The following is a 67,579-nucleotide window of genomic DNA, read 5'->3' as shown; positions in this document are numbered from 1 at the left end:
GCTAGTAAGTTCGAAAGAAGGCCCGATGGTATTTACTATAACGGCTCCAGAATGTACAGTAATGAGGATTTGAAACCTACGCTGGTTAATCAGATAGACGATCAACTGAAGAATTCTGGTTATGTTGAACATAAGCCTAAGCCAACATATGTTGAACATAAGCCCGTGCAAGGTTGGTCAAAGGAATTATTGCTTGGTACCAGTACTTATCCGATACCCGCAGTTTCATTTGATAAACACCCAAGCTTGGACCTAACGCTGAACATGCGGATTTCTAACAAGCATTCCTTTCCGTTAAAGGTGCGGGATATCTTCAAAGACGTACCCATTGTTCATACCACCGCTAAGGAATCTCATGAATGGTTAAGTGGTCCTAACATGCGTTATTGGTCGCAGCAACTAAACTTTGCAGTTTGGTGTGCCACTAGCGGCTGTGGTGTAAGCGCAAGCTTGATGAAGAATTCAATATTCATGTTTCATTTTCACTTCACGGTTAGGAGAATACTACATGAGATGGGCGTTACTGCATTACCGGGAGATGCTGCGTTTTATCCTAGAGATAACAAATACGACGTTCCAGCCTATAACAGGCTTTGTAAGGAGTTCGGTGTTGTAGGGAAGGATTTTAGATGCACTACCGGTGCTAACAATGGTTTGGGGCATATTTGGGCTTATTGGGGGATTGGTGGGCATGTGCTAAGTGATAAGGAAGTGCATACGCTGCGGTTGCAGTGGGACACTGGGTATCACAAAGAAACTAACGACAGTAGCACCTTCTTTGAACCAAACGCTAAGACCACTAAGGAAGTCAGAGACGGACCTCTGTTCAAAGACGAGGGCGGTAAGTATGGTGGAGCTAACCCGCTGATTATTAAGATTACCAACGACGAGCAAACGAAGCAATATCTTAATTTCATACCCCCAGAAGGTAAAGGACTAACTAGAGCTGGCCTTGCCCGTTTGAACCGCAGCATAGAAGCTTACGTGTATTCTATCCTTGGAGCTCAGGTAAATACCCGATCGAGTATAATCGGAAATACTGGCGCCGCAGAAGAAACGCGAGCCGAAGCCTTGATCTTATTTGAAAGTTCAATCTTGGAGGGCGACATTAGCAAGGGTGTACAGCGTTACCAACTAGCCATACAAAATTCTAAGGCGAGGTTGGACTATGCAGTAGCCCCGGGTTGTTGGTTAATGCCTAGTAATTTATCTATAAATACTGGCTCTGTAGTAGGATACAACAATAAACTGCAGCGAGCTACTAAGGATATGAAGTTTGGGGCGAATGACGTGAACTCTGACGCTCTTAGGAACATTCCCCATTTCGTGGAGAAGTCAAAAAAGTCGCATGAAACGAAGCTACCCGTAGTTAAGGAACCATCAAAGAAGGTCTTACCTGCGATACCTGAGGAATATGACCATAACTTACTAAAAGCCGGGCTAGCAGCTGCAAGCATTGGTCTGAGTTATTATATATGGCGATGAACAACCCCTACATGGCTGGAGTAGATTGTGTTTATACGACTTACACAGGCGAGAAAAAATACACCCAGGCATCTTGGGTTGATGTCACGGGTATGTCAGTGAATTTGAACTACTCGGGAAAGAAGTTAATCCTTTGTAGTATTTGCATTGGCACGATCAGCCATGCCAACGTAGGATTTCGTTTCTGCGATGACAACGGCGTACTGCAGCCTATGAGAAATAAGACAAACAACAGGGAGCCCACGCATTTCTCCGTAGAGCCGCCAATAAATAGCGCCGAGAATTTGTCGGTTTGGACTTTCCACATGGTTGCTGATTGCCATGGGAAGGTAAAGCTACAGATAAGAGTAGACGATACGGGAGAGGTCACGGTAAATAGCATAGAGGATCAAAGAGATACAGCTTATAACCATATGACCATTAGCACTCTTACGGTGTTAAGCCTTTAGATATATGAACAACCCACATCAGAAGGAAACTCATTACGTTTACTATTTAGAGGAAAAGAACCATGATGAATCTGCTGATTGGAAAGACGCTGGCATGTGGGTTGAAGTTGGGGGCACTGCATTGATTATTTGCACCATTAGCGTTAATACGGGAAATGGTGCGAATGCAGGGTTTAGACTTATTGATGAGAACGACGAGCCCTTGCTTCCTTATCGAACTTCAACGAACGCCAGGAAAGTTACCCATTTTTCAATGGAGCCCTGCACGGCATCAGGTGAAGACTTAACGCCAATTACTTTTCATATGTTAGTCAATTGTAAGTATGCTCGGCTGCAACTCCTTCCTGTTGATGGTAACGTTCGAATAAATGCTGTGGGCACTCCTACTATAGATTCGACCTGGAACCATAAGACCATTAGCACCATGAGTGTGCTGCCGCTAGTTCCGCATTATCAGGGCGGTGTGAATACTATCTTTACTTATCCCCAGTCGAGGACGCCTCGGGCACCCGACGACGATAAGCCCCCAGTAATACACAAGGATAAGATTAGTCCTTCATCTTCTTCAAGAATACCACCCCAATAGCGACGACCAAGATCCAAATGTTATTCCCCACGAACTTTAGCAGTTCTCCGCCGGCCCTAAGTGCCAAGGAAACAACCGAACCCAGCAGCCCAGGCAAGCCGGCTGCCATCTTTTTTCCCAAGTCCGTTAGTCCATTGCCTAATTTCTTTACGCCCGCGCCTGTAGCCTTAAGCGCGGATAGGATAACTCCTACTACGGTGCTAATAGCGACCGCAAACGCCAGCGGAACGCCATACTTCAAAAGGGCTCTTTTTACCTTTTCCTTGGTGGTAAGCCCCAGCTCCTTTTCCAGGTTTTCCTTTTGCGCCCGCAATTCCGCAAGGTGTACCTGAAGGGTTTCTGATTCCCTTTGAGCTGCTTCCCTTTCTTCCTCGGTACGAGTTTGGTCCTCGATTACTTCTTGCTGCTGCTCTATTTGCCTCTCCAGGTCTTCGATGGCCTGATCTCTTTGCCGGATTTGCTCCTCTTTAGTGTTAATTTCGGCAACCAACTGCCGCCGTTCCTCCAAAGAGTCGGATATGGTGATATGCAAGTTTTTAGCTTCCTCTTTTGTCAGGTCTAACTCCTGTAAGGTGAGGTCGAAGGATCTTTGGGCTTGGTCTCTTTCGCGTAGGGCATTTTCTTTTTGTCCTCTCATTTCTATCATTCTTTGGTTTTTATCGTTAAGTTCTCTCTTTTGAGCATCAAGGAGTAGTTGGTTTTGTTTCATGTATTCTGCTTCCCTTTCTTCCAACGTTTCTTGCAGCTCCTCGGCGCGCCTTTCTAGTGCGACCCTTTCATTTATGTTTTCCAATCTTTCTAACATGCTTCTAGTGGCACGCTGGAAGCCCCTTAATCTTGCCACGTTAACCTTGACCGAGCCATTTTCGTCAAAGAGGACTTGTGGTTTGGTCCAACGGTTTTTGTCGGGATATCTCATGTCTTGAACGCTTATGAGGACTTTGTTTCCGCGTTCTGTGAGCCTTACGTCGTCGGCCTCGAAGTGGGAATAGCGCTGCGTTAGCTCTTGCGTTGCCCACTCTACGGTTTCCCGCGCGGTTGCTCCCTGCTCACCCATGTTTCGAAGTTCTATGTACTCGGGGGCGGACTTACCCGGGTTCTTTTCGTGCCACATGCGATTCAAGGCGGCCTTGAAGCTTTTCCACCTACTGCCGTACGTGTTTTCTAGGGCTATGTCGTAGATTAGGGGGTCGGTTTCCGCGCCTTTAGTCCATGCGTCGTATTCTTCGTCGTTAATGTCGACTTGACCTTCTTCGGTAAGGGGATCAAAATCACCTTCTACTTCCATTATATATGATAAGCTCAAAGTTAAACCCCAATATATTACCTAAGCAGGTTGGCGGACTGAAAGCAGAACGCACCTTTCACCGGGTTACATTCACGCCTTCTAGCGCTAAGCCAGGTGAGACGCTGTACGTAGGCGTACCCCGCCTAACGGATAACCTAGTATTGGTTCCTGGTACCCTGGCTTTAAGGTTCGACCTAGCGGTGCAACCTACCACCACAGATGAAAGGATTATCGTTAACAACCTTGGTCGCAACATTGTTTCTAAGATGCGCGTAAAGTTCGCCGGGGAATCCCTCTTAGACTTAAACAACTATGACCTGTACACCACCTACAAAGATCTGTGGCTGACTGCATTCGAAAGGGCACAAAAAATAGAGCAGGGTATCGGTAGCGCAATATTACGTAAGGTTAGGACTCCCACCAAGACACAACCTACCGATTCTGGCGACGCAACTGACGTGGCAGATTCAAAGGCCATCAAGACAGCCTATGGTACTAAATACGTAATACCATTGGACTTTGAGGCTATTACCAGCCACGGGGTTTATTATCCTAGACAGTTGAGTGAGTTGCAGTTTGAAGTGACCTTAGCCAACATGACTAACATCATTGGCGGGTTAAGCACTGCGTTGTCGGGAAGTATTCATCCATACGCCATTACCAACCTGGAATTGCAGTATGAAACCATACACTCCGAAGATCTAGCACGTAGCGCTGGCATGGAATACAGTGCTGGAAAGGCTTTCTTGTACGACCACGCGGTAATGTACAAAACCTTTAGTTTCCTGGATAAGACAGACGCGGTAATTACTCAGAGCATTAATTTACCACGTCGTAGTCTTACAGGGCTGATGTTGGTATTTATCAAACCTTATGAAGCCGGTAAGCGCGACTCTGAAGCCTTTCATAACCCCAACATCACCAACGTCGGGATTAGCATCAATGGAGTTCCAAATAAGGTGTATTCGCAGGGAATGAAGCCCTCAGACATCTACAGGGAAATAAAAAGAAAGTTTGGGGATCAAGTTGCACCCGGCGAGTTCTTTACCGATAAGTATGCACTGTGGATTGACATGCGAACCACCAACGACGAGGATTTACATGGACAGGGATTGCGTTTGGTAAATACCCAGGACGGCATTACCCTGGAAATCAAGCGTGACTTAAACGCTAGCGCAGGCGACTCAGACAAGATCAACGCATACATCTTCGTGGTGTCTGACGCCCAGTTGAGCGTAGAAATGAATCAAATAAAGAGCATTGCATATTGAAAAAAGATAAAAATATTCCTTAGGTATATAATGCTTCGCGTATTCGAAAACAACGAAACCAAACTGCAGTGCATAGTGCAAGGCGATAAACTTTACTTCAAAGCGAAGGAGGTGGCGTTGGCGTTGGGTTACGTAAATTCCAGAAAAGCGACGTCTGATCACGTATCAGAGGAAAACAAGGTAACTTTGAAGTCTTTAAAGGGTGTCACGCTGAGTTACACCCTTAACACACAACCCAATGCCGTGTATTTGACGGAGGAAGGTCTTTACGAATTGATATTCGGATCTGAAAAGGCTGAAGCAAAAAAGTTCAGGAAATGGGTGTTGGGTGACGTTCTACCTACGCTAAGGAAGACAGGTAAATACGATATGGAGAAGCGATTCAATGGTTCAAATCCAATGACATTCAAGATAGAAACGGAGACAGATATACACGACAGAACCGTACACAGGGTGCGTAGGTTTCACCCGCACGTAATCATAGTTCCAGGTCTTGGAGAACTGCAGGACACCGCAAGTAAGCGCATTAAAAGCTGGCGGAAAGGCTACCAGGCAGGTCAACCTGATCTGCTGATCCTTAACAACCACAATAAATACAATGGATTATGCATAGAATTGAAGACACCCAAAGGCACCGGCGTATTGTCCGAGAAACAAAAGGTAATGTTGGAACGATATGAAGAAAATGGATATTTAACCATCGTAAGCAATGATTATGATCTACTTTGCAGGGAAATAGATGAATATGTTGCCGGTATTCGCATTCCTTGCCCTTGGTGCATTAAGGCATTCAAAGGTCAAGACACTTTAAGCACGCACCAAAAGATATTTCATAGATATAATGATTCTTGAACAAACCCACTGGCGAGATCTGCTGCAAGGCGTTTCATACCGAATAAAAAACTACGTCGCATTCGAAGACATCGACCGTTTGAGGTTGGTCTTAGAACGCGACGGTCAGGAATACAGCCTTTGGGCGCCTGACTGTGTACGGTACGTACTGCAAGGTGAAGAATATACACACCTGCGTACCTATGGTAAGGTTAACGGCCGATGGAAGTTTGACATCGAACGTAGAGCCGAAGCTAATCCATTGTGTGATTAGTCGTCATGAGCGGTTAAGTATTGGTCTGCTACGGCGGACCTCATTTTTTCTGTTATCTGGTAAGCGGATACGGTAATCAAGGCTCCCCCTATGAATGCTGTGATATCTTTCTCATTTTTCCAAGCCTTTCGTATCGCCAGGTAATGGTCTAAAGGCTTGGGACCGTCATACAGGCAACACCAAATATGCTGACCGCTGCGTTGACAGCCACATTTATCGCAGATGCCGTCCCAGTGTTCTCGGTTCTCCCATTTTACTCCTTCGTAGTCGTCAAAGCATACGAAATCTTGGTCTATTTCCTTCTTACGTCGCGCGAGCGCCCGGCTGGTTTCAAGGGGGCAACATCGCCCTGCTAAATCGCCGTGGGTTTCACAGACAACTTCTTCGAGGTGGTAACGCCGGCAGCGGTATTTATGCCAGTTCTCTTCAAAGAGGGGTTCATCGCATCGGTGGCAATGGCCTTTAAGGCAGACTCTATGCTCGCGGTGATATCGTAGGGTCTGTACAGTGGACAATTCCTTACCGCAGTCACCGCAAACAGTGCTGATGGTCTTTTGACAGACTTTCTTGGAAAGGTGGTATTGTAATCGTTGCTTGGAGCTGAAAGTTCTATCACATTGCATGCACTTCATTATATAGGTCTTATTTTTTATTGTTAAATTGTTAAACCCTGTAAGAGGGTTTTAGGATAGGGTCTATTATTTCTCGTTATTTTGTTAAGCCCCCATTAAAAGATGAGGCATCATTCTTTCTCATCGTTGAAACCAGCAAAAAGATAATCATGTTAACCATTCTTCGATTACGATGATTTAACAAAATAACAATAAAAGATAGACCCTTACTTGAGACCTCTTTGCAGCATTTAACAAAATAACAATAAAAAAAAAAAGAAAGACCTATGCTAATTCCTCTTGCTGGGGCTTAGTAAGATCTTCTTTGCGACCTCTTACTCTTCTCGAGCGTCGTCTAAAGTCCTTTGTGCTTTAGTATCCGCGGGACACCAATGTCCAACGAAGTCTTCTTCAGAGAATACCTTATTACAGTGACGGCAGGTGTATTTTTTACACGGTTTGGGTATCGGTGTTTTGGGAGGGATTATGCAGTCAGCAGGTAGTTCGCACGTAATGCAGTCCATATATCTATGGGGGATATCGAATGAAGTCCTTAATGGACTCCTTAGCCCAGCCCGCCATTGTCAAAAGCGCGCCAAACCGTTCTGCACGCTTCAGACCACACATTTCATCGTACAATTCCTGTACGCGCTCTTTTAACCGGTCTATCTCTTCCCTTTGCATTTCTATGGTGTCTCTTTTATCCTTTGCGTCGGCGATGATCTTTTGCACTGCTTCCACTGGCTCCATCTATATATGAACCCAGATCACATGCCTTGTAACGCTCTGATAGTAGGACCCACCGGCTGCGGAAAGACCCAGTTCATCGTGGAGCAGCTATTAGGACCCTTTAGATACCGCTTTGACTACATAGTGCTGCTTTGTCCCACCTACGTGAATAACCGCACCTGGACGGGCATAGGAGTGAAAGATGACGACTTCTTTGTAGATATTTTAGACCCTAACGAGTTATCCAGCCATTTGAAGTTCTGGCATAAGCAATTCCCTAAAGATACACAGACTTTACTCATACTGGACGACATCGCCTGCGGGGACGACGTAAAAAGGCGCACCTCCGAATTAGTGAAGCTCGCTTTCAGCGGCAGACACGACAATATCAGCGTTTGGTTGCTCTCGCAGCAGCTTACCAGTGTCTCTAAGCCCTTTAGGGAAAACATAGGCTCTCTCGTAGTATTTTATACACCCAGTAAGTCTGACCTGGAAACCATTTTAAGCGACTACGGCGGTGAGATAAGCAAGGAACAGCTGCACGAATACATGCGGCATTTAAAAACGCACCAACATTCCAAGATGATCTTCTCTTTGAGGTTTCCGTATGACGTTAACATATATGGACATTGAGCAGCTCATAGATGAAGTCCCCACACAGTTAGATGAAAGTAACCTCAAGGAACAACTTAACATTCTTGTGTCTTCGGGAAAGTGTAAAGAAATGATAGGTAAGGAACTTACCCATGAGCAGGTTAATAAGCTGTCAGAAGAGGAGGTTAAGAAGTTCCATAAGAGGTACGAGGCTGCCCTTGCAAGTAAGACCACGGACGCCGTAGCAGACTCCGCTATCCGACTTGCAACTAAATTGCTTGGACTTGCGCTGCCTATAGACGACGTGGAGCAACTGCGGAAGGACATAAGAGATGACTATGTCATATCCCAAGAACTTAAGATAACCTGCGGCTGGTTGTCTTTGAAGTGCGGTAAGTTAATGGCAGTCGCCTCTGCGGCTTTGCACGTAGCTCAGCACGTCGACTTGAAGGAGGTACTAGGTTCCTTCGGAACATCTTGGAAGGACTTCAAGAAGGATAGAGAAGTCGAAAAGGTCTTCCAGGCAGCACTTACTGAGGTACCTGATCAAGTCGCCTCAAGTACTTAGTCAAGTCGTTGTCAAGTCACCTCAAGTACTTAGTCAAGTCGTCCTTAAGTCATTCTCAAGTACTTAGTCAAGTCGTTGTCAAGTCACCTCAAGTACTTAGTCAAGTCGTCCTTAAGTCATTCTCAAGTACTTAGTCAAGTCGTTGTCAAGTCATTGCCAAGTCATTGTCAAGTCGTCATCAAGTTACTTGTCAAGTCCTTCAAGTCCCTTAATATAAGATGAGTGACACCGAAGAACAACCAGAAAAGGCTCCCGTAGAAGATACCAAGATTACCAAGGCTAAATCTCCGGGCAGAGTCGCTGCCGGAAAGAAGCTCGCGGAGATGAATAAAAAGAACAAAGCAAAGAAGGAGGAAAAGGTGGAGGAAAGAGAAGAGGAATCCTTTATTAATCCTGGGTACGTCATTGGCGCGTTAGGAGTCGCTATAGCAGCAGGCAGCCTCTACTTACAATGGCGGGCTACGAAGCCAGAAGTAAAGTGGGAGGCCGTGCATGTGCTGCCAACATATCACGCACCTGTGGAGGTTAAAAAAAGTAAGATCCCTGAAATGGAGTAGATTTATCACCCGCGGCGACCTAGATTTTCCTTCTCGCTTTGTAATATAATGTCGACCGCGTTGTTGAAAACTGTTGAAGAGGCAGCTATCATTACTTCTATTGTTGCGGGTATTGGTTGGGTGGGTAAGAAAGTGCTCAAAGAAGACTTTACTGAAGACCCAAGCAAGAGCTTCGCTAATTTTGCTAAGATGACCGCTGCCGTTGGCGGGGCTATCATGCTAAAGGATTACCTACGGAAAGAAAAGTACCTGCCTACGACGTAAGCTTTGCTTGCGTCTAATATAAATGGTTAGCTTAGTCGCAGGTGGAGTCATTGCAGCTTTAGCATTTACAGGGGCTAATTATGGTGGTCAATATTTGGATAGATTAGTCAGAGGCGACAAAAGCGGTGCCGCCGAAAGGAAGAGACACGACTTAGCGCTGGAGAAATATCAAAGGGACGTTGCAGCTTGGAATGAAAAAAGACAAGCTTACAGGGATTGGTTGGATAAGAACTACCAAGACAAAATGCAGGCAGACAAGAACTTCGAAAACACAGACTACGCCTTCAAACTTTATGCGCAAGCACACCCCGACTTTAGAATGAAAAAGCCTCAGTTCAAGAATTACTACCAGCCTTCTAAGAAACAAAAAGACAATGAATTGGTCTTTGTAGGAGTCGCAGGGCTGGCCGGAGGCGTGGCTTTGGCGTATCTAATATAATGATCGTCTTTTTGGAAAGCGACAAGAATAACTTTACTACTTATTTGAATCCTCCCATCCGCGCGGAAAGGGTTAGGCTGGTTAGTTGCTCTTTGTATAATTCTTGGTATAATTTAATTAATGGCTTTGTCATCGGAACTTCCGGCACCAAACCAAAAATACCAGATTCCCATTACACCCCCATAACACTGGCTAAGGAGCTAGCGAAGCATGGATATACTCTTACCACAGGATTACCCCATGAAATGACATTTAAGAAAAATAATGGGAGCGCTAATTTAAAGGGCAGTCCATTGGTAGAACTCCTGGGCCTTACTAGTACCACGATAAATAGCGGCAGTACATATGACGTAAAATGGAAAGCCGCATCCTCTTATGAAGTCTATTGCGACTTGGTTCATAGTTACGACAATGGAGAAAAGTCTTCTCTTATGTCCAAGTTTCTGCCCCAAGGTAATCCATTTGACCCAGTAGAATACACTCCCATTTCTTTAAGCTATGATTTGTCTAATTTGGTAGAAAGCATAAACATCACCATTAAAGTGGACGAAAAGACGGTGGATTTTAACGGACGCAAGATCAATCTTGTTTTGGAATTCATATAATGGGCCGCGTAGAGGACAAACTTAAAAGGATTTACTATGGGCCCGAAGGTTATTGGAAAGGGGCGTCAGCTATCAAGAAACTCGCGACCGCGGCCAAGGTATCAGAAGAAACGGCTAAGAACTGGTTGAAAAAACAAACCCTCTGGCAGGTTTATCTTCCCGTGCCTAAGTACATTCCCAGGCCCAGCTTCACCGTAAATACCCCCAATGAAGTTCATCAGGCGGATTTGCTTTTCTTGCCGCACGATAAGGTGAGAAAGAAGACCTATAGGTACGCTTTGACCGTAGTTGATATCGCAAGCAGATATAAGGACGCCGAACCCATAACCAGCAAGGATTCTGGGGAAGTCGCAGAAGCCCTAGGTAGGATTTATAAGCGCGTCTTGAAATGGCCTAAGCTGCTGCAAGTGGATGCGGGGACGGAGTTCATGGGCGTGGTTACCAAGACCCTGAAAGACCACGACACTAAAATTAGGAGAGCCAAAGCTGAGTACCACAGGGGTCAGAGCATCGTCGAAAGATTCAATAAAACCCTGGCTGAGCGTCTCTTTGGGTACCAGTATTGGAAAGAACTGGAAGATCCCTCCAAACGCAACAGGGAATGGACTCAGAGGCTCCCCCAGGTCGTCGCGGCTTTGAACAACGAGGCGGCCAGGGCTACGGGAATGAAACCCAGGGATGCCATAAAAAAGAAACACGTGGAACACAAGTCCTTCGTCAGAAGTTCGAGGGCGGTCTTCCCCCATGAAAAAAGATTAGGTAATGTCACGGTTCGATATCTCTATGAGCCGGGTGAATTAGAAGGAGGATCCAAAAGAGCTACGGATCCTAATTGGTCTTTGGAAACTTACCAGATCCGAAGTGCGATAGCTAAGAAGGGTCAGCCCATCTTGTATTATCTTCACGATGGCCCCACACGTGGGTTCGTCATGGAAGAACTGCTTATCGTGTGATGTCCGAATGCTATCGTATGAATACCATCATCACACATCCACCTCTTACCGTCAAATGCAGACAGTGACACCTTCTCCTGCGTAACGTTGTGTATTTGATGTCCGTAGCTGCGCAGGCTGTTCATCTTATGTCGCTGTTCCTTACGCGTACGCAGTACCTTCAAGTAGGACTCGTGCGTAATGTCCTTCTTAACCACGTATTTTTTTACACCTTTGGCTTTCTTTTCTACACCGTCCAGCTTTAGCACGCTGTACATCTTAGGTTTCAGGCCCACGTATTCCACGATGGGTTTTCCTTTCATCTCATCCTTCATTTTCCCGATTACTTTCTTGTTTTTAGGGGAGTAAAGAAAGTGGTCGCGTGGGTAATCACTGGTGTCGTATTCATCGATGTCGGGAACACAGTCTTCGTAAATGTCTTCCGTCTGCACCTCTAGTATCAAGGAATCGGTGTCGGTGTATAAGAGGCGGCACTTATCGCCGTATTTCGGTTTTAGCTTGTCGTAGTAAAACTCATACATGAGCAGCTTTGATAGGTCTAACACTGTAAACCCCGTGTATACGGGTTTATTCAGGAATAGATTCGCTTTCTTCATGTGAATCACGTAGAAGTTTAACATTTCTACGTATCTAACGAATCCAGGCTGTGATACGTATGCTTCTGCTTCCTCTCTGGTGCTGGCTATCTTTATGCTTACGCGCTTGCGGATGTTCTCCATTGTCTTACCAAATACGCTATTGTTCATTAGTTTAAACAGGTTCTTTTCGAAGTCATTCTTTGCCTGCGTACGCTTTTGTGTGTTAAAGTCAATGTAGGAGCGCATCCATGGTTCCTGCGTGAACTTCAAAACGCGATGGATCTTCTTCACGCGTAAGCCGTGGCGCACATAGAACTGCAGGTTGCGGTAATGCACCACGTACTTTCGCTTGTCCATCAGGTTCATCGTTAGCTTCCTGTAGGGCTTGTAGCCAGGGCACATTTCCCTCTGCAGCGGACTCAGCTGCTTAAATGGTATTTCTATTGCTTCTGGTGCTAATGGGAACTCATCGTGCGCGTCGTGCAAGTGCTCTGGGTATTCCAGGTCCACCTCCAGCACGTAACCTTTGTCGTCTTCTTTACCTACGTTTAGGTAAAACTCTATGGGCTTTATGTTATCCCATTCGAAGTCGCGTACAGGTAAGTACTGTGACATTGCCCAACCGTAGAGGTTGTTTGCGTCTAAGTAGAAGATGTATGTGGTTGGCTTCTCCGGGTCGTACTCCACCGTGGGATTGTTCGCTTTTGCGTATCGTCTGCTGGGTCCGCAAACACCGCCGCGGATACCGTCTTCCATAAAGCGGTACATGTCGTATTCCGTTAGGAAATCCAGTTGTGCGTTTGTCTTCTTTAGCAGCGCACTCCAACTAAGTCCAGGAGCCGTGTAGAAGTTCGCTGGATCCAACCCGTAGTATTCCATTGCCATCTTTCGAAAGCTTTGGAAAACATCCGCGAGCAGCACTACGTCTGAACGTAGGTAGATGTCGTGGTATTCTCCCATATTCTCACAGGAGTACTTTTCCCACACATCTAACGCATGCTGGTACTCCTCGTCCTTTATACCAGACTCGTTTAGGGTGCTGTAGAATCTCTCTTTGGGTGGTAGGGGCTCTTCGAATCGCTCCCAGGAGTCCATGTATTCGTATGGGTAGACTCCTTTCCTTTCCGCGCCGTATTGACTGGAAATGGGGAACTCCGTGTTGTATTTAACCAAGTTTGCTAAGGAGTCCGCCATGAACTGCTGCGAGTCTAAGAACTTCAGCTTGCCTACGGTTACGGACATGTACCTTTCTTTGTTGTTGGGTATGCACTTTACTTCGGAGCCGTCCGTTCCTTGTAAGAGTAAGTGACTGTCGTAACCCCTTAAATTATGAAAGAATACGGGTATTTCCATTTCTGGATCTACTTTGAAGTTTATGTTGCATTTCCAATGAGCCGCTCCTCTGTATTTACCCGTGATGTGGCAGTGATCCCTAACCTTATCCACATAGAAATCCTCAACAAATGCTTTGTGGCAGTGAATGCAGTGCGTGGAGGGCTTTCCCGGCTTCTCACCTTTCTTAGCATACTTCCCGCATTTAAAATGAGCTTCTCCTAGATACTTTCCATCTTCATCCCACGCTTTCTTGGCTCGTCTTCCAAACTGAAGAAGCGTATGTTGGCAAATGTGGCATTTTTTTGCCTTGTTAAAAGCCTCCTGGTTCTCTTTGGTAAATTCCATCTTCTTTAGACGTCTTAATTGTTCTCTAATCTCTTCCTCCTCTTCTCGCAATGCTTCTAGAAACTCATTAGCTGCGTTCTTACCTCGGTAAATCACAGGAGGGTTTGCTTTACCGTCTGATCTGACTACTATGTAACCAAAGGAGCAGATCTCGTGTAATCCTACCTTATTCGTGGCGCCACGTTTCTGCTCTTCCTTAGTTATCAACGCTTCGAAGTCTGCATATATCACGTAAGGCACTTGCATCTGCTTTTGATGGTCTGCGTATGAAAGCTCTTTGTTGGTGGGCATCTGGATCCGTTGCGCCACTTCTTCGACTCCGCGGCAGATCTCATCGTGTTTCTTTAGGGTATTTAAGGATGTAAATGACAGCAAGCAGCAGTCGCAGAAGTACTTTTTGCCTTTGTGCTTAGTATGTCTGTAGAATAGTCTGCTAATGTGTTTAACCCATGAGTAGTGTCCGCCGTGGTAGAATAAATGTACGCGCTCTCCTTTACTTTTTGACAGAACTAACGGTACTATCGTCTGCTCTCTGACTCCGTAAACGTTAATTGCTAGATCGTTTATTTCCTCAAATATGGGGATGTCTATCAACTGCATGGGAAATTCCACACCATCCCACTCTAAATCATCTGTGGGATACTTACTTGTCCTACAGGGATCCTTCTCTGCTGGATACAGTGCAGACCTGATTGCCCACATAAAGCATCGATTGTCTTCATTCTTCACGTTTACAATAGCCTTCTTCCTTTCTACCCACGTTGGTAGCGGTACGTAACTCCCCCCTCGTATGGGTACGTACCTGGCTATACTTATCTCTATTCCTTCAACCTCCTCTACTGTCCAACCCGATCCTTCTTTCGTGTAGTTAGACAGCGACTCCATTATTGCTTCTAAGGCTTCACTGAGTGACCTATCCAGATTCGTGGATTCTAATATCACTAACGACTTCGATCGCAACATTGCTGTCGTCATTACCTCGTCTTTTGACAAACTTACTTCTACCATTATGCTCGCTTTCAGGGCTCCTAATTCTTCTATACCTTTTCGGAGCGTCCTTTTAACCTTCCTTTCTGACTGACGCCAAAACTGTCTAACGTCAATCTCACCGTTACCGGGTATTGACACCGTGCTGAAGTTGCTTTGGGATTCCATCTATATAATAGGAAATATTTTATACCTAATACCAAGCACTTTTTAAGTCGTCGTAGTCGTACTCACAGTCCTGACAATGCCAAAACAATTTAACCTTAGTCTCAAACTTCTTACCACATCCACAATCATAACTGCTCATACACTTCGTCTTCATTTTCAAATGCTTTTTCAAATCCGCTTCTTTCTTAAAAGTTCTCTTACAATCTTCGCACTCCATATATAGACTAACACATTTGCGCTGTTGCCCCCAACCACACTTGAGTGGGGTTGTTTCCGTAGGTGGATTTTTGACGCGGGTCTTACCCGTGTCGAGATTGCGCTGGAACCCCCATTCCCTATACTACTGGGAGGGTGCACATCGAATAAAAAAATCGGCGGACCTTAAGCTTTTATGTGGGGGTGCACGTGCACCCTGTGCCCCCCCTGGTTACGGCCCTGCCAACTACAGCACCCTGTCACTTACGACCAATACGATATATGTTCCAATGGTGAAAAATGACAGACTTAAAAACTCTCTAGGTAACAATGCTGCAGATTTTCTGTGAGGCTCTAGAGTTACATGTTCCTGTTCCCCTAAAAGAGCAAAGCACCAAATACCTTGAATGTAGTTTACGATTGCGGCCGTAATTGATAGAAACCATACAATTGTTCCTGTCAAACAGTTCATTCTAGACGAATGAATAAGAAAGGAAACAGGTTTGTTAGCCACTGACTTCTCTTAAAACAAGGACGATTTATAAAAAACAGAGTAGGCAGTGTTGATGCGAATCAAATGTATGACGTTATCGGGAAAGGGGCTTAAATGAAATAGTACGAAAGCAACTGCACGCACTTTAGTCACTAGTTATTATTAATTTTGACAAGAGATAAAGACAAAAAATACAAAACATAAAGGTTGTTTGTTTAGTTCATATAATTCAAGAAAGGTACAAGTGATCGACGTTCACGTGCCACGCTTCTCAACTAATTCAGTTTGTTTATTCAATCATAGTGTCCTCTAACTTATTCCATTAATTTTGAGAAAGTACAAAAATGAGTTTGTTTTTTCTACGAATAACGTGGAACTAATTGAAATTTGGGAGGATTTTGAGCAAGTATATTCAACAAAAACAAAGAAAAGAGAAAAATAAAAAAACCCTGCGTTTGATGGGGTCTAAGGGTTTTTTTTCTAACTTAGAATTCGTACGCTTAAGTCCTTACTCTCTAAAATATTCCAGTACAAAAGTATAAGTCAATAATATATAGCTGGAGTATAGTTTACAGTCATCAAACTAATGTTGTTTACGATTAAAATGTTCATTCTGGGTGATCCAAGAAAGTTTTTGAGTATTTATAAAGCAGGCGCTTTGATTCTGAATCCGAAATTAGACCGCCGTATGCTACATAGAAGAGTCGATTAATCGCGAGGAAGTATTTGCGTTCCAAGGCTAATACTTTCAGGAAAAGAAGTACAATAAACAAGCTTTCAGATCATATAGTATTAGTGAAAATAAAATATATACCAGGTGATAATTTAGGGCATTCAACTTAGGCTAAAATTTGCTTCGCGTCGTAGCTGCTTGAAATGCCATCGAAAAAAAATCCCAAAAAGCGAGAACAAAATATTTTCCCAAAAATATTATTTATCCCTTTTGGAGTCTGATAGTTAGTTAAAATGTTGAAAAAGTATCAGATTGATAGGAGTATTTTTGAACGAGTGAGGCCTTCTTAAATATGGGTAATATTTTGGGCTGTTCACACCGGTCCAGAGCAAACCGGAAGTCGAGTTTTAGATTTTCGTAAAATTCGCCAAAATAAAAAAGCGCTTGAAGTTTTAAACTGGATTTTTTAAAAGAGCTTACCAAAGGTTGTCTTCTGACAAAATATGAGAAATTTGAAAATTCCTTCGCTGTCCCGCCATTCTCGACCGTTACGGACAGCCACTCTTAAAGTGTTGTTAAAGTGTTTTGCGTCAAGCGTGACTCAACAAGACATCAGGGCGTCACAGAAAAAAAGAAACATGAAATTTAGTCCGTTCCTCTTTGGATTGATGCGATCTGGTTTCTCTATTGAGCCGGATCTAGACTTAGTCGTCCTCTCGGATCTTGTCTCCCGAGGAATTTTTTATTCGAGCGAAGTGAGAATTTGGCGAGCGCGAGCCCGATTCAAGATCTGGCACAAAGATCGGCGAATTTGCGAGCCTAAATAAATAAATAAACTAGACGCCCTTATTGGCGTTTACTCGGGCTACCTATGTCGAAAACAAAGAAGGTGAGAAAGTAGTAGAAGTGTGAAAGTAAAGGAGCGCAATCGGAGAGGATGTGTTTATGTTGGTCAACCCCGAAAAAATGAGAGGGTCTCGCGGGAACCGTTGTTGCCAGGCGGTTTGCTTGGTAAAAAAGATAAAAGAATATTGAGCATTTTGTAGGGCTAATGCTTTGGCATTTTCGCTTCCTGATCCAAATGCTTCACGATTGATAGCAGATGGTAGTGGTATCTTACTTGACTGTTAGATCTCAGGCGTGAAAGGTTCTTTTCTCTTTTTGCAGTGTTCATAGATTTATGCTGTTCTGCTTGTTGAGACAAACGTTGTTTCTTAAGGGCAGGATTCATGTTTGCATAGCTTAATTTGCGTTTCTCAGCATTAACCTTTTTTTGTGCATTTGATTTGTGTTTCCTTATGATACCTTGTCTTGCAGTGTTTGATAATTGAGTTGAGTAGGATATAAATAAAATATGGTAATCTAACTCATTTTGAAGTGTTTGTGTTGTTATACCAATCATTTTCTGTACTAAGGTGGATACACTGGTTACTTTTTCAAACATATCAAATTCCCCATTGTATAACACTATGAGATAAAAGTCGGTGGTCCGGCATTTATGGTGAAAAATGCAACAAATGCAAGAATTGGACAGCCATGCTAAAAATCCAGTATTGCCTTTTGTATTATTTGTTATTATCTTCTGTAGTTCTAATTTGCTTGTAGCAGATGTGCAGCACAATTTGCCTTGTTTTTGTAAATTATTTTTAACACTTATATCTGCATCATATATCTGAAGGCTTGCTGGTAAATCATTGATTGTAAGGCACTCTTTGTTGAGGCTCCAAGTATAAAACATGTTTCCATGATCAGAAATTGATTCCAATGTATCTGAATTCCAATAGTTACAGGCTTTTAAAACAGAAAAACAAATACAATAAAATGATATAGCGCAGCAACGTTTCAAAATTATACCATTCATATAGGCATTGAAACTTGTATTATGACTGTTGTGACTTTGTTGATCATCATCTGTGCCTTTACCAATCACTTCACTCTGTTCAGTTATGTGGGTTGGTAGATTAAAGGTATTTTCACTTGCATTGTTTTGTTCACACATTTCTGTGATATGCACTCCCCTGAGTTCAAAAGAACCTGTTGAATTGTCATAAAAACTTTGGAAGTAATTTATTAAAGCATTAAAGTCATCAACATCTAGGAGTACACAAGTACCTTGAAGATGAGGGAGGCCATATGAATTCCGAGCATGAGAATCAAATATTCTAAATCTGCCATCACCATGACAATAAATAGCTACCATACTACATTGAATAGTTAATAGAAATGAATGGTAATTTTCTCCAATTAAAATCTGCAAAGCATTACCTAAGGGCATACAGTAGAGGAAATCAACAGTAGATGAGACATCATGTATATTACCAGTATAACTTGGACTGTATTCCATTTGGTAAGTGCTTTCTAGTACTGTTACTATACTGGGTAATTCTGTCAACAGTAAAAATTCTTGGTTGTATAATCTTGATAGGACAGAATATAACTCATTCCCAATATTCATGGTGTTTACTAGGTCTACTGAAGAACTTATTGCACTCCTATGGTTATATATCAATGCACATAGTGACATGGCAACACACTGACGACCAGCATTTGGACCAAATAATGCAATGTTACCTTGAGAATATGGAGCAGAAATTGTTTTTTTTTGGATCTATTACTGTGTATGGACCAGGATTTTTTTCTGCATCTCTGCTTAGGGTAAACTTACTGTGATTTATTCTGTGATTGAGACTCTTGTAAACATGGGGTAAACTGTTAGAAGCATGTTTTCCTGGACTATAATTTTTCAATATTGGCTGACAACGACTATAACCAGCATTTATTGCTTTTTTGTGAAACTTTAATTTCTTAAGGAGGGATTTCCTGAATCGTAATTTCCTTCGACTGGGAAAAGAATTACCAGAAGCTTTGTTTCGTTTAGATCCTTTGTAGATTTTGCAATAACACTTCATTATTTCGTGATTCAAATGACATTTATTGACAAAGCAATGCATTCTAGATGTCATGGGTACATTTTTGAAAACATACTTACGAACCCTTTTCCGTATTTTTCTGCTTTTGTGCAAAAGGCGTGCGAGTTGTTCAACAGGGACTCTACTTGGTTCTCGATCACGCGAAGCAACACGAGGCTTGTGCTCAACACGGTACTGAGAAGTATAAAATTTGGCATAACGAGACCTGCAATCCTCTAATAAATATAATAGTTTATTGTGATCAACAGATACAGATAACTGTACAGCCTTTTCCAATAAATCACAGTCATTTTCCAAAGAGTATACCAAACTCTTAGTTGACTCATTTATGAAATGTACAATTAAAATCAACATCATGCACAACAGGCTCGCTACTAATAGTTGAACGAACGATAGAATGTTAAAGAAACTGTCCAAAATTGAGAACAAAAAGAAAAGAATACATAAAAAACTTATCCTCGATGAAAATGGCGTAAGTCTAATGCTTGTTGATTCGCGGAAGGCATGAAATGTTGTCTTGAAAGATTCCAATATGGCGTCCATCTTCAGCTTACATGGAATATTTTCTTTGTCTCCATCATCTTCGAAGCAGTTATCAATGAAGTTCCTGCTTACTAAAGAGTTAGTGATTGTTTGTTCGTTTAAGTACGTTTGAGTAAGTTTGTACGTTTGTCCATTTGAGTTCATTTGAGTTTCATTTGAGTTCATTTGAGTTTCATTTGAGTTCATTTGAGTTTCATTTGAGTTCACATTTCTGGTAATCTTTCTGGTATCTTTGGCATTCTTTTGGCATTTTGCTTTGAGTTCGCGGACCGACCCGTTCCGAAAACGCTCGACATCTTTTAGTGTGGGTCTACCGCGAACGGCGTGTGCGTTTGTGTGTATTTTGAGTGTCCCAGAAGAAAAGGAATTCGCCATAACAAAACACCGACGAGGAGCAGAGAGCAAGAAAACCTCCGACCCAACATGTAGGTCACATGAGTTGCACTCGTGCGTCGCCTCGCTTTCATGACTGTCTCGATCGCATGCATATTCATCATGTAAAACCTCGACCATACGATAGACTGATACAAAACCGAAACCTAAACTCGGCCTACCTTACAGGTAGCCCGAGTAATAACGGGGTTCTTATATAGCGCATTTTACATGGTCTCAATGCGCTTCACAATAATGACCAGTGGAGGACTTTACGGGCTGCGTATTTAGGCGCTAGTAGCAGCCGTGCAGCTTACAATCATGAGTGATTCGGTTAGTAAGTTAATATTAATGCCTTCAGATTGGGATAGGCTGTTGAACCGGGAGACAATCCCCTACTCTTACACGAATAATTCAATAGGTTCTTTTATGTCCCCCATTTACTGTAGGTTAGGAAGGGTTGGGAGACAGGGCCTAGGGTTTTAAGTCCTTATCCGAGAAGACTTGAAGGTCTAACCATTTACAGATGTAATTACAAAGGCAACACCTTCTCCTCAGTTATTTTAAGACCCTGAGTGTTGGTCCGGCCGAGGCTTGAACCACGACCTCCCGCACAACAGACCGACCAACTGAGCTAACCGGGTGGCGGTAGTGGTGAGCTGGTGGCTGAGCTAACCCCGATGGTGATACCACATAACAGCATAACTCTTACTTGGTCTGCAAAAAAAATTAACGCAAAAGGACAAAAGGAGAAAAATAGTAAATGTTTTCTTCCAATTAACTCCTTCGCTCACCCCTACCCGCCATGATTTCCTTTCCCCGACTCTCCCCCTCTCCACCCCTCATCCCCCTCCACTGTTCATTTGAGACCGATACATTTACTGCTTTCGGATAGCCTAGGCACCGAATTGTTTTGAAGCCTCGGAGGTAATAATGAGTCTGACAAATAGGTTCTCAGAAAGTCTTTATAATATTAATAATAATAATAATAATAATAATAATAATAATAATAATGGTTTAATCAATAGAATCCACGAGGTGGCTCTTCACCTATTTATATGATAATTCGCATCAAAAAAGGTAAATAGGTTCCTTTTCCTATAACGGTTGGTGTTCTTCCCGCCAAGAATATTCTTTGCTCGAGACTGCTGATGTATTTCACTGGCGTCTCTCTCCCCTGGCCCAACTCATCCCCACCCCTCCCCCCATTCCCCTACACACATACACCCTTTCATAAAAAAACGAACTTCGAACCACTTAGGTATTCTAAAACTAACTCTCAATGGTTTAAAGTGGATTTAACAGAGATGTAAATGACATCGATGAAAATATCAGCAATCGCAGATACTCGTATACTGCAACTGACGTAGCGAGTACACGCGTTTTTGCGCGAAAATTCCAGCCAATTCCACAGGTAGCCCAACAAAATAGAAAAAAGCAATCAACTTTTTAAGGGGGCGGTGGACCCCTTCGATATACGCCCATGAACTGCTATAAGCATTCACACAACGTTACGGTACGTTGTAACTATTTACAGAGCAGTTTTCGTATGACTGTGAAATAAAAGCTCAGTGCCGTAAGCGTGACGTGCCGTGACCGTGATACTTTCTAGAATTTTAATTGACTGATTTTTTTTCACGCGCAGTATGATTGATCTAAAAGAGCCGTGATCTTGACGTGACCGTGCCCGCGCAGTGTTTATGCCATGTTCTGGGTATGGAGAGTAAATTCTCGTGCAATGTGATTGGTCTGGCGTACCCCCTGCCTTGTCACGACCGTGTACGTACCGTGAACTTTTCACAGTCATACGAAAACTGCACAATGTGTGTGCGCGTACCGTTTGTAAGCACCACTTCCGGATATAAAGTCTTTCTTTTTATCTTGCCGCTCATTTCAGCATAAAAGCTCATTCCAAATTATATTGGTCAGTCTTTCCCCTCCGGTCCCAGTCGCTTTTCTTTTAACTTGGATGTGTAGGGAATGGTGCGAGGATGACAGTCGATCACGTCGATCACGAAATCGTTTGCCGCTCACTCAAGAAGCCATTAAAATGCTTATCAATCCATTCCACCTTTTCCAGTTTTTCCTCTGTGGATTTCTATTTTTTATACACACAGCCGAAGGTAAGCGAAGCTTTATTAATATAACTGCACGTTTTAATGGTCTGTTTGACACCCCATGCAATTGAACGATAATGCTGATAATCAAATAGTCACGACATGATATAGATCGATTACTCGTTACTTATCTTAGTACTTAGTGTACTGTTTATACTTATAACTATTTTTATAAGAGTATTACAAAATATTTCAGCTAAATAATATGTTAAGTAATAAACTGTTAGCTTTTTTCTCGAACAACAAGTAAGCTTGACCTTTTATAGTTCGTGATTTCTCACGCTACAAAAGACTGAATACAAATGATCTTCGAGTCAATCGATCACCATATTTATCCGTTCCTCTTCAAAATCTACACCCTATTTTTATAAAACATTTGTAATATTTATCCATATTTATTATATTTATGTTTTTTAAGTTCTTTTATTCCGGATATAGTCAATGAATTTGACGGAATTAGGTATCTATTTGACTTTATTTTTGTAGTGCTGTAGCGGCAAACAAACATACCACAGGTCTCTGCATTATTAAAATAGAATGTGTGGGGATTTTGTACATATTGTCAATTTATATATTGTCCTACCTCGGTAAAAAATTCTAAAAAGTAGTGAAACTCGCTCGCATAAATTGCCAGGAACTGCTACAAGACAAGCAGTAAAGTTACAATTGCAGTTTATTCAATATTTACGCTGAAAATCGACAATATGCAAAATTTCATGAATACATTCTCTTATAATAAACTGCCCAGCTAGGGAAATTTATCGCGTGGTTGAAGAAATTACGTAACGTTGAACAGGAAAGCCAAATTATAGTCATTTTCTCGTTGATAAGAACCAGACAAGTCTTCTAGCCGATCTCTTGACAACACAGAACTTAATAGAATTAACACGAGAGTCGAACAAGACTAAGCCGGGAGGTTAATAGCAATAAGCAGAATAAAATAGTAAGTAAATAGACTTTATGAACATACGCTAGCTCTAACTATTATTAACATTGCAAATTGGTTTTGACCAGGTCATGTGGATTAATCTTTACTGATCTTCAGGTTACTATCGACCGAGGTATTAGGTTAACCCCCCCGGGGGGGATGGACTGGGGATTCTCGTCGTGTCTTTCAGTGGGTAAAAATCGAGGATCTGGTATCTTTTAGGGTGTCTAAAAGATTTTTGGGTCATTTTAATTCAAGCTGGTATCTTTTAGGGTATTTTTTTAAGATAATAACATATTACATAAGGTATTCTAAGACTAACTGTCAATGTCAAAATAATCAAGGGCGCTGCACCTGAATACCTTAATGTCCTCTTAAACCATTATGTGCCCTAAACGTAGTTTCAGATCAAAGCACAAACTTCTCTTAGAGCAGCCTAGCTATAAACTTAAATCTTATGGGCTACGTGCATTTTCTGTCTATGCTCCCATGCTTTGGAACAAGCTTCCAGTTTATATTAAAGAGAGTTCTTCCTTAGCTATCTTTAAAAAGAATCTAAAAACTTATTTGTTTAAGGATGCCTTTGATTTGTAGCTCTTTCATATTTAGCATTTAGGTATTAGGTATTTTCATAGTGTTTTAAGCATCCTTTTTATACATAGTCTAGAGTATCAATATTAGTTTTTAGATATTAGTTTTAGATCATTAGTTTCTTTTTAGATATTAGTAATTTAGAATCGTAAATAGATATAGTTGTTAAATAGTATATATTATTTATTTTATTTTATTTTTTTATTTTATTAAGTCCCATGAGAAGCGCATTTGGGCATATTGGAAAATGCGCTATATAAATAAAATTATTATTAATTATTGTTATTAATATTAATTATTATTATTATTATTATTAAGTGGATTTGCCTTAGATACTCGTACTACTTTAAGTGGCGTAGCGCACACGCGTGTTTGCGCGAAAATGCTGGCCAAATCCACAAGTAGCCCAACAAGTAGAAAAAAGAGAATTTACGGTTTTTTAGTCTAATGTCTAACGGTTTAAGGAGGCAGTGATAACCAGATAAGACTCCAGCTGACAACGCGATTAATTTCCTTAGGTAGCAGAGGGGAAACTATTACGAAGCGATCAAACAAATAACTTGCTAACTTGAATTATATTTGAGTAATGCTCCAATGCTTGTAGTAAATAGATATTTTTACTTTGTATTTATAGACCATATACACCTCATTATTTTTGTCATCACCATCAGAAAGAGCAAGGCGAGAATATGTATTTTTTGGGAAGTTTCGTTTGGTACCTAGTAATTACTGATTATTATTTATTGCAGGTCAAAATGAACTACTAGGTTACGTTGGCGGGCAACTATATATACCATGTGTAAATGCCATACAAGCCAAGTATATCTCTCTCAAAGTAAAAAATATAGAATTACAGAATTTTGATTTAAAAAATAATAAACTCTATTGTGTTGAGAGCAATCCATACCACAACAAATGCGCCACGCAAATGAACGGAACCCTTCGAATGGGTAACTTGGTTATGTTCATGGTGAAAGAGGCATGGAAGGAACTGGATGGGAAATCATGCCAGTGCTTCGTCAGATATAACGGTTACAATAAAGATGTTCCTGGACAAATGAGGACTATTAGACTTCAAGGTTGGTTTGCTCAGTTCCATGCTAAACTTTTTAGGCTGTTTATCAAGCTACTTTTTAAGGGAGGGAAGGGGAAGGCCCTACAACCTTGCTTCATCACAACAATTCGGTGGAGGAGATGCAGGGAATGAGCAGAATGCATGTCTACACTCACATTGTGTTACGTGCTCAGAACAAATTTTTTATACAGTTGCATTTGGCATCCAGATCTGACATATAACTCAGGGCAGTAGCACAGTAGCAAGCCTTGAAAAACTGGGGGGGGGGGGGGGGGGGGGCACAACGTCCCTTCACAACACTTGATCACAAAAAAAAGAAAAAAATATATTTAATTTCTTTTATTTTTCACATTTAATAATAATAATGAATAATGATGGAGTTTCTTATGTAGCACATTTCGAATATCTCAATGCGCTTTACATTTATAACTAGTGGAAGACTTTATGGGCTGCATATTAAGGCACTATTAGCAACCGTGCAGCTTACAATCATGAGTGATTCGTTAGTAAAATTAGTATTATGCCTTCATATTGGGATAGGCTGTTGAACCGGGAGACAATCCCCTACTGTTACACGAATAATTCAATAAGGTTCTTTTATGTCCCCCATTTACGGCAGGTTAGGAAGGGTTGGGAGACAGGGCCTACAGTTTAAAGTCCTTGTCCGAGAAGACTTGAAGGTCTAACCATTTGCAGATGCAATGACAAAGGCAGCACCTTCTCTGAGCTAACTGGGTAGCTTTGACCTTAGTCCCAATGAAAGCAATCAAACTATATTTTATTTACTTAATGGAAGTACATTTGAACAGGTGTAAGAATAATTATCAATATAAATCAGTACATGCTCCCTGTTAGTCTTATTAAACATCTGATAGTATAACAGGTCATTTGATTGCTTTGATTGGGACTAAGATCAAAGACATTTTTCATCTTACCAGGGCAATAGCCAGAGGAAAATTTCAACTGAGGCGATTGACTCAATTGACTGCCGAAGGCGGTCATAAGTAGGGGGTATTGGGGGATTCCCCCCGGAAAATTTTCAACTTCAGACTCTCGGAAATGGGATTTCCAGCGTTTTGAGAGCCATTTTGTTACATTTTTAATGTACAATTTATACATTTTTTTCTTCTTCTGATAATCGGAACCACCTTGTTTACTTTTTTTCTTATTTTGAGGAAAAACAAGCAACTGCCTCACTTGCCTCATCGTAGCTACGGCCCTGCTTACAGGACCTAATTTAGAAACAAGGGGTTCTTACCCGGTACCCACCACTTCTGTATTTAAAGAGAAGTCCTGTATTTTATCCTCAAATATCTCTAAAACTAAATAAGTCAAATCGCATAAATGTAATATACTGTATACAGTATTTAGTATTCAACGTTTTTTAATGGCTGTTTAATAAAATTAGTCATAACCACCACATCATGCCTAAATCTCAATAAAAAATCGGGTCCGTATTTTGGACCTTAGTTTTGAGCTTGTTCCTTAATTGTTTTTGGTATTTTCTTCAATTCTAGATCGAAATTCAACGGAAACAGAAACCCCAACAAATGTTCCCAAGTCAGGTCAGTCCTCATTTACAGCTTGCGATTCACACCGACACATTAACACTACCGATGACCATCCAGATTATCCTGGGATCCCCCGTGACCTCTCTTCCTGTTAGCGGTTAATTTTATCCTAATACATGTGTTCTAAAGGAGGTGAGAGAGAGAAGGTGAGGGGGCTTAATGTAGTAGGGGAATGGCCCCCTCCTAGGAAACCCAGCAGCATCACCCAGCTAGCCCAGCTAAGATTTATGAATGCAGAATGTCAGAATGCTTTAACACAGTAACGTCCACAGATTTATCCAGTCAGAATGCTTTAACACGGCTAAGTCCACGTCTGTGCTGACATCTTCCAATGATAATACTCCTAGGGTTTCCTAGGCATATCCTAGTTTTCCCTTGGAATTCCTAGGATCATTTCGCAAGGGGACTTGCAAGGGGGCACAACGTCCCTTCACAACACGTGATCACAAAAAAAAGAAAAGAAAAAGGAATATTTAATTTCTTTTATTTTTCACTATTTAATAATAATAATGAAGAATAATGGGAATTTCTTATGTAGCGCATTTCAAATATCTCAATGCGCTTTACATTTGTCATCTTACAGGACCTCATTTAGAAACAAGGTGTGTGGCTCTTACCTGGTACCCACCACCTCTGTAAGAGAAATTCTGTATTTTATCCTCAAATATCTCTAAAACTAAGTAAGTCAAATCGCATAAATGTAATATACTGTATACAGTATTTAGTATTCAACGTTTTTTTAATGGCTGTATAATAAAATTAGTCATAACCACCACATCATGCCTAAATCTCAATAAAAAATCGGGTCCGTATTTTGGACCTTAGTTTTGAGCTTGTTCCTTAATTGTTTTTGGTATTTTCTTCAATTCTAGATCGAAATTCAACGGAAACAGAAACCCCAACAAATGTTCCCAAGTCAGGTCAGTCCTCATTTACAGCTTGCGATTCACACCGACACATTAACACTACCGATGACCATCCAGATTATTCTGGGGTCCCCGTGACCTCTCTTCCTGTTAGCGGTTAATTTTATCCTAATACATGTGTTCTAAAGGAGGTGAGAGAGAGAAGGTGAGGGGCTTAATGTAGTAGGGGAATGGCCCCCTCCTAGGAAACCCAGCAGCATCACCCAGCTAGCCCAGCTAAGATTTATGAATGCAGAATGTCAGAATGCTTTAACACAGTAACGTCCACAGATTTATCCAGTCAGAATGCTTTAACACGGCTAAGTCCACGTCTGTGCTGACATCTTCCAAGCATACGTGAAAATGTTCACTAGACCCCATCAGTCCCACTGGGAAAAAATGTTCCTCATAATATCGGGGGGGAGGGGGGGGTGGAGTGTAAGGAAGTGTATTCAACCAGGTAAACGAGAATAGCCTAAAGTTGAAAAAAGAATGCATTATTTGGGATCCTGTATCCAACAGCAAAAACCTTCCACTCCTTCAGTGTTATATATTTATTTTTTTATCTTATCCTTTTTTATTACGCTATTTTTAGTTACTGCTCCAGATACAGGAAAAGGCAATGTGTCATCCCCAAATGTTACAGCCAAAAAAGGTATGTAGGTTTTTATTGTACAGCACAATATGAGCTTTATTTCTTTAACGATAATTCATGAAGTAGTTTATCTGTGGTACCTTAATGCCGTATGGTGATAATTTTTTTACACGCCATTTTTGTTGTAATTAGATAATACGAAAACATTTTCCAGTGGAGTTGTGGTGGGAGCTTTTTTCGGTGGCTTTTTTCTTTGCTTTCTGGTATTAGTTACTGTTTCTTTCCTGGCTATTCGTTTATATATAAAGTATTATAAACCTTCGAACGGGAACATCCCTTCACAAGATTCAAAACCAGAATGGAAATGTAGCCAGAGATTCCAGTGCAACGCAAGGTGAAGATGTGTCATTACAGAGGATCGGGGAATCAGACAATTGTTAGTTCGTTAAATGGAGGGTTTTCACGTGACGTCACTGCCGCCATCTTGGTGTACCAAAACAATACATTTTCTAACCTCTGGGAATGGAACTCTACTTTTATGCGAACGCTATGCAGGAAGTTTCTATTGTTTTGTACACCAATATGGCTGCCTTATCACTTGAGCGAAAACGTTTAAATCATTAGAATTACTTAATTTTCACGAGATATTGTAAATTATCAAGGGACGATCGGAGCCATGTAATGAACCTATAGAAGCCGAAAGCTGCGGATAAAACAGCCGAGATGTTGAGAATTTACAATATTATGCGAAAAACCAAATTCAATAATTGTTTTTACGAAATAGCTGTTATAAATCTCGCGTTCAGATTGGTTGTGAGCGCGTGCTTTATGAGAGCACACTGCACGCGCGCGCACTTTCAGTTTATCTTAAATAACGGTTGTTGTAATTTGTATTTTAAAAAAAGAAATAAAAACTTGCTTGCTGTGCTGTGTGAAGTTATAAAGCAGTTGGGGATTGGCAGAACACTCGAAAAGTGTGAAAAAGCACTCCACTACGCGTCGTGCTTCTCCTAACACTTCTCTCCTGTTCTGCCAACCCCCGCGTGCTTTATGACTGCACACGGCACGCGCGCGCGTTTTCTATTTCTTCATTAGTCGGCTAAGCATCTGGTACGGCTGTATATTTTTACGAGTCACGGAGTATTTTGGCAAACCTTTAGGCGTGCCAAAATAAAAGTGACGACTAAAAATGCCCAGCCGTATCAGATGCTTAGCCGACTGATAAGTTGTTTATCATTTAATTCTGCAAAGAAATCCTCAAACTCCCTCTAAACTCTATCTTACCCAGCGCGAGCAGATGAGACGCACGTTATTTGCAGAAGTATTAAATGATAACTTACTTAATTTCGGCTTACTTACCTAACTAACGTACCAACCAACCTACTTACATACCCACCTCCCTACCAACCCACTTACTTGTAGACGTACCTACGAACTTCATTGCGCAATATTTTGACAAATTTTTAAAAAAATGAAAAAAGAACAAAAAAAAACAAAACAAAACAAAACAAAACAAAACAAAACATGCTCTTTGCATAAAATATTTATCCAACAGGTTTTTGATAACTATTCATGCAAAATGATATGAAAATTCATTAACGATCTTTCGCTTCTAGAAAATCGTTCCCAATTAGTCATTCCGAGGTTGGGTAAAAAACTAGGTCGAGCTGGTATTGCAGTGCATTCTGGGGCTGTTTTAGGGGACAAATGAATAGACGCCATCTTGGTAACATGTGCCCTAGAATAACCAAACTTAACCCCGGCTCACAATGCACTGCAATAACAATACTCGACCCAGTTTTACCTCAACCTCTGAATGGCTAATAGTAAGTATACCTTGTCAGCATTAGGCTGCAGAGTGACATGACGGACTGGGCACTACTCCCCAGAAGCTAGGGCCCAACTTTTGTGGTAGAAAATAAAGAGTTTCTGTTAATCACGCACCATTAGGATAAGTGTCCACTTCTAGGAACATTCATTTTCGACAATAACGAGTGGGAGACTGTATTTTTTGCGGGTGACTAGGACAACAATCTCGTACCCAGAGCCTGCGTTTCTTCTGGCCTGCTTTGAAGAACGAGGGCTCTGGCATAATTCTTTTTTTGAGACCAGGATTTCTTGGACTTCTGGTATAACAGCGCACGCGTTCAAAGACTTGTCAAAAATTTAAAATATTTCCCCCCCCCCCCCCGATATTTAATTTGTACTATGATTTTAACTTTGATTTTGAGTTCGATTTAATTTTACTTTGCTTATTTTGACCGTTTATATCTCACTTTCCGATAATTCCGCATGCACCAAAATATGGATTATGCCAGAGCCCTCGTTCTTCGTCACAGGCCAGAAGAAATGCAGGCTCTGGGTACGAGATTGCTAGGACAAGCGAGCGCAGTGATGGGTAGACAACATTTGGTCAATATCAACAAAAACATCAAAGTTCTATATCATATTGCTTAGGTCTTCCCACTTCATGTTGACAAAGTGTTCCTGACTTCGTACTCGTACTCGTCATTCCCGTACCTAACATTATGATACGATGTTTCTGACACTTCAGGTTCCAATATATATATATATATATCTATTTTAAAGTTATTTAATAGAATTTTAATACAAATTTTTATTCCTAATATAATAACTTTTAAATATATTGATGTGACTTTGTCGAAAAATGTTTCATGATTCATGTTGTAAAGCAGAAATTTTGGCTCAAACAACAACATAATTTTTGGAAAAACCACTGTAGACGCCTTGCCCTAATTCTCAATAATCCTGCAAAGAATTCATTTCCCCGGTCTTTTTCGAAGGTTGAAATCTTGTTGGATGATTGCTGTCTAGACCCCCAAGGCCCGGTTGTACTAAGCCTGGATAGCTTGTGGATAAATTTGTTGGATAACAGCATCGACTTATCCACTGGATGAGGATTTATCCGCCGGATAGCGCTATCCAGGCTTCGTACAACCGGGACCAGGTCTAGATTTGTGCAAGGGGTCTAGAAACTGCACTGCTATCAAGTTATTTAAATCAGGCTTCAAACTCTTATTTACATCATTGAAAATATACGTGAGCCAATCAGAATGCAGGAAATCTATTGTATATTCGACGGTATTCTCTCATCTCTTACGATCATGCATTGCGGGTTTTGAATTTCTAATGCTTATATGCTATAAAATGGAGTGCGATTACTCTTGGGATATTTCATGGAAACTGAGCACGTATGATTAAAGCGATTGCCATATGCGATTGCCATGCGTTCCTCATAATTGTTATCTTAGGCCCCGTCCACACGTATCCGGAAATTTTTGTATCCGCAAATTTTTTTTGCGGATACGGGCCGGTTGCGTCCACACGTATCCGCAAATTTTACGAAAACGGATACGTGTGGACGGTGAAAACGATTCGAATACGCTGCGTGTGGACGCAAACATTTTCGTATCCGCAAAAAATAATTTGCGGATACAAAAAATTCCGGATACGTGTGGACGGGGCCTTAATTGCTAATACTTCTTGTAGAAGTAGAACCGTAATCTATGTCTTCCTTTTCTACTGGTCAAGTATGATAGCGTGGCGTAATTTTACTACCACTACCGAGATGTATGCTTTGCGATTTTTTTTCTTATTGATAGTTCTATTTCCTCATGAGAATAGTAAGACATTGGTGCTAATTAACTGAACAAGAGAAAGTGTACAAGGGAGTCTGGTAGTGGTAGTAAATGACGTTATAATGCAAGTGACCAAGAGTTTCAATATGAAAATATTCTATTTCTAGTCTTATGGTTTAGTAAAGGCATCCATTATTAACTACAGCTCTATGTCATGTATTAGCGTTTTTAATAAAGAAATAACATGAATTGTGGTGTGAGGTTTCCAATGATTCCTCTAATATATTATTATATTGCTGGGTTTCAATCAGGTAAAGCTACCAACTTCATTATCTACTTTAAATGATGTTTAAACACTGACCACCATGTGCTGTCAACCAGAAAGAATTCTATTGAAAACTTGTGATTCAGCTGATGAACATTCTGGACGAGACCAGGGAATGTCAAGAGCAATTGTTTTTTGAATTGCTTACTATCAATCACGTGACTTTTTTGGAGTTGACTGGGAGGCAAACAAGCGGTTGACTGCGGGGCAACTAGCGGATGCCAAGTCAAAACATATCAAAATAAGTCCTCAAACTATTGTATTTGACAAGAGAATATGAAGTAAGAGAGCATATCCCTGTGACCCATGAAAGTTTCTTGAAAATCTATTTTTAGCTTCCGCGCGCTAGTCTGAGCTATTTTAGCATGCGATTCCTGATTGGTCAGATTGTAGTGACGTCATAGGTACACAAGAGATCGGCAGTGACAAAGCAAGCTTCACGCAGTTGACAAACCAAACTTTATTCAATTTGACGAGAAAATGTGTTTAGAGGAATTCCTTGAGAAATTCTGAAAGGTTTTTTGGAAGAATCCATTATAACAGCATATGTAAAAAATACTCAGCTGAGACAACATCATTCAAGCTTGTTTTTAAATCAAAACAATGGTCGCTCGATTGAGACTCAAATACTAAGTTTGATTCACTTTTTGTACTTCGCCGATATCGTGATTGTATTTCTATTGTCTGTTTGGGACTTTAGAAGTTGAAAAGTTATGAAAAAAATACCTGAACATTGAGGCGGAGCGAAAATTCATGGTGCAAAATTTGAAAGAAAGTTCTAGTTTTATAATAGTCAAACTTTTTCATTAATTCGCCTTTTCTCAATGGACAATGTCTTTTGTCTAAAGTGACACAGCGTATTTTGGCAAGCTAAACATATTTAATGATTGTGAAAAATCACTTCAGTGACTCTTGTAGTTTTTTCCTCTGTGAAAACAGAAAATTTTCTTCGGCACATTTCGGTGCAAATAGTTTTTCTGATTCGTGTGTGAAACAAAATACTGGTCTTGTTCATCGTCTTCTTAATTACTTTAACTTAAACTTTATTAACTATAGAAAACACTACGGTAAATGCTTTTTTAGCTGTATTCACTGTAGGTTTTTCGCTATTTTCATCGTATTTTTTATTGCGGTTTCCTTCCCCATGGCGTCTTCGCTGTTTTTAGCGCTTGTTCGTATGTGACTGAAAACCATCCTGATTTGATCTTTTTCGATGTTCTTTTACATCAATTGCTAAGTTAATGTTTAATTCGTCCATGAAGAACACATGATACTTTAATCATTTCAACTTTTTACTAATTTTGAAGGCATTCTTCTCGTCGGGAACTAAACATTTTTCGCTCGCATGGAAGTCACTATAACAACTCTGAGCAGCAATAATGGATCGCATGTTAAAAATAGCTCAGGCTTGCGCGCGCAGCTAAAAATAGATTTTCAAGAAACTTTCATGGTTACAGACCCATGTATGGGAGATGTGCTCTCTTACTTAATATTCTCTTGTATTTGACTATTTTCACGACATCAAACCAGAAAACAAGAGATCAAAACAACCTCCAGGATTCTACAAGCCATCAAAAAAGAGCTATTACCGGAAGTGACGTCTATTGATAGCAACCTATTGAAAACTTGTGATTCAGCTGATGAACATTCTTGACGAGACCAGGAAATGACGTCAAGAGCAATTGTTTTTTACATCCCGCGTTTGCCCACATGATATGTTAATGACTTGCGAGCCGTGTTCTGCTCATCGAGAAGCAAGCAATAAAAACTCAAAACTACAGTCAAGTATATCTATTTTTGGTAAGTCTCTTCATTAAAATTCAACCTTGAATGATTCTACAATCTATACATATTAGCTATATTCTGTCAATGAGTTGTAAAAGGTACTAGTTTTGATATTTTTCAAGCTTGTCTTTGTCTCAAATGCAATATTCGATTCAATGAATATTCCACGAGTTCTTCCACGAGTAAAACAAGTAAGACATATTCGAGAAGTTACACTTTATTTCACATTATCTTATTTATTCTAAATTATAAGATTTCATCTATATTTCTATTTGTTACTGTACACGGTAATTTTTTTTCAAACATTTCCAAAAACTCAATTTACAACACTACAATTTGATTGAATTTCGCGCGCTTCGTTCGATGACTTTGACATGTGGTTTCCCAAATTCATTGAAAATGTCTCAGCTAAGGTTGTTTCCTCTAAAGAAAGCAAATTATATTCTTGCTATGTTTCCTCCAAAGAAGAGACGTTGACATACAGTCGATGATCGTATTCCTTTAAGTTCAAATATCTCTGTAAAGTACAAAGGTACAAAGTGTTTTGAAATTGCCTGCTATTCGTACCACAGGAAGACCACTAGAGCTAAAAAAGGATTGGATTGAATTCTTGCGATATACAAATTCACATGCATTCCCTAGCTTTTTATGGATTACAAGAGTACATTACTTGAGTTGGACTGTGCTTTATCTATACATCTTTACAAAAAATAAGAAACTAGCAAATATTTACCTGGTGATCTTTGGCTAAGAGTGTAATTTGTTTACATAAAGATGTAAAGTCTGGACGATGGTTTGGATTCTTTGACCAGCATTGAAGCATTAGGGAATACCTGCATGAAAATGGTGAATGACTCAAATGATTCAGGTAATTTGCTTGGGATAGTGTTACTTACAGTTTGCTGTAGACATGTGGAGGCTTGGATAATCGTTTACCATTTTTGATCATTTCTACAACTTCTAGTCCATTCATGCCAGCGTAAGGACGACCTCCTGGGTATATAAACATAATGGAAAAGGAGCGTAACTCCATCCATCCATTCCCATCCATCCATTCCCATCCATACATTCATTCCCATCCATACATTCATTGCCATCCATTTATTCATCCATCCGATCAGTTATTCATACATCAATAAATGCATCCATTTGCATCCAACTTATCCATCCATTTATTTATTCATTCATCCATTTATTTATTCATTCATCCATCCATCCATCCATCCATCCATCCATCCATCCATCCATCCATCCATCCATTCATCCATCCATCCCTCCATCCCTCCCTCCCTCCCTCCATCCCTCCATCCATCCCTCCATCCCTCCTTCCCTCCCTCCACCCACCCACCCACCCACCCATCCATCCATCCATCCAACCCACCCACCCATCCATCCAACTCCATCCATCCATCCACTCATCTATATTCTCCTTCTTATGCCATCTATTTGCCCAACCATTCAACACCTTACAGATCATCACTCTAATTTCACTCTTCGTGATATCTGCTTGTAATACAAGCACCTACACCTCACCATTTACTACAATTAAACTACATTGTACTATAATAATATAATACCAACCTACAAAGAAAAACTTAACATTGTACTTACCCAGGGTAAATATCTCGTACAATACAACTCCATAGCTCCACCTGTGACGAGAAAATACGAATATGAACAAGAAATAAATTAGTGATCGATATGTGTGTGGGTAATCGAGAGTTTTGTCACCACTCACACATCGCTGTAAGTTGTGTATTTCTGGAACAATAACGACTCAACTGCCATCCACTTCACAGGAAACAATCCCTAAAATAGATCAGAATATGTCAGTTAGTAAACAGTGTTGAAATGGGATTCTTTCTTTGTCTTACTAGTACTGACATTTGATTTCTTGGTGTAAATGTCTTCATCGTGAAGACTTCTTGCCATCCCAAAGTCTGTGATCTTACATCTCAGCCTGTCACCGATGAGAACGTTCCTCGCAGCAAGATCACGATGGACAATCTGAGAGATAACAAGTTAATTGAAGGTTTATTTACGGCGGCCAAGATAATAGAAATGGTGCGTGGTGCATGCTGGTACTTTAAAATGTTTTTATTTGTATTCGATGCTCTGTCTGTCTGTCCTCCGTATGTCTTTCTATCTGTCTGTAGGCTTGTCTGTCTGTCCATTCGTCCGACGTTCTATCTTTCTAATTATTATTCCATGTTATTCTGGCTTGTGCTTGTTTAGCCGTTTGTTTCTGCCTTTTCCTCAAGCTCTGCTTTCTTGGAAAAAACTTCATTTTCGCTTCTCTCACATTTCGATTTTTTCTTCTTTCCTTTCATCCTAATCCTCTTATCTTCCCCTCGCTTTTTTTCTTGTTTCTATTGGTTCTATAGTCACCTTATTTTCAGCTAAGAAAGCCATTCCTTTCGCCACATCATGAGCAAAGCTAAACAAATGCTGTGGAGTGGGTGTTTTAGGAGCCTTCAAGTCTTTACCGCTGTAGTAATCATCGTCTTCTCCTCTACTTTTACGTAGGTAACCCAGAAGATCTCCATACGGAACGAGCTCAAGGAAAACTAGCGGTGGGTCTGTGAAGAGAGATACTATGCTATCGATAAGGTAAATACCCCCTCACCCTCAATGACCTGTTGAAATGCTCGATACTGGGTGTCCATGGAGACTATTCATACACACATACGTTGTTTAGCAAACATGCAATCACACATTAGACTGTGATTTGACATTTGGTTTTGGAGATATTTGATAACAAAAATCCAGAATTACATTTCCAGAGGTGGTGGGTACCGAGAAACCCCATCCCTACCCACCCCTGCTCTAAATTGGCCATGGGTCTCTTAAGATGATAATTGTTTTGGATTAATTACTTAATAACACACAGTTAATTCATGAAAAAAATGGTTTTTGGCATCTTGTATTCAGATTTCCGAGTGCAAATACTTTTTCTATTCTGCGTTTGAGCTAAATATCGCCAACTCTCAAAATTCTCCACAATATAACTTCTTGACAATATACTTACAAAAGACCGAGCCACTACATGTCACGGTTGCCTTGGTTATGCAGCCTTTAAGTTTGACAACGTTTGGATGAGGTTCGAGTGTCTTCATCACTTCGAGCTCTGATAACAAGTCTTTTTTGTCAGATGCAGATGCTCTCTCTTGGAAAATATATGAATAAATAGTTGAATGATATTGACTCTCCGAGGTTTTGCGCAAGTGTTCTAAATTTTTAACATCTGCGCGTGTAATATCCACTTTTATCGACAAGTCAGAAAATGAATAAATAAATAATTGATTAACCCTCCAAGATTTGCCCAAAAGTTCTAAATTTTTAACATCTGCGCGTGTAATATCCACTTTTATAGACAAGTCAGAAAATGAATAAATAAATAATTGATTAACCCTCCATGATTTGCGCAAGTGTTCTAAATTTTTAACATCTGCGCGTGTAATATCCACTTTTATAGACAAGTCAGAAAATGAATAAATAAATAATTGATTAACCCTCCAAGATTTGCCCAAAAGTTCTAAATTTTTAACATCTGCGCGTGTAATATCCACTTTTATAGACAAGTCAGAAAATGAATAAATAAATAATTGATTAACCCTCCAAGATTTGCCCAAAAGTTCTAAATTTTTAACATCTGCGCGTGTAATATCCACTTTTATAGACAAGTCAGAAAATGAATAAATAAATAATTGATTAACCCTCCAAGATTTGCCCAAAAGTTCTAAATTTTTAACATCTGCGCGTGTAATATCCACTTTTATAGACAAGTCAGAAAATGAATAAATAAATAATTGATTAACCCACCATGATTTGCGCAAGTTTTCTAAATTTTTAACATCTGCGCGTGTAATATCCACTTTTATAGACAAGTCAGAAAATGAATAAATAAATAATTGATTAACCCTCCATGATTTGCGCAAGTGTTCTAAATTTTTAACATCTGCGCGTGGAATATCCACTATTTATCGACAAGTCAGAAAATGAATAAATAAATAATTGATTAACCCTCCAAGATTTGCGCAAGTGTTCTAAATTTTTAACATCTGCGCATGGATCGAAAATCCATTTTTATCTACCAATCAGTTTTGAGAAATACTAAAAATGTATAAATTTTATGAGAAAATTTGTGATATTTTAAATTACAGGTGAACAATAGCAATCGGTGGTCTCTTCTGTTCCACAGTAATCTCTCAAAACTGGTGAGTTTTACCTAAATGTTTACGTACCGTTTAACATCTTAACAGCAGCAGGTTTGCCTCCAATCAATCCCTGCCACACCTGACCAAACGAACCAGCTCCTATTCTATCACACAGATGAACACTCTCTGGAGATACCTCCCAATCTGATTCAGATGGACAAGACGTCGAAGAACTCGTAGTCTTGCAACCTTTACTCGATATCCTTCCACTAGAATCGCAATCTTTATTAGCATAGATAGGAGAAGACTTGTCTTGATTTCCTTTACGTGTTGTTCCTTCGCCTCCTTTCGCTGTTTCGCCTCTGTGCTCATTTTGAACTATCTCTCTTGTTGAACTCGTTTTCCCGCCACTAGAATCTTCCCTACGATATTTTTTACTTGACTTCATATTTGTTTCATTGCCAGTGGAAGACTTTCGTAATGAAGACTTATTTCGTTTGCTCGATTCCTGTCTGTTTTTGATAGAGTTTCGCGGTGGTAGAGCGGGACCTTGTGGTTGGTCAATGTCCTGGTAAATGTGGACGCCACCTTCAATGTCATTATCAGTAGGATCTTCTGGATCATTGAAAGAAAGACAACACTGATGTAAGTACAAGCACACCTCTTGAAATTTCATAATGTATATTGATATTAAAACTAGAACGCATATCAAACATTGAGTGTAGTACGTGTTTCCCTGTGTCTGCTGTCTGCGAGGCAGACCCACGAGTTAGCATCGTCCCCGTATCCTTCCTCGATTTTCCAAAAGTTTTTCTTTTTTACTTGTCTTTTTTTTCTTTTCTTCAAAAATGTTCATGTCGAATTCGTTATAAAACGACGGCCTTTTTGTTTGCCGCTTTTCCGCACAATCCAAATATGGAATTGATCATACCATATATAGAGTGAGCTTTCTCTACTCCAACTTCTACACTAACATATAGAGTAAAGCTTGATATGTCGGCCGGTTTTCTAAGTCCAATTCGAGTTTCGAGTCCTTCGAGTTCGTTTTTAGAGTGGAGGAAGTACACCGGTTGTCGAGTGTGGAAGTTTTATTAGCATTCCTTGAGGCGGGAAGCCATCTGTTGTTAACATTCGTAGAATGAAGAAATAATTGTTTAATGTGGAGTGGATGTCTTTCAGAGTTATAAGAAGTACCCATTTGCGACGATTTACGATATGCGACCTACGATATATGCAACTTACGTGTGCGACATACGACTTACGATTTCTGTTCGATGATGTAACGCTGTTATTTCGTTGGCCAAATGTCTTCATAGAAGGTACATCAGTGTTATGCAACGTACAAGTAACTTCAAACTTCGTAAAAGGTGCCAGTTCCTCTGCCACTTCGTTTGTATCTCTATCCAAGGTAAAGGTGCTTGGTTCCTTGTACTGAAATGCGTTACAAACAAGTTTACATTTCATGGCTGGTGTGCTAGAAGTACGTGTGGTGGTGTGCGGGAGGTACGTGTAGTGGTGTGCGTGAGGTATGTGTGATGTGACTTTGGTACGTGTAATGTGCGGGAGGTACGTGTGGTGGTGTGCGGGGTGTACGGTGGGTAATGTGCGGGAGGCACGGATGGTGTGCGTGTACGTGTGGTGTGCGTGAGGTGCGGATGGTGTGCGTGAGGAACGTGTGGTGTGCGTGAGGTACGTGTGGTGTGCGTGAGGTACGAGTGATGTGCGGGAGGCTACGTGTGATGTGCTAATGCGCCGCCTGTTACCCATGTAATCTGCGGACGATTCCCGGACTTGTGGTCGTATGTGAGCAGAGTTACTTCTTGTTGTTTCTCTCCTGTGCTTCGAGGATTTTACATAAAGCAACATCATAAATAAGTTCTTATAATGAGAATAAGATATTTCTAAACCGTTGACGACATACCATTTCATGGCTAATGACGACTATGTCATTCGCTAACTTTTTTCTCTTTGTCTTTCTAAAAAGAAAAAAAAATACAAAAAGTTTGCAAGTGAAGCATTCCTCTATCTAACAAATACACTTGAATTTTACAAATATTTAACTTTGCTAGCTTTACCTTTTTTTCCTATGCTTTATTTTGCCTTTGGACAAACAAACAAATACCGTTACCAAATATGAACTTTTATCCCATTTTGTTAGCTAAAGACTTTACTCAGGGTTAGCCTTCATTTTAAGCAGAATTTTCACGTCTTCCAGTGAAGGTCCATGGAATTTCAAAGTGTTCATATTGTTGAAGTTGTGCATTCTTTACTTTACCGTTGGTATTTGTGAATATTTAAACACTAAAACGAGGCTAACCCTGGGTAAATAAGTCTGTAATCAAGGAACACAGCGATATATTTTAAGAATTCGACAAAGTTCTATTGTGATACAAACCTTTGGTATTTTTTCGTCGGCATCGCAGCACAGCAACACACAGACAAATCCCACACGTCACCAAAATAGTTACACCAATCAGGATAAGAATATGGGTCATGAACTTCTCAAAAAAACCTTTTGAACCTCGTTTTTCGTCTTGATTTGCTATGGTTGTTGTAGGAAGATGTGTAGATGTTCGATCTTTAAAGTTAAAAAAAATCCTCTTTGTTACATAATATCACACCTATTTTCGCAATAGTCCCCTTCACGTTTCCTGTGCCATATTCGGAATGAATTATAATTAACATCGACACGAGACGAAAGGTGAGTCACATATTTACAAACTAAGCTGAATAGAAAAGTAGAAAAGGGAATTTTAGGCACTTTAAGACATCTGCCGAGACAATAGAAGACATTGCGATGTCTTATAATTAGCAGAACATGACTCACCGTTCGTTTCTTTTCCATGTTTATAATTAACATAATTTATTCGGCATGGCAGAGGAGCCGTACAGTCCAAGATGTCAGGGTATTTGTCTGTTGTAGATCAAAAATTTACTGACTCTGAACACGGAAGTCCAAACCTCATGCAGACTGTCTGGGTCGCGTAATTAATAGGCAACTTTAGATTCGATCACAAAGCTGACAGCAACTTCACACCATCGCCTCCACGACAAATATTTCTTTGTACGCTTTCTATCTAAAGATGACTATAGACTAAAAACGAGGGAGACTGGGGTCAGTCACGTGACCTGACATCACTGGTGATTGATGGGAGATATTCTCTAACATATCACGTGATCATTTTCTAAACTTTAAGGCACAAGGAAGTGGTGTTAACGACTCTTTGAAGATGTGAGTCACAGAAGTTGAACGTGTGATTTTTGGCAGGGGGAAGGGGGTACGGGCTGGAAAGTGTTTGGCGGTCCCCCCGTCTTCTGAAGGGCAAAATAAACTTGATACTGACATGTCGTGTGGCGAGGATCAGTCTTCTTCTCAGTACGACCAGTGAATATTAACGTAGCTGGGGAAGGTCTTGTAATCGTTACTGTATTATTGACCTCCAATGGACTCTGGCCCCAGCGATTCCACGCGGTTACTCCAAACTCATACCTCCCCTCCCCCCACAGTTGTACAATTGATTCTTTCAAAGTCGTGTTAGAGGTTCTCCATCGTGATTGGTTCTTTCGGATCCACACTGTGTACTTTGTGATTGGGTATAAATGAGCTATTGGTTGTTGCCATAGCAACCGCAAATATGAATGAGTGACGACTTCTTGAATAACAATGCGAGGACGTGCAGGGTAAGCTGTGAAATGATGAAGTAAAATTGAAAGAATTAGCAGCAGCAACTTGTATTTCAAGAAAATACCGTCTGAATTCTTCCTCCGGCCTTAGAACAACTGGTTTGCCCGCTGAAGCCTTTGTAGAGCAGAGTATAGACAAGCTTCGCACATGAATTAACAAAGGTTATGTCGGAGTCAAGGTATAAGAGATAATGGATCACGTGACATTAACTAGTTCGTCATTTACCGCGAATGCAAAGAGCAATCAACTTACTGTACACCAACAAGCTAAAACTGTGTTTGAATGAAGAACGGCTAAGTCCAGTATCTATCTCAAACCCATACGTCTTATTGTCTTGTATCGATACGTGTAGTATCTTGATGGTAGCAGTTCCCGGGTTAGATAATGTTCCTTCGAAGAGCAATCGTCCTTTGACTAAATTGTTGACCTTAATAAGAACGAAAACGGTTATTAGAGCTTAAAGTTGTGCACAGTTTTCAAAGCCGCCATCTTGGTTGGACTTAAATTTTGTCAGATTTGTAGTATTTCTCAAAATTACAACCACCTGGACCATCACACTTAACAACAAACTGAGTCTTCTTTTTTTGTTTTAACCAAGATGGTGGGCATTGAAAACCATCTATAAACAGCATTAACAATACTAAAAGCAAACTACATACAAAGCAATCATACAATAATAATAACTGATTGACAGAGTTATATAAAACGAGCAGACCAGTCATTACTAAGGAGCGAGGCAGCAATATTAACAATCTTTTAAAATAGCGGCCGTGACGTCAACTGCAAACAGCCCGCGCTAAAACAATGTAATTCCATTTTGCTTTCTGTTTCCTTCTTCATTATTCTAATCGAAACAAAAAATATTTACTTAAATTTCTTTAAATAAATATGTTTCAGAGGAACTAAAAATATTTTCTATAATTTGAGTTTATTATCACCATTGTCGATCCAGATCCTGTTACCAGTAAGAGTTTCGTCTTGATGTATCCGGGTGGTTTCCACACTCCAAATGTTACTTGTCTTGGTGTAATATTATTGGACAAGATGTATCGCCATGCGAGAGTCACATTCGAACCTTCTTTTACGGATATTGTCTGGCTTGGACGAGAAATCCAACGGTTTTCTAAAAAAAAAATCTCAATCTTAAGATTGAATTAAAATCCCAAATGCGTAGAAAATGATATTCTTTATTGAACTAAATCGAATGCAAAACTAGGTAGAATGAATTTCACTTTCTTAGAGTAAAAATTCAACACAACATTTTAAGTCGCTATTCCTATTCACAGTAACACTGTCGCTGATTTTGCAAAGAAATTATTAACGAATTTCTAGATTATTAGCAATCCAATGGTGTTCTTGCTTTCTTTATTTACCACATCATACTAAAACAAGAGCTTTCTCAAAACAGAGAAGATTTCTTGTAGGTGAAAAAATACCTCCTTTAACTGTAGCCGGTGGCCGGTACCGTAGATTACTCTGACTGCGACAGATCTGCCTACGAACGTTCGAGTGGAGTTAAACTCCATCTCAAACAGTGTTTGGTATAATCTGACGGCCTCACGTATCGTGTACGTATCAGTGACTAACGAAGCCAGTGGTAAAATTGATGCTGAGATCGTAAATATACCTTTTTCCAGTTCCAAATTACTGCTTTTTTCCTTGATTACAGACTCATTTACTCTGGCCTAGCTTCAAATCAGTGTCTAAATATTCCTTAATAGGTTGCTATTAATAGACGTCACTTCCGGTAATAGCTCTTTTTTGATGGCTTGTAGAATCCTGGAGATTGTTTTGATCTCTTGTTTTCTGATTTGATGTCGTGAAAATAGTCAAATACAATAGTTTGAGGACTAATTTTGATATGTTTTGACTTAGCATCCACTAGTTGCCCCCCAGTCAACCGCTTGTTTGCCCACCAGTCAACTCCAAAAAAGTCACGTGATTGATAGTAAGCAATACCAACGGTAAAGTAAAGAATGCACAACTTGAAAATGCAAACACTTTTAGATTGCACGGACCTTCATTGGAACACATGAATATTTTGCACAAATCGAGGCTAGCCCCGAGCAGCAGGGAACTCGAAACTGTAGTATTGTGCTCAAAGATTACTCATTCATTGCTATTTTTTTAGTGGCTCGTCCATTGAATTGTCTAAAGCAAATCCCCCTCTCAACTATGCTACAATCAATTAATTAACCTTACTTATCAATAGAAAAAATATTTATCTTGAATTAATAATGGTAATTGAACTAAGTGGAGTGCAATTTGGTCTGAAATTAAATGAGTGATTACGAAATTATGACCGCGTAGCGGGAGTGCAATTTATTAATCACAAGTTTGATTTCAGACCAAATTTGCACGACTCAAAGTTCAAATTACCACTTACATTATATTCATTTTGAAATCTCCTGCAACAATAATACATTTCAGATTAAAGTTTACTAAGACTTAGTCAAAAAAACCGTCTCTCACCTAAAAAATTCCCTTCAATTTTTTTTTAATGCCTTTTTCTCACTTTCCTTTTTTGATATCTGATTGGTCAAATTCTATTTTTCTCTAATTTCATTGCCTAATCAAAAGAGTGTGATTTAAAACTCAAAATGGCGCGATTCGTGATTAAATCGCACTGCTGGGAGCCAATGAGATTGTAGAAATCAACAGTGATTTCAAAATGGATGTTATAATTGAACATGATAATGAAACCTATGACTAACTACGTCAGGATTAATCAAAGTACTAATTCCTTTTTTTTTTAAATTCCCGGCTTAAAAGCTGTACCTAAGCTTTGATGTATCCGTTAGACTTTCTTTAGGGATTAGGGTTTCGAAGTATTATTATTGTGCACTATCATTTTATGACCGCGGTTTTACTTTTTAACCTGAACAATATGAGTGGCTTATAGGTAAGGGAACAGAATATATCATGCTTATATATTCTCGTCATCTTGATACAATTGCCTTACCTGCTCTGCACTGTGTCTCTAAATGCATTATTAGCACCAACATTGACAAGCGAATGAAACCTTTGGCCATCATCTCAAAATGTAGCTGGTCGTCAGTACGAGTCGATGTCTTTTCCGACCACGTTCTCTGCGTCAAGTGCAAGGATGAAAAATACTGATTGGAAAAAAATAATCTAACAAAAGAAGAATCCTTTAGATACTACACTACTTTACACTACTTTAGAGCGCTCGAACACTAAAACAACCTAAAAGATTTAGATAGCTGGTTGTATACGCAGTGGAAACTGAAATGTGAAATGGGAGTGGAACACCTAACGGGGTGGACCGTTGGAAACCACAAGTTACTGATCTTCCCCTTTTCAATTCACGCAGCAGTCATTGGCAGAAACGAGGGGAAGTTGGGTTCTATCATTGTCAAGGGGGAAAAGACAATATCGTACCCAGAGTCCTCCATCACCTTCCTGTCGCCCACAAGCCCGCTGACCAAAAAGCCGGAAGGCTCTGGGCTCGAGATTGAGGAAAAGAATGAATGAAAGATTAAAGGAAATAGAGACAGGTGTGTTTTAAGAAAGAAAAGAAGAAAAGAAGGAAGGAAGGAAGGAAGGAAAAAAGAAAGAAAGGAAGAAAGAAAGAAAAAGAAAGGAAGGAAGGAAGGAAGGAAGGAAGCAAGCAAGAAGGAAGGAAAGAAAGGAAGTAAACAAGGAAGGAAGCAAGCAAGAAAGAAAGAAAGAAAGAAAGAAAGAAAGAAAGAAAGAAAGAAAGAAAGAAAGAAAGAAAGAAAGAAAGAAAGAAAGAAAGAGATGAATGTTCTGGCTGAACATGTTGTGTATGATCTATTTATATCGAGCATTCCGTGCGATCATATACCAAGACGTAATGTATGAAGTAATATTTCAAAGGCGACAATGAGACTGGACGGGATTTCAAGTAAAAGCAATTAGTTGTAGCCTCGGACTGGAACTAATTGCGCGGACTTGAAATCCCTTCCAGTAACGCTCATCGGCTATTCAAACCGTTTGACCTTTGGAAGAAAACGTCTGCATTATGACAGCGAAGGAACACGGACACAAGATAAGTACAAGTATATACGTTTAATTTAATTCAAATAATCGAAAGGAAAAAAAAACCTATAGAAATCCAACCACATTCGGTGTCCTAGTGCCCTTGATTTGATAGAAAACCTTCTCAATTGATTAATAAAATATTTAATTACCCCGTGGTACAAATAAGAAACCCTGGTTGGTCGATTAGCTCATGAAATATCAATGAGTATGAGATTGAAATATATCGCGATGATCCGAAACGCTTTCCTCATTATAAATAATCAAGCTCCAATGTCTAATAACAGGCATTATGATATCTTTCTTATTTCTCCTACTCTCCTCAGGCTGTGACTGGTGTTCAGGTGAAAAACATATATTGAAGAAATAATAATAATAAGTAGAGTCAAACGGAAACTATAAACTAACATGACGTCCTTAGTGATATATATGCGCGCGCGTTTTCTATTATTATTTTAAATATATAAACTCTACTTATCTAGCATTTATCTTAATTGATTTCTCAATTAATTTAAAAACTCAAAGCAGACCTTTATTTTGCTAGCAATTAAACTGGAAAAAAGAGTGATTTTTAAAACGCAGTTTTAACTTTTTTTAAGAGTATAAAAATGTCTTTTAAGAGCGACTTTCTATAAGAGTCGACCAAACATCGGCACAAGTCAAAAAATCGATTTCGCTGATATTTGGATTTTAGATAGCCCTTAGTGTAAAATAAATCAAGGTGTTGTTAGTTTTGAAAAAAAAAAAAATTTTTCCCACGAAATTTACGAAAATAGATTTCGCCCAAATGCAGGGGGGAAATGACCGACGAGGTCAAGGAATTTAGTACAAAAATAAGCGCATCCTACAGCTAAACTACTTAACAATTTTTTCGGTTGGTACTTCTTACCGAAGGAATAGGTATTCCTCTTGCTTTTCGTTGTATTTATTCTAGAATATTTGGCGATTTAAGATTCGAAATAATTTTTCTACCGTGTACACTTTTTCCAAAGTTTAAAAATGCAAATTAAGGCCTTAAAATACTGCTTATAAAAACTATGTGCGGAGATACCAAATTATTCAAAACCTACACCCAGAGGATTATCTAATGTATTTCTATCAGATTCAAAAGAAAAATCTCTGGGCAAATCATTTTTAGCTTTCCGTTGAGGTCTTTTTACGATCTCTATTTCGCGATATTTCAACCGTAAACAGCTTGTTGCGTTACCTCCACCGACGTGATTGATTTAATTGCAATCATTCCATGGCTGAATTTTGCTAAAACTAGGGGATCAAACCAAGAAAAAGACATCATAGTAATATTCAACACATTTCAATTGCGATATATTGACAAATTTTATCACATACTTTTTTAACTCATTCTATTGCGTGACACAAAGCATGCTTTGTCGGTAAAAAGTATGTGAACTAAACCGGTTCCAATCTCACATTTTTGCGATTGATATATGCTTTCACAAGATCTTCAGCGTGACTTTGAAACAGCTGAACTGTCCTCATTTAGATGCAGAACATTTCCAAACATTCAACATATATTAACATCATAAAAATGGTGCGTGTTGCCAACCAGCGAAATTCGCTCGTGTAAATAACTTAAATTAGGCTGCGTTCATAATGTATGAAAGGGGGGAGGGGGCAGGTGAAATTGAGGGGGGATCGGGAAAATTTTGGTAGGAAAAAGGAGGGGATGCACAATTTTTGAAAGAAGCCACAAGCCTTGCTTAGGGGGAACCGTATTTTTTTGCATAACTTTAAGGGGGATGTTGAAAATCATTCTGGACATTTCAAACTTCTACCTGCCACCCCCCCCCCCCCCCCCTCTGCCATACATTATGAACGCAGCCTTATATAACAAAAACAACAAAACAAATAAAAATCAATACTTTTATAATATTGCATAAAGATGATTAGGATTAGTAACGCATCTTATCGAAATAATTATATGAACATTTATATATACAGAATATATATGTACGTATGACGTGTATGTGTGGAATATGTGAATATAGATATTATGCGCATACATAAACATACGTCTATGCTCGTAGAGTGCACGCACTAAAACCGTGAACATCAAATAGTACTAATTAGTACTATTTCATACAGAATCCTTTGTTTTCTATTGTTTAAATATCACTATTTAGTGCTAAAAATTAGTATTTGTTTCACGGATTTAGTGTGAGCACTCTAATTTATTTGGAACTAAGTTGATGTGCAACTATGTACAAAACGCCAAATAAAATATGTTTGTCTGTCTATAAAAAGTTTATACACTTATTTCAAAAAAGTTAGTCACCCGAAAAGCTATAAAGCTGAGGCCGACAAGGATTATGGGTAGATTCATTTTACACGTTCAACCGCTTGATAACTGTTCATGGACTTGCGAATCTTTTACGGGTTATAGTCTCACCTCTTCTGAGCATCATCGAGCTGCAGTTTGTATTAAAAAAGCTTTGTATATATATGCTTCCTTGATATGAAAAGTTTCCCATGATGCTCATATCAGTGATCCCAGCTTTCTAGGTTTTTGGTGACTAACTTTATTGAAATAAGTGTATACATTTATCTCTGAAACGATAATTAATATAGATCTTAGACTTGCTCCAGTACTTCTCGGTCGAAGTTACCGGGAAGTACTCCAGCGAGAGAGATGGATGCCTGGGTTGGTGTGAAAGATTCAACACGATGACACAACAAGGAAAAAGATTTTAAAAAAATAATCAATGTCAAACCCTCCTTTGGGGTATTGGTATTTGTTATTGAATATAGGATACTTTTATCAAGTTAGCGTTATTTACCAAATGTCAAAAGTAGTACGTAGGAGGACTAACTACCACAATGTGCGTATTTTCGTCAGAATGCAATTTTCATATATCTTCTTCACTAGAAGCCGAGAAGCAATTTCATCTATACCAGCAGGAACAGGACTTGCCTAGTTGTTCGAGCTTGTCTGATATAGCTTCTTGCGTTTGACGGGTAACGACTCGACTGACTTATTTCTGTCTCTTCGATCATAGCTACACGGACCTCCAACTATAGAACTATTAAAACGAACAAACCACTTCCATGTTTATACAGTGCTTGCTGAACTTTCCCATGGAAAGATGGCACGTGATTTTAATCATTGCGGCAGTCAACTCAATGTTAGTTTCATGCATTATCAAAACAATGTTTATTGCAGGAAATTGCTATTATTAAATGCTACTGGATTAGTAAAACCATATTTTGAAAATCCAATGAAAGAGCTGCTAAATAAAATAAAGTTAGTTCACTGATATATTTAGTTTGAAAGTTATTGTTCGATTTTCATCTGCGTGTTCATTTTACTGACAAAGCATGCTTTGTGTCACGCAATAGAATGAGTTAAAAAAGTATGTGATAAAATTTGTCAATATATCGCAATTGAAATGTGTTGAATATTACTATGATGTCTTTTCTTGGTTTGATCCCCTAGTTTTAGCAAAATTCAGCCATGGAATGATTGCAATTAAAATTATAGTCACGTCGGTGGAGGTAACGCAACAAGCTGTTTACGGTTGAAATATCGCGAAATAGAGATCGTAAAAAGACCTCAACGGAAAGCTAAAAATGATTTGCCCAGAGATTTTTCTTTTGAATCTGATAGAAATACATTAGATAATCCTCTGGGTGTAGGTTTTGAATAATTTGGTATCTCCGCACATAGTTTTTATAAGCAGTATTTTAAGGCCTTAATTTGCATTTTTAAACTTTGGAAAAAGTGTACACGGTAGAAAAATTATTTCGAATCTTAAATCGCCAAATATTCTAGAATAAATACAACGAAAAGCAAGAGGAATACCTATTCCTTCGGTAAGAAGTACCAACCGAAAAAATTGTTAAGTAGTTTAGCTGTAGGATGCGCTTATTTTTGTACTAAATTCCTTGACCTCGTCGGTCATTTTCCCCCTGCATTTGGGCGAAATCTATTTTCGTAAATTTCGTGGGGAAAAAAATTTTTTTTTCAAAACTAACAACACCTTGATTTATTTTACACTAAGGGCTATCTAAAAACCAAATATCAGCGAAATCGATTTTTTGACTTGTGCCATGAAAATTCGATTTTGGTCGATCCTTACAGACAGTCGCTCTTAAGCTTCTGTAATTGAGCTGATCTGCGCAGTATATCAAGAATCTTATGCAGCTGCTAATCACGAGACTAAGGCCTCGTCCACAGGTATCCGGAAATTTTTGAATCCGCAACTTTTTTGTTTCCGATTTAAAAATATTCGCGTCCACATGCAAGTAGCGTATTCGAATCGTTAAAGACCGTCCACACGTAGCCGATAGGTATCCGAATCATAGGTCAAAAAGTTGCGGATTCAAAAATTCAAAAATGCAGATTCTTGGAGACAAAACAATATATTATTTTGCAAAAGAAAAGGCGCCATATTGTTTTGCCCCCCAGAACAATTCCTCTAGGAATTCAATGCAAGCGGTCTATAAATGAAGACACAATCATCAAATCAGTGAATTCCAACTGTTTAAAGAAAGTACACCATTTGCTGTTCATTAACCGCAAAGGAATATTAGTTGAAGCGAAGAAGCATTGTCATTAGAGCGAACAGGCATACAATAAAGCGAACGGAGTCTCAATAGTGCGATGGAACGTTCATTAAGAAATTTAGCATTGAAATATGACAATCATGAATATGTTTGCGTGGGTTCATTAACGTTTTCAAACTTTCATTAGCGTTTTGGGGCAGACAATAAACCACAACACGCATTCAGTACAACGTTTTGGACATTTATTTACGCAATACAAAATAAGTATATTGTGCTTTTACGATTGTAGATTTTCAAAAACAAAAAAGTGAACTTATCCTTGAATGTGTTCTCTATTTAAACATCTTGGACGATATGTTTGCATGTGGTTGTACCATTTTATGCATTTCTGTGGATCTTCTAGGCCCTCACAAGACGCTATCTGACTTCATTTGGAATTTGGTTTCTTTGTTGTGCCATTGCAATATCCAAAAAAGAGGGATTAAAAAACTCAGAACTGACTTGATATTTATACCTAACGGCGCTTTGTTTGTACGAAATCATATTCACGGCTTGTAAAAAAAATGAAAAGACAGTTAAAATCCTACAATTCCTAGTGGAAAATATACTTATATTGTATTGCGTAAATAAATGTCCAAAACGCTGTATTGAATGCAGTAGCGTAGCGAGGGGGGGGGGGGGGGGGGGGCACGGGGGGGCACGTGCCCCCCCCCCCCCCAAATTTTTAAACAACTTTTTCGAAAAAAAACAACCAAAAAATAAAAACAAAACAAAAACAAAACTTATTAAACCAAAACGAAAGAGGAAAATAGATTATTGCAACCTAGGAAAGTGCGCTGTATAAATCATATTATGCCAATACGAATTTGTTTCTTTTTTGTTTGCGCGTTTATTCGTTTATTTGTTTTATAAGAAGTAATTTTTTTGGGGGGGTCAGTGCCCCGCCAGCTCCTAGGTCCTCGCTACGCCCCTGATTGAATGTGTGTTGTGGTTTATTGTCTGCACCAAAACGCTAATGAAAGTTTGAAAACGTTAATGAACTTACGCAAACATATTCATGATTGTCAAAATAAATGCTAAATTTCTTAATGAACGTTCCATCGCACTATTGAGACTCCGTTCGCCTTATTGTATGCCTGTTCGCTCTAATGACAATGCTTCTTCACTTCAATGAATATTCCTTTGCGGTTAATGAACAGCAAATGGTGTACTATCTTTCTAAGAAAGTCGTAATATTAAGAATATTAATAGATCGTTTAATGAAATGGTCAGTAAATTAGCAATAATCTTGACTAATTTGAAAAAATAACGGATCATTGTGATTATCACGCGTTTAGCAGAGTCCTATCCATATTATGTCGTTTTACTTTCATTTCATTTATTGGTTCCCCACGGTTGATCAACTGTTTAGAAAATCGAACGATCTCGAGCACAATTCGGAATTTATAGGTACTCAATGTTTTCGCCTAAAGGCTCGTCCAATTTTGAAAGCTTTCAAAACATTGAGTACCTATAAATTCCGAATTGAGTATCTTAAAACGAGTATCACGAATATGTACGAGTGTGCGATTTTTTGTTTATGATTAACACAAATTTGAGCAACTTAATTGGGACTCTACAGAGTACAATTTGGGATTTTAATGTACTCTCCTTGTCCAACCAGAATAGAGTAATTTTGTAAATAGAGTACAGTAATTATAAATTTGAAAACTCCTCAGTGTACGGTAAAGTTTACTACAGTTTTCGATATTCTGGTTTGTTGTGGAATTGTTTTGATTCACTGCCGACGATCAAGAACCGACTGATTATTTTTAATTGACGACAGCGAAAAACCAAATTTCAGCGTTCAGTTTGTAAGTACCGAGTTTGCAGAATATGGAAAATCACAGTAAATATGCTGGTTATAAAATACCGTTTGGCTACTGATAATTTTCTTAAGGGATAAAACTTTGCCGGATGTTATTGATATGGTTCAGTGGTCTATGGCTTTTCACTGGGTTTGCATATTATTTACCATATAAAGTCTTATCAGGTCATTAGCAATTGTGAAAGTATTTGGTTTTAAGCTTTCAGTTTCATTTTCGTTTTTAACAATGACAACATTCAGCAGGGAATGTCATAATATAAAATAATAGAACGTTTTGTTTTTTTCCATCCTTTCTATACATGTTCTAACATGTTAATAATTGCACTTGAACTCGCTTTAATTATTAACGTGCTACTCTGACGAAAATCGCTCAAACTTGGATTCAGCTGAAACTTCCTAAGAATACTTTTTAAAGGTCCAATAATGTTGAGTGTATGACGTCACAGACTCCAAAAAAATAATCGTAAAAATATCATACTTTCGTCCTCAATATCGAGAAAACACTTCATACAGTGATTATTGGACCTTTAAAGCGTATTCTTGGGAAGTTTCAGCTGAATCCAAGTTTGAGCGATTTTCGTCAGAGCAGCACTTTAACGTGGACCAATATTATATCTGTGGCTCTAGTAAAAAAAAAAACAATATTTGGTAATGTACTGGTTTAACGCAAAATATATTTTATCAGCTTCAAGTACGACAGATACGTTCATCGATAAACCTGACGAAGAAGTGTACAGTGAAGAAGGCAGTGATGTGACATTAGAGTGGTACTTTCACGTCAGATCATGGTCCAGTTCATCTACAGTCAGGGAATTTCTTTTTGGTGTTTGGGATGATCCTGGCTTTGTGAAAAACAAGATCCTGGCTGTCCAAAAACGCAACGCGGTATCTAAACGAAGAGGATTTGAAAGGAAGGTGGATTGGAGCGGGAATATATACGACTGTGTGAATTGTACAGCAACAGTCATAATGTACAACTTGACGGTTGTGGACTTCAAGAAGTATGGCGTAGAGGTGGAACTAAGTTTGGACAGGAGCCACCTTACAAATTGGAAAAGAGAAAAATTCAACACAACATTTTAAGTCGCTATTCCTATTCACAGTAACACTGTCGCTGATTTGCAAAGAAATTATTAACAAATTTCTAGATCATTAGCAAACCCAAAGAAAGGTAGTGTTCTTCTTTATTATTTACCACATCATACTAAAACAAGAGCTTTCTCAAAACAGAAGATTTCTTGTGAATAAAAATAAGACCTCCTTTAACTGTAGCCGGTACGGTAGATTTCTCTGAGTGCGACAGGTCTGCCTACGAACGTTCGAGTGGAGTTAAACTCCATCTCAAACAGTGTTTGGTATAATCTGACGGCCTCACGTATCGTGTACGTATCAGTGACACTGCTGAGAGCCAATGAGATTGTAGAAATCAACAGTGATTTCAAAATGGATGTAATTAAACATGATAATGAAACCTATAACTAACTACGTCAGGATTAATCAAAGTACTAATTCCTTTTTTTTTTTTTAATTCCCGGCTTAAAAGCTGTACCTAAGCTTTGATGTATCCGTTAGACTTTCTTTAGGGATTAGGGATTCGAAGGATTTATTGTGGTGCACTACATTTTATGACCGCGGTTTTACTTTTTAACCTGAACAATATGAGTGGCTTATAGGTAAGGGAACAGAATATATCATGCTTATTCTCGTCATCTTGATACAATTGCCTTACCTGCTCTGCACTGTGTCTCTAAATGCATTATTAGCACCAACATTGACAAGCGAATGAAACCTTTGGCCATCATCTCAAAATGTAGCTGGTCGTCAGTACGAGCCGATGTTTACTAAATGTGCAGTATTCGTCTTTTCCGACCTTGTTCTCTGCGTCAAGTGCAAGGATGAAAAATGCTGATTTAAAAAAATAGAATAATCCTAGATACTACACTACTTTAGAGCGCTCGAACACTAAAACAACCTAAAAGATTTAGATGGTTGTATACGCAGTGGAAATATTTTAGAAACTGAAATTCGAAATGGGAGTGGAACACCTAAGAGGTTGGACCGTTGGAAACCACAAGTTACAGATCTTCCCTTTTCAAATCACGAAGCAGTCATTGGCAGAAACGAGTGCAGGTTGTGTGCTATCATTGTCGCGGGGGAATGGGCACCGCTTTGGAGCAAAGGAAAAGACAATATTATCCAGAGTCCTCCAGCGCCTTCCTGTCGGCCACAAGCCCGCTGACCAAAAAGCCAGAAGGCTCTGGGCTTGAGATTGAGTAAGAGAATGAATGAAAGATAGAAGTAAATAGGGACAGGCGTGTTACAACGGAAAAGAAAGAAAGGAAGGAAGGAAGGAAGGAAGGAAGGAAAAAAAAAAAAAAAGAAAGAAAGAAAGAAAGAAAGAAATTACTATTACTGAAGAAATTATTCTACTTACGAAGTTATTATTACTAATCGTAAATCCTAAAGAGTTTCACCGTGTTTAGATAAATAAAAGCATGCATAAACAGAAGAATGTTCTGGTTGAACATGTTTTGTTTGATCTGTTTATATCGAGCATTCCGTGCAATCATATACCAAAACGGATATATCGCCATGATCGAAAACGCCTTCCTCATTATGAATAATCAACGTGCCAGATGATATCAACCTTCCTCCTCGTCGTCCTCCTCCTCCTATGCAGGCGCTGGTGTTCAGGTAAAAACATACAGTATATTGAAGAAATAGAAAACACGCGCGCATATATGTATATATAATATTATTAAGGACGTTCATGTGTATTGTTCTAGAGCATCCTGTGCATTAATTTACAAAGAGCGAGCGCTCATCGTGATGACGTGTCTTTCCAACAATGTTTTGATAAGCAAAATCTCATATATCCGTCTTTAATCTCTTATAGCTCTAAAACGTCGGGCACTGTCAAGACGTGAATTTTGGGAACGGCAACTTGGCTCAAAATTGAATACTAGTTCTTTTAAACAATGGAAACTTAAGAGCGGATGTCCCTAAATGTCAACTACCGCGGGAAAATCGAAAAAATTCGAAAATTCCTAAAATATTCCAGAAGAAAGCCTTTGTGGTTCTTATTACCAGAAAAATACTTTTAGGATATTCCGCTTTTTAAATAGCGATTTTTTAAATGTTTTGTAATTCACGCCTAAAACGGCGATTTTGAGAGGCGAATAAGGCCGAGTTTTACCGATGTACCTTGCCCCAAATTTCTTCAAAATTTTTAACATTTTGTTTTCTACAGGTGATTTGAAGTTCGCCTAACCTTCTTCGCTTGATTATTTAAAATTGGCATGCAACGAAAATTTTTTTTTGATTTTTGAAGAAGGGCCTAATTTATTCAGTTTTGACAAAGTCAAATATTGACCATTTTCGAAAGCATTAAAAGTCAACTGGTACATCGATTAGCCTCATGATATTATATGCTGTGGATAAACAATCGTTTCAAGAGTTTATTACCGAAATCCAAATCTCGGGCACTTAAAATGGGAACTTTTGAGAGATTTTTATGTACATAGTACTTTCACAACAAAAGTGACCTTTTGACCTGTCAAGCGATACCAGGAAATTACATTACTTCAGGAAAAAAAATTATGTACACACTTAAGATACCTGATAAGATAAACTGAAACAAATTATATAGAAAAGAATCCCTTTTGGAATAAAAAGGAAGAAAGAAAACGAAAGCTTTGTGGTAGAGAAACATACGGTTACATTTTTACGGCTTACAAGATCGACTGATAATAAACATAAAGTATGCATATCATTATATAAGGCCGAAACCGCGACAAGCACTTCTTGAAAAAATAATGTTGAAGTGGTAAAAAAATGCCAGCTTGCATACTTTAAAAAACCTCACACAGCAGGCCAAGCAATCTTTGTTGTGAATAGTCCTGTGCATTTTTTTTTCTTTCTTTTTCTTTTTTTCTTTTCTTTTTTGTGCTGTACCGCCGACTGCCACTCAAGTACACAATTAGTCAATCGTACTCGTGTAATTATTGACGCAACAACACAGGAATTCTAATTCTAAGCAGCTATACAGTCCAAAGTTCCTTGCCATGGCCGTCGTTTGTGGATATTCTAAGTATGTAGGAGGGATTTGTGGCGCTAGTTCAGTTAATCCAGCAAACACAGAGTGTGTTCTCATTAATAAATGTAATCGAAACACTAAGAATCACCTGCGATTGTGTAACGTGTATGACGCGAACCTGGAAACAGTGTCAAATCTCCTTCTTGCACGAGCTGGTAAGTAAAATCATTTCTTTGTTAAAGCTGCAAGGGCACTAGTGTTTTATTATTGATCTTCAAATCATTCTCTTTCTTCAAGGGCTTTTTAAAGGTAATGATCAGCTGTATGGTGAGATAACCATATGTCCAAGACATCGAGAACAGTGTGGTATTAGGTGGCGTTCCAACAAGAAGACTTGCTCGTGTCCACCTGAATGGGCTTGCCATAGCTCTAAACGACCTAGTGGAGATCGTGGGGTGACTTTGTTACACTCCATACAAATATTCAGTGAAACCAACATTGTTGTTCCTGTTGGCTCTCGTAAGTAGAACGAAAAGGTGTATCAGGAAATTGAATGAATTGGAAATAGAATAACATGAAATAGCATTATAGGGATAAAATAAATTTTCACTTCAGTCACCAAGTTAAAGTTTGTGGCTTGATTTAGTTTTGTTTATACGCTGTTTATTTACTGATTCAGCAATATGCAGAAGGTGCAGATCGAAGCTTTCGGAGTTGGAAGTGCAAGAATCATGCAAACCTCATGATGAGCCTAGCTTTGACCTCGAATGTCAACAGGAGACACCTGATAAAGAACACCTGAAAGAGTTACCCAGCAAGAAAGAACCAGAGTCACAGGTATATAAAATAAAGAACCGCGTTGTTGTTGTTTTATAAAAGTACACATTATTTCTCTACTGTTTTGCGAATCCCCAACAGGAGGTAGGTGATAGGACAAAAAAAAAAAAAAAAAAAAAGGGAAGAAGAAAGCGGAATGCGCTCTGTCGGCAAGTGATCCAAAGGCGAACCCTTGGGAAAACTCTTCGTACTGTACGGCCGAACCCCCCCCCCCCCCCCCCCCCCCCCCCTCCCAAATAAAATAATATAAAAAAATAAAAAAAGGAAAAAAGGCTTCGCGAAAAAAAAGGCGGATGGAAAATAAAATGATGCCTAACCGAGTCAAGAAAAACTTTTCTAAACTTTCCCGCTGCGTTTGCCCAACGCTCATAACTGCAAAATCTGGGCGCACGTTTTCTATATCTTCAGAATCGACGAAAGGTCTTGCTTTGCGGAAAGTTGAAACTTATTCACTGAAGATCTTTTAGCAACGCTATCATTGCTTACCACACTGCTATTCAATAATCTGACAAATTGAATTTAATTTCTAATATAGGAAGAAAAACAAAGTGGTGGCAGCTTCGAAGATGATCTATGTAGCGCAATGATGAATCTTTCCATAGAGGACGCTGAGTACGTGCCGCCTAGCGATCAAGATTCTTCTTCCACTGGTTCTTCATGCGAAATCTCCAGCCTCAGTACACTGTCTATTCGAAGATTAAAGCTGAATGAATTTCTTTCAGCATGCAGCGTGTCAACAGTTTCTGAGCCTAAGAAACGATGGGTAAATGCCAGTATCAAAACCAAGAACAATCGAATATCTAAAGCAAAGGACACAGTGGTAGCAGCTTTAAAGGTAATTGCAGCAGAGGACGCCGCTCCCCTTTGGAATGCGTTGAAGGCTTCCCAACAAGTAGAAAAATCTCTCAATATACAAAACACAGACAGCAAGTACCTGAAAGCTCTGGCGGAGACCTACAATAATGCTGCAAGCTGGGACACTCGAAGGCAAGTGCTTTCGATAATGGCTGATCTAACAACATTTGAAGAGACTCAGTCTTACATACCAGGTCTAACTCAGTACAGGTTTAAGATTGCGCGTGTCCATAAGTTACAATATGGTCGTGGGGTACCTCTGCCTTTGGGTAAAAGTCCACGGATGCGTGTCGAGGAGAACCAGCTGGATCATTTCTTGTCATTCGTTACCAGCCCGCACGTCGTGCAAGATCTTCCATTTGGACAGAAATACCTAAAATTATCATCTGGTGATATCCTTGAGACCCCACTGAAATGTTATCCGAGCAATTATTCCTCAACGGATAGTACAACAGTACCAGCAGTTTTGCTCAGAGTCTGGATTTACTCCATTTGGAAATTCAACGATGCTTCGCATCCTGTCTTGCTGTAGTGCTACCGTCAGAAAATCTCTCCAGGGACTTGACTACATTGCGGCTGAAGGTGCAAAAGCATTCGACGATCTTGCCAGCATATTGGATCGACTCGAAACTTCGGATGTTCAAATTGAAAATGGCGTCCTCATGATCAGAGATTATAAGAAAGCACTAAAGGAAGGAAAACAATATTTGAAAACAGATTACAAGGTAATATCAAAAAACAAATTTAGTGCTCTTAATTATTTAGTAAGCTCATAAGGAGAGCTGTCTCACTAAATAAATGAAAAAGTCACTCCCTCTCCTCCAGATACTTATGCACATTTACATGGGACTAGATTTGCGCTACCTGCGAAAAATGTTATATTAGTTTATTCATACTCTGAACATTAATCATACTAACAGACACGTCGCTCTTTAGGTCCATGTTTCAGAATCTTCGAGCATCGGAGATCATTGTCCTGTCTACGCTTTGAAAGACAGTAAAGATGAAGCCTTTGCATTGCCTTGCCCACACAACCACGATATGTATTGTCAGGAATGTGAAGCATTAAAAAAGACATTACAGTCCATAGAAAATGCTGTAAAGCTTGCTAGTTTTCCTGAAGATCAGCATGATGATTTAGTATATTCTTGTAGCCAGGCTATTCAAGCTATTGAAGCGTGGAAGTCTCATCAGCTGAGGTGCATTAGGCAAGACGTGGGTCGAACAAATGTCATTGAAAGCCTGGATGACCATACCATCTTGATTACACAGGACTGGGCTATGAAATTCTTGCCCCTTGCTTACAGAGAATCTCAGTCCGACTGGTTTGGAAAAAGAGGCATATCTTGGCACATCAGTGTGGTCGTTAGAAAGGTACAAGACACATTAGAACAACAGGCCTTTGTACACATTGCTCAAAACTGCTCCCAAAAAAGCTTTGACATTCTACGAATCATCCAGCATATCCTCTGCACACTGAAACAAGAACACCCCGAGTTAACGAAAGCCTTCCTGCGACAAGATAATGCTGGATGTTATCATAGCTGTATGATGGTAACAGGCTGCCTTGGAATGAAGTCTGAGACCGGTATTAGTGTAGAAAGGGTTGACTTCAGTGACCCACAAGGCGGGAAAGGTCCCTGCGATAGGAAAGCAGCAAGCATCAAAGCGCACGTAAGGAGATACGTCAATGAAGGCAATGATGTTAAAACAGCTCATCAGCTCAAGGACGCAATCCTTTCTAATGGTGGTATTAAAGGCGTACGTGTCGCTATCGTAGATTCAAATGTTACACAAGATGTCGAAATTCTGTTTGAAAAGTGGGCCGGTATCAGTTTGCTTAATAATTTCCAGTACGCCAAAGGTGCAATAACTGCTTGGCGAGCCTACGGTATTGGTAAAGGAAAGGTGATAGAAGAAAAATACTTGAAAGGTAAATAATGTCACAATAAAAGAATTTTTATTTCATCAAGCGAACAAATACTTTTGCAGAACTAGATCCATAGTTCTGTCATATTTTATAATCATGTTGTATATAATTCATTTTATTTTCTCATCCCTTTTCTCACCCTGTTTTGCCGTTATATATTGCCTTTTAATGACAGCTAATGAAATATTCCAGTTGAAAGAAATTCTCGTGAATACAAAGCTACAGATATGCTTATTAAGTTAGTTAGTATTCATGGCATCATAATTGTTGTTTTCAGTACCAAGCCTAAAGACCTACGAGTTTGAGAGCCCTTTTTCTAACGGAGATTTTACAGTCGTAACGAAGGCTGAGCAGAAAGAAAAGCAGAAGAATCCAATAAAAAAGGATGAAAAAGAAAGTCCCAATTCCAGCAGCGAGAGCCATGGTTCCCTTTTCTGCTGTCCCAATGAAGGGTGTACGAAAGTGTACCAGCGGTATACCAACTTGGAAAACCATATTTTTTACGGAAAATGTGATTTAACTTCAGAGAAGCTAACCCTTATGGATAAAGCCAAAGTGGCCTACAATACCAAGCTAACCGGAGCTGCAGGTGTCTACCCCAGTATTCGAGGCTCTACATCAGTGACGGATTCCAGTGAATGTGACCCTCTTCCTGCTGGCTGGGCTTTGAAAGTAGGAAAAAAGTCTTCGCGTTTTAATGAAAAGCAAACGGAGTACTTGGAAGGTAAATTCAGAATCGGCCAAGAAAGTGGACACAAGGTGGATCCTGAAATCGTTGCCAAAGATATGCGTTATGCCCGTGATTGCGAGGGGAACAGACTGTTTGAAATGAGTGAGTTTCTAACGGCAAAGCAAATCAAGTCCTTCTTTTCTCGACATTCCGGAAAGATCCGACGTGGAGGAGTTGAAGAGCCGAATGCTGTCATCGAAGCTGGCCTTGTGGCAGTTGAGGATCAGCAGGAATATGAGAAGACACGCCAATTAATTTTGAGGGAAGTGCAACTAGTGCATCCTATAGTTTATGACACGTATAATCTGTGCAGTCTGCACTACTCTGGGAAGCTCTCTAAGCTTACTGTACCTTTACTTCGTTCCATTTGTGAATATTTTGATGTCTGTGTTGACCATATCAAGGTACATCGCAAAGCTCCTTATGTTTCGCTGATAAAGGAACTAATTCAATCATGTCACTGCGCAAACAAGGAAAGCGTCAGACAGGCGTGACATAAACACTCGTTATCACTGCCGGGTAAACATTACTTCCAAGTATCAGTACGATTCCACCGTCTCCAATATTAAAGACAAAGACATTTTTAGTTCTCGTTGAGTAACCTTTAAGTATTGTTTACCAAGTTTCCCTTATAACAAGTGGAATAATTAAGGTTTCCTTCCTTTCACCCACCCACCCACCCATCCATCCATCCATTCATCCACCCACCCACCCATCCATCCATCCATCTATCCTTCCTTTCTTTTTTTCCCCTTCCTTTTTTTGTTTTGTTTACAAATATATTTGGCCATTCCAACAATTTATATATTTTCACCAAGCGCTTGTTGCTGTTTCGGCCTTATATAATGATATGCATACTTTATGTTTATTATCAGTCGATCTTGTAAGCCGTAAAAATGTAACCGTATGTTTCTCTACCACAAAGCTTTCGTTTTCTTTCTTCCTTTTTATTCCAAAAGGGATTCTTTTCTATATAATTTGTTTCAGTTTATCTTATCAGGTATCTTAAGTGTGTACATAATTTTTTTTTCTGAAATAATGTAATTTCCTGGTATCGCTTGACAGGTCAAAAGGTCACTTTTGTTGTGAAAGTACTATGTACATAAAAATCTCTCAAAAGTTCCCATTTTAAGTGCCCGAGATTTGGATTTCGGTAATAAACTCTTGAAACGATTGTTTATCCACAGCATATAATATCATGAGGCTAATCGATGTACCAGTTGACTTTTAATGCTTTCGAAAATGGTCAATATTTGACTTTGTCAAAACTGAATAAATTAGGCCCTTCTTCAAAAATCAAAAAAAATTTTTCGTAGAAAACAAAATGTTAAAAATTTTGAAGAAATTTGGGGCAAGGTACATCGGTAAAACTCGGCCTTATTCGCCTCTCAAAATCGCCGTTTTAGGCGTGAATTACAAAACATTTAAAAAATCGCTATTTAAAAAGCGGAATATCCTAAAAGTATTTTTCTGGTAATAAGAACCACAAAGGCTTTCTTCTGGAATATTTTAGGAATTTTCGAATTTTTTCGATTTTCCCGCGGTAGTTGACATTTAGGGACATCCGCTCTTAATTCTTTTTCTTAAATACAGTTGTAAATCTCTCTACGTATAGGCAATTAACAACTGGCTACTTGAAATTGATTGATATATAAATGATATATATATATATGTGTGTGTATATTTAAAAAAATATATATTAAAATTTCATTAAGTCTGGGCTTTCCCAAATCTTATTTTTACAACAAAATATATAATACGTGGCTCTAATGGATTCATTATTTTTTTGATTATATAGTGTTGTTGTTTTTTGTCGACTTCAATGTCACTAATCATGTCTAAAAACGTAGAACATTCATCGGACAGGACGCTAAGACAGCTCATCGAGAGGTTTACAAATTTAACGCGATCGAATTTACTGGTCAAATCTTTAATCAAATTCTTGTATTTTTCTCTTTTACGGACTGCATTGTTATTAAGGTTAGACTCAAACCCAACTGTTAGTTCCAGAACATAAAAGCACTTGGACTGTATTAGGAGAAGGAGATCTGGACGAAAAGTGTCACCAGTAATAATTGAAGGACTTAAAAAACCATTTACATCAGCATAGAGTGTAGAGCGATGATTAATTACAGGTTTGAGCGAGTTGGCAATGAAGTTAAGAATTGAGAATTAAGAACCTTAAAAATAAATAAATAAAAAATCCCTGCCAATACTCATTTTTATAAAAAGACATCCTTAAAGAGCATTGTTTTTATATGAGTTTTAAAAGAGGAAAGAGAATCACACTGTCTTATTTCTGGAGGTAATGAATTCCAGAGATGAGGAGCAGCAAAAGAAAAGGTTGTCTGACCATAGGTTTTAAGATTGTAGGTCTTTTTAACAAGAGTGTTAGACGAAGATGACCTCGGAGAGCGAGAAGGGATATAAGGGCAGATATAAGAGCAGCTGAATTTTGAACGAGCTGAAGTTTCCTTAAAGAGTTCTTAGGCAATCCATGGAACAAAGAATTACAAAAATCAAGTTTTGAGGAGATGAGGGCATGAACAAGGGTCTTACATGAGCTCTGACTAAGATATTTACGAATTTTCGAAATATTGTGTATGTGAAAGAAGCAAGACTTGCAAACGGATCTAATATGCTCATCAAGAGAAAGCTTATTATCAAGAATAACACCATAGATTCCGAACTGAGTATCTTTGGACTCTACAGAGTACAATTTGGGATTTTAATGTACTCTTCTTGTCCAATCAGAATAGAGTAATTTTGTAAATAGAGTAATTATAAATTTCAAAACTCCTCAGTGTACGGTAAAGTTTACTACAGTTTTCGATATTCTGGGAACTCGGCTTGTTGTGGAATTGTTTTGATTCACTGCCGACGATCAAGAACCGACTGATTATTTTTAATTGACGACAGCGAAAAACCAAATTTCAGCGTTCAGTTTGTAAGTACCGAGTTTGCAGAATATGGAAAATCACAGTAAATATGCTGGTTATAAAATACCGTTAAGCTACTGATAATTTTCTTAAGGGATAAAATTTTGCCGGATGTTATTGATATGGTTCAGTGGTCTATGGCTTTTCACTGGGTTTGCATATTATTTACCATATAAAGTCTTACCAGGTCATTTGATATTGTTAGCAATTGTGAAAGTATTTGTTTTTAAGCTTTCAGTTTCTTTTTCGTTTTTAACAATGACTGAACAGTTCAGCAGGGAATATCATAATATAAAATAATTGAACGTTTTTTTTTTTTGTCTGGGCCTTCCACTAATGGCTCGATCACTACATTCCATCCTTTCTATACAAGTTCTAACATGTTAATAATTACACTTGAACTCGCTTTAATTAATATTAACGTGGAGCAATATTATATCTGTGGCTCTAGTAAAAAAAAAAAAAAAACAATATTTGGTAATGTACTGGTTTAAAGCAAACTATATTTTATCAGTTTTAAGGCCGAGAGATTCGTTCATCGTTAAACCTGACGAAGAAGTGTACAGTAAAAAAGGCAGTAATGTCACATTAGAGTGGTACTTCCACGTCGGAGCCTGGTCAAGCTCACTTAGTAATGGAGTATTTGAATTTCGTTTTGGTGTTTGGGATGATCCTGGCTATGTGAAAAACGAGATCCTGGCTGTCCGAAAACGCAACGCGGTAATTAAACGTAGAGGATTTGAAAGAAAGGTGAAATGGAGCGGGAATATTTACGACTGTGTGAATTGTACAGCAAGAGTCGTAATGTACAACTTGACGGATGTGGACTTCAAGAAGTATGGCGTAGAAGTGGAAGTAAGTTTGGACAGGAGCCACCTTACAAATTGGCTGAGACTTGTAAAATTTGGTAAGTTATAACATACTTTAATTGTCAGTCAGTGCATGCTAAGAAGGAGGATGAGAAGAAAGGAAAGAAGGGAGGAAGGAAAATCGAAAATAAGAAAGGAAAGAAGGAGGGAGAGAAGGAGGGAAGAAAAAGAAGAAAGAATGGAACGAGGGAAAGAAGGAAAGAATGAACGGAAAAACGAAGGAACAAAATGAAGGAACGAGGGAACAAATCATGACAGTGAAGGGAGTAAAGAAGGAAAGAAGAGCTGAAAAAGAATATAAGGAGAGAAACAAGAAAGTCCATTTATTTATTTTTTTCATTTCATGCACCCTTCGGCAGAACCTGCAGAAATCATAAACTCATCATGGTCGCGCGAGCGAAGAATTGTGGTCGCAGAAGGTAACGCAACGACTATCGAATGCAAAGCGACAGGCCGTCCAACGCCTTCTGTCATCATCAAGAAGAGGAATCGTACACTGTGTAATGATAGTACAGGACACTGTGTGTACGAGATTCGAGAAGCCAAGCCCGAAGATGAGGGAGAACACTTGTGTTTAGTACAGCAAAGGAACTACAGGCCAATCAGACGTTCCTTCAACCTGACGGTGGTAAAGGGAAGAAATACGATCAATACAACACAAGATGAATTCCATAAAACCAACATAGTGGTGATAGCACTACTCGGTGCTGTTGGTGTTGTGCTCGTATTGGTGGTGATAGTATTTCTATTCAAACGAGTTAAATTTTGCAAAAGTAATTCAGAGCAACAACAACAGCTACGTAAAAACTGCGGAAAGAATTTATAATTTCTCGAAAAGGAAGGAAGTCACAGTTTAAACCCTATTGCACCACTACTAAAGCGACAGCACCACAAGAAAATACACGCACAAATGCAACTTAGGGAATAAAAAAGGCCTTTCGAATAGCAAAAAGACGGGCAAGATAATCATGCTCGCAAACATTTAACAAACGGAGTTTTGCTTCTCGATATAATCGCCCCATGTAAGGGAATCCGGACTTATGGTGGATTCCGGATTCCAAGCGCTGGATCTTACCACAGTTTTCCACTCGCTCATGATTTCACTGCCCATTCTAACTCTGTTCTTCCTTTCTGAGAAATACGATCGTAACAGTTCAATAGCATCATCACCAAATCCATATCCCTTGAGCTTCGCTAACAGTAGTGGTGGGTTTAGAGAATCAAAAGCTTTAGATAGATCAGACGACAGCACTCCGATTACTTTTTTCTCATCTAGTGATTTTTTCCAATCTTCCAGGAGATTTATGAGCGCTGTCTCACAACTGTTTCTTTTACGATATGCTGTTAAGTTCCTGCTCAAGTAAGGTTCTATATAATGCGATACTTGGCCTGCCAGTAACTGCTCAAATACTTTATCAATCGTGCTTAGGACTGAAATTGGCCTGTAATTCTTCAAATCCTTGTGATCATCCTTTTTAAAAACCGGGACCCAGATTCCTTTTTTCCAATCATCCGGCCAATAACATTTTTCTATGCAGCCATTAAAGATCCTTGTCAATGATGGTGACAGCTCATTACTTGCAATACTAAGTAGTCTTGGAGATATTTGATCGTGCCCGGCACTTTTATTTTGGTTTAAGTTCCTCAAGGATTTTTCTACCTCGCCAACGTCAAGTCTATGGAATTCAAATTTTGGGGCATTGACGATTTTCGTGAATTCCGGATTCCCTTACATGGGGCGAATATAACAAAGATCGGAGCTGAGCGCATTACATTAAAATGTTTTATCCCATGAACAACCAGAACAAATGATTGAATCTCATAGAAAGATTCTATGATTCAGCCGCATTTAGCTGCTCTGCCAACTCGAAAGTTTCAGTTTAACTTCTTTTGCCTTCAGACACGAAACTAAATTCCTCTGCACATTATGCTAATTTACACTTATTATCGATTTCTATTGCTTAAGTATAACTCACTTTGTAATATATGAGTAGTCCAGTACCGCTCTAAAGCTGGATTTTGATTGCTCCCTAAGTACAGTACCGCTTTCGTAAGGTTAGGTTTAGTGCTATTGTTTGGGTGACCAATCTATTGTTTTTTAATGCAATCATAATTTACAGCTATCATCGATTTCTATTTTTTTATATAACTCACTTTGTGATACATGATGGTCAATAATTTACACCTATCACCGATTTCTATTTGTTTATATAACTCACTTTGTCATATATTACTAATAATTTTCAACAGTAAGAGTGAATAAATTAGTCTACATTTTCTCAGACTGTTTCATCCATTCTTCAGTCGCTTTCTCTCAAACTGATATCGCTTCAATTTTTCCTTCAACTGATAACATCAAAGAACTCGAACGCAGCAACCATTGGCAAAACGAGTGGGGTTTGGGCACTATAATTCGTCACTACTCATATGTAAGTTATGGGAGCAGACCTGGCTCCTTAATGAACCGATGATACGCTGACATAACGTGATGGGCTGATACCGAAAGAGCCAAAACCAGACTCAGTCAAAGATCGACCCAAGACACCCTAAACTCAGACAACACCCTAAACTCAGACAACACCCTAAACTCAGACAACACCCTAAACTCAGACAACACCCTAAACTCAGACAACACCCTAAACTCAGACAACACCCTAAACTCAGACAACACCCTAAACTCAGACAACACCCTAAACTCAGACAACACCCTAAACTCAGACAACACCCTAGACTCAGAACTGCAAACTACAAAACTCCAAATTTAAACTTGAAAGTTTCAATTATTACGTAATAAAAGAAAACTTCCTCCCAAAACTCAGAATCTTAGGAGAGGGATGTGGCAGTGCGCCGTGTGGGATGGGCTCGGATATCAAATAAGAACATGCGTAATAAGTAAATTACGAGCCTATCTATCTATTTATCTATCTATTTATCTATCTAGTACTACTTTTTCGTGGGATTGCCAGCTCACTAGATACACTGTGCTGACGAGGCCCAATACAGGCCGAAACAGCTGTCCACAGTTTCTAGTTGAGCTGGCTCATTTTTTACGCGACTTGAAGTTGTGAAAGGCTTGTATGGCACTCTTCTTCAGTCGTTTCATCTTAGGCTCGTAATTTACTTATTACGCATAATCTTAGGAGAGGATCGACGAATAAGATTAAAGCATTACATGGACAAGTAAAAAACAGGCTGAAGCAAACAATATCATCAGCCGAATAAAGCGGAAGGTTTAACTGTCTGCTTGGGCGGACGCGACTCCGCCAGCACTGAAGACTTTTCATGCCTAAAAAATAGTGCTGAAACTAGGTCTCGGGAACGCAACTCAAAGAAGCTGGGAAGGGGATGGCCCACAACCTGCGGAAACCCGGCATGATTGGACGAAGTGGACACGTGATTCGCCAGCCACCGACCGAGTCGGACCAGGAATCGCCCGAAAGCAGTTATAAGGTGTGAAGTTTAGAACAACCTTTCTGATCAGGACTACGACACAGTCAAAGCTCGAATAAAAAACTT

The 67,579-nt window shown here is 39.4% G+C and overlaps 5 protein-coding genes across 16 annotated transcripts; 4 read left to right on the top strand and 1 right to left on the bottom strand.

Annotated features, from left to right (window-relative positions):
* The first annotated feature begins 22,077 nt into the window (after window positions 1-22,077).
* LOC116296126 (uncharacterized) lies at window positions 22,078-45,486 on the top strand. 10 transcript variants are annotated; one of them, XM_089039161.1, is made up of 13 exons: window positions 22,078-22,246; window positions 24,509-24,838; window positions 26,352-26,399; window positions 26,989-27,040; window positions 27,278-27,325; window positions 27,906-27,965; window positions 33,360-33,629; window positions 34,389-34,482; window positions 35,492-35,678; window positions 36,141-36,224; window positions 37,778-37,831; window positions 38,297-38,416; window positions 43,332-45,486. In XM_089039161.1, the coding sequence occupies exons 1-7, from the start codon at window positions 22,093-22,095 to the stop codon at window positions 33,481-33,483; spliced, it is 816 nt and encodes a 271-aa protein (XP_088895287.1). In that variant the 5' UTR covers window positions 22,078-22,092; the 3' UTR covers window positions 33,484-33,629; window positions 34,389-34,482; window positions 35,492-35,678; window positions 36,141-36,224; window positions 37,778-37,831; window positions 38,297-38,416; window positions 43,332-45,486. The 10 variants fall into 10 exon arrangements, with proteins under 10 accessions (XP_088895287.1, XP_088895286.1, XP_088895289.1 ...); XM_089039160.1 differs by lacking the exon at window positions 43,332-45,486 and adding an exon at window positions 40,969-43,100; XM_089039163.1 differs by lacking the exons at window positions 33,360-33,629; window positions 34,389-34,482; window positions 35,492-35,678; ... (2 more) ...; window positions 38,297-38,416; window positions 43,332-45,486 and adding an exon at window positions 31,816-32,110.
* Window positions 33,816-44,539, bottom strand: LOC116296098 (uncharacterized). 3 transcript variants are annotated; one of them, XM_089039153.1, is made up of 17 exons: window positions 44,419-44,539; window positions 42,395-42,579; window positions 41,709-41,883; window positions 41,116-41,457; window positions 40,167-40,349; window positions 39,847-39,871; window positions 39,693-39,747; window positions 39,034-39,202; window positions 37,859-38,386; window positions 36,643-36,780; window positions 36,003-36,193; window positions 35,499-35,621; window positions 35,353-35,423; window positions 35,226-35,266; window positions 34,511-34,607; window positions 34,348-34,447; window positions 33,816-34,131 (listed from the first exon to the last, which is right to left on the bottom strand). In XM_089039153.1, the coding sequence occupies exons 1-17, from the start codon at window positions 44,489-44,491 to the stop codon at window positions 34,063-34,065; spliced, it is 2,565 nt and encodes an 854-aa protein (XP_088895279.1). In that variant the 5' UTR covers window positions 44,492-44,539; the 3' UTR covers window positions 33,816-34,062. The 3 variants fall into 3 exon arrangements, with proteins under 3 accessions (XP_088895279.1, XP_088895280.1, XP_088895281.1); XM_089039154.1 differs by having other exon boundaries at window positions 37,859-38,383; XM_089039155.1 differs by lacking the exon at window positions 41,116-41,457.
* Window positions 45,233-53,345, top strand: LOC148906176 (uncharacterized). The gene is made up of 2 exons (XM_089039167.1): window positions 45,233-45,823; window positions 52,553-53,345. Exons 1-2 carry the CDS (start codon window positions 45,772-45,774, stop codon window positions 52,948-52,950), a joined length of 450 nt encoding a protein of 149 aa, XP_088895293.1. The 5' UTR covers window positions 45,233-45,771; the 3' UTR covers window positions 52,951-53,345.
* A 998-nt stretch (window positions 53,346-54,343) lies between these two features.
* Window positions 54,344-66,186, top strand: LOC116296115 (uncharacterized). The gene is made up of 3 exons (XM_089039156.1): window positions 54,344-54,561; window positions 63,709-64,101; window positions 64,423-66,186. Exons 1-3 carry the CDS (start codon window positions 54,504-54,506, stop codon window positions 64,887-64,889), a joined length of 918 nt encoding a protein of 305 aa, XP_088895282.1. The 5' UTR covers window positions 54,344-54,503; the 3' UTR covers window positions 64,890-66,186.
* On the top strand, window positions 55,692-60,993 carry LOC148906175 (uncharacterized). Its single transcript, XM_089039152.1, has 5 exons — window positions 55,692-56,422; window positions 56,583-56,740; window positions 57,276-58,320; window positions 58,532-59,528; window positions 59,803-60,993. The coding sequence occupies exons 3-5, from the start codon at window positions 58,102-58,104 to the stop codon at window positions 60,747-60,749; spliced, it is 2,163 nt and encodes a 720-aa protein (XP_088895278.1). The 5' UTR covers window positions 55,692-56,422; window positions 56,583-56,740; window positions 57,276-58,101; the 3' UTR covers window positions 60,750-60,993.
* Window positions 66,187-67,579: the final 1,393 nt, after the last annotated feature.

This window comes from Actinia tenebrosa, unplaced genomic scaffold (genome assembly GCF_029948245.1).
Source record: "Actinia tenebrosa isolate PJP-AT-01 unplaced genomic scaffold, QUT_ActTen_1.0 PGA_scaffold6__47_contigs__length_16458017, whole genome shotgun sequence".
Classification (NCBI taxonomy): Eukaryota; Metazoa; Cnidaria; class Anthozoa; order Actiniaria; family Actiniidae; genus Actinia; species Actinia tenebrosa.
The sequence above is the reverse complement of the archived record's forward strand: the minus strand, read 5'-3'. Positions and strand labels throughout refer to the sequence as shown.

Excerpts from the sequence above, each read along its gene's own strand:
- LOC116296126 (XM_089039158.1), top strand. The coding sequence starts at position 22,093 with ATGTGTAGGGAATGGTGCGAGGATGACAGTCGATCACGTCGATCACGA. Across the intron at positions 22,247-24,508 it reads TTTTATACACACAGCCGAAG|GTCAAAATGAACTACTAGGT; the intron begins GTAAGCGAAGCT and ends TATTTATTGCAG. Across the intron at positions 27,326-27,905 it reads AACAAATGTTCCCAAGTCAG|TTACTGCTCCAGATACAGGA; the intron begins GTCAGTCCTCAT and ends CGCTATTTTTAG.
- LOC116296098 (XM_089039153.1), bottom strand. The coding sequence starts at position 44,491 with ATGATGGCCAAAGGTTTCATTCGCTTGTCAATGTTGGTGCTAATAATG. Across the intron at positions 35,622-36,002 it reads CTTTCTTAGCTGAAAATAAG|ATTGTCCATCGTGATCTTGC; the intron begins GTGACTATAGAA and ends GTTATCTCTCAG. Across the intron at positions 35,424-35,498 it reads TTTACACCAAGAAATCAAAT|GGATTGTTTCCTGTGAAGTG; the intron begins GTCAGTACTAGT and ends GATCTATTTTAG.
- LOC148906175 (XM_089039152.1), top strand. The coding sequence starts at position 58,102 with ATGCTTCGCATCCTGTCTTGCTGTAGTGCTACCGTCAGAAAATCTCTC. Across the intron at positions 58,321-58,531 it reads ATTTGAAAACAGATTACAAG|GTCCATGTTTCAGAATCTTC; the intron begins GTAATATCAAAA and ends GTCGCTCTTTAG. Across the intron at positions 59,529-59,802 it reads AGAAGAAAAATACTTGAAAG|TACCAAGCCTAAAGACCTAC; the intron begins GTAAATAATGTC and ends TGTTGTTTTCAG.
- LOC148906176 (XM_089039167.1), top strand. The coding sequence starts at position 45,772 with ATGATATCTTTCTTATTTCTCCTACTCTCCTCAGGCTGTGACTGGTGT. Across the intron at positions 45,824-52,552 it reads AGGCTGTGACTGGTGTTCAG|CTTCAAGTACGACAGATACG; the intron begins GTGAAAAACATA and ends ATATTTTATCAG.
- LOC116296115 (XM_089039156.1), top strand. The coding sequence starts at position 54,504 with ATGATATCAACCTTCCTCCTCGTCGTCCTCCTCCTCCTATGCAGGCGC. Across the intron at positions 54,562-63,708 it reads ATGCAGGCGCTGGTGTTCAG|TTTTAAGGCCGAGAGATTCG; the intron begins GTAAAAACATAC and ends ATATTTTATCAG. Across the intron at positions 64,102-64,422 it reads GCTGAGACTTGTAAAATTTG|AACCTGCAGAAATCATAAAC; the intron begins GTAAGTTATAAC and ends ACCCTTCGGCAG.